This window comes from Hyperolius riggenbachi, chromosome 7 (genome assembly GCF_040937935.1).
Source record: "Hyperolius riggenbachi isolate aHypRig1 chromosome 7, aHypRig1.pri, whole genome shotgun sequence".
Taxonomy (NCBI): Eukaryota; Metazoa; Chordata; class Amphibia; order Anura; family Hyperoliidae; genus Hyperolius; species Hyperolius riggenbachi.
In genome coordinates, this window is record NC_090652.1 from 57,149,780 (window position 1) to 57,221,868 (window position 72,089).

Sequence of the window (72,089 nt, forward strand, 5' to 3'; positions counted from 1 at the left end):
ATCCCTATTTGCAGTGTCCAGAGTCTTTGTCTAACATGGGGGAGGAGGTTTATAGGGAAATGGAGAAAATTTGAAAGGAAAATGAGGATGAGGTAGTCCCTGATGAAGAACCATCACAGTCAGAATCCATCGCCTTGAAACCCCAGTCCATTATTCCTCCTTTCTTGTCAGTTTTGAAATCGGCAATTCCACCCCCTCCTTCGCCTTCCTTGACTGTTGTAGGTGTTAAGCCCTCTGAGACACCTATAGGAGAAGGAACAGACCATGTATTTAAGATTGAATGATCTTAATAGGAAGAAAAATATATTTTCTGTTCCTAAAGGGGGTGTTTCAGCAAAGAAAAATCATGTTGAAAATAAAGAAGAAGAGAAAAAAGCTTTCGGAGAGGAAAAATGTGGTTAAAAAGTCTGATATTACAAATATATCAGGTGGTAAAAAAAACCTCAGTAACAGAGAAGAGTAAAATTAAACCGAAGGTGGTGGAAGAAAAAGGGAGGGAGGAATCTGGGTTTGTTACAGTAATGAGTAAGAAAGAAAGGAGAAAAATGTTATCGGAAAAAAAATCAAAAGAGAAATTGGAGGAGGTTATGAGGAATAAAACTATTGTCACAGGTATTAAATATGAAGCATTATCTGATCATAGTGATAATGACTACTGTGTTTATAGTGGGTAGGAGGCGCCCAGTCTGGATAACATCATAATAGAAATTGGTATACTACTATATAAATTGGAACACAAGGTGACTAGGTTCATTCCTCAAAGGTATGGAGTATTGAGATCGTCCTACCTTATAGGTGTTTGGTCGAATATATAAACAAGTGGATATTTACGATTAAATTTGGTTTTTATTGGTGCACTTTGACAACGCGTTTCTCGGCTTGCTGCCGCTTCCTCAGGTCAATACATGTGCCTTTAAAAACAAATGGCAACTCTCAGATACCATACCAGCGAAATTAAAACAAACATTTTTTAAAAAACACAGAATTAATAAAATCAAACATTTTCTTGTATAACATACATTTCCAATGTAGTATGAGCTGTATAAAACATGTGACTATGCAAGTATAGATATCAATCAGATAATCCACTTATGCATTTCCAAATGCCCTTAATGAGATAAAAGGTTTTCGGAAACAGGGATTGTGTGTGTATTTCTGTTTGTAAATGGGGATATATCCATCTGTCTAAAAGATAGTTCATCTGTCACAAAGATATGGGCTGCAGATGTTAGGATATTTCTTAGTTGGTACTCTCCAATATCTTATGCTTATGGATATATATACACACATATATATGTATTGTGTGGTATACAAAACACATATATGTAATGTGGTTACTTTAATCCGTAAAGGAAAAAGGGGGGCCGCAAGAACCCACGTTTAGATAAAGTTTAAGGTTGCGGAGGGGTTTCCCTAGGGGAGCTATAGGGATCAGATGGGGAGAGTAATCTAACTCCTCGGTGAGGAGTACATAGAATCCATGTATGTATAAGTGCGCTGTTGCGCATTACTGTGTTACCTTTAGCGGGTTAAGGGCTTGCCGGGCAGGGATGAACAAGAGCAGCAGTGCCATGTGTATGTACACATACCTGTCTGGGATTCCGTACGGGTATCCGGGCGCCAATGCTGCGCGGTGGCCACTGGGGGATATTTAAAAAGGTTTCCCTCCTCATAGGGATAGGTGTGGCCATGTGCGGTGACGTCATTACGCTCCGCACGCTCTGGTAATACGTGGCCTGTTTAGTCCCAAGGCTCTGTGTGGAAAGGGAGTATCCTAGGCGGCCATTTTTGTGAAGCCTGGAGTTTGGCCATGGCGGCGGCCATTTTGGGGGGGACCTAGGTGGAGAAACCTGCTCATGATTTAGAAAGGATTCTTTTTAAAAAAACCTAGTACTTATCGAGTTGTTTAGATGTCTAATTTTTTCCTTTTATGTAATTATCAGGAGTATGGGAAAACAATTAATGGATATACATTTATTAAAAATAAATAAGAGATTTTGGTGAGAAATTGTATATAAAACATCAAAACGTAACTTTTTCTGGGCTTTGATTGACCTCTACTGGTCAGAGTAGGTAATAGTTGAATTCTAAAAGATTCAATGTTTCCAGGTTTTGTATTGTGTTGTGTTTTATTCTCACTTCTTTTTTTATAGTAAATTTATCGAATTATGATGCGGACGTGCACACATCAAATCTGAGAAGAGTAGGGGGTAAGTGGATCCCTGTGTAGTCCACTCTACCCAAATAAGATTTTTTTTACACACATACATACATCCATATATAACCCTGGGTACACCTCTATATACATATATATACACACAAGTATAGCCCCTTGGGGTAAAAACTTGCATATTTGTTGCATTAAAATATTTCAGCACATAAGCACAATAAAAGCACAATAAAAATCAACCATATTTGCATAGCAAACATTTTTTTTTTTTTGGTATATATATATAAACAAACAGAAGTATCCATCAGTAGTTCCATAGAGAATGGTAGTACTAGTTATCTATTGGTATGGACATATTTCTCTGGAAAAGTTTTTCTCATGGTATACTAGACATAGCATATCAGTTACGTTCGTAATACTAAAGCTTACGGTAATGAGTAGCAAGAATCCTTGAATGTTCATAAATATAGTTACGTCACTGTGGTGGCATAGGAGTTGACATAGGGCATTATATTATGGGGATATGGAGGGGGGGGGGTTAAACAAGGGGGGGGGAACAGGGAAGGAAGGATATATGGCCACTATTATAACCTAGGGGATTTTTGAGGGAGCCTCTATGGTAGGCCTATATGTATTATGGGGATACCAGTAATTGATGTCTCTAGGATACAATCTTTTGTTTTTCACAGGTTATGTTCTAGACATATATTCAAACCTTCTGGCTGCAGTGTGTTAAGCTGAAATATCCAGTACATCTCCCTAGCCTTTAGTGTACTATGTCTATTTGGTGTTTTTTCCGAAATTTGTTCAATTGGGCAGACCGTTGTTCCATCTGTGGCCTGGTTATGGAGGTATTTGTAGTGTCGTGAAAGACCATGTTTCAAGAAACCTTTTTGGATATTTCGTTTATGTTGTCCCCATCGTGCTCTGAGGGGTTGGGTAGTTCTACCTACATACTGGAGTCCGCAGGGACATGTAATAAGATATATAACGAAATCACTTGAACAGTTTACTGGATTCTGGATCGTGAGAATTGAGAATGGGGAAAATACACAAATACAGGGACCCCCACGAGATTCACCACAACCATCTACCTCCTCCACAACAAACACTGCTTCCTCGATTTCTACTAAGATACCCAGACTTAAGAGACAAACAAAAACCAATCAAACAAATCGGACTTATCCGAAACAAATTACAGATTATTACTCATCTGGACTAAGTAGTAGTTCAGAATCAAACTTGACAGAAAAAACAACGTCGTCGTCTTTTTTAGAACTCATGGGAGAGTCGCCACAACTATGGCCCCGGATCCCAAACCCGATCGGAAAGCCGAGCCCACTAACGATCTCTTCCCCGATAAGGCCCCAAAAGAGACAAGCACCAAGCCCAGAAGGAAAAGAAAAAGAGGGGGCAAAAAGACCAAATTGCAAGCCCTCAGTCTAAACAACAATAAAAAAGCTATGGCCAGAAAACCAATCTTCAATTTATCCACCTATACATTAACCGATACAGAGGAGAAAATACTAAGCAGAGGCCTGTCTTTCTGCCCTACAAAGTCCTCAAGTCTGTATGAGTTATTTGTAGATCTCAACTCCTTCACGAGAAAACTGACGCTAAAGCGTCACTACGCTATGAAGAAGCTTCAAAGCAATTCTGAAACCAGAGATAAGCAGATCACACCAGTGATTGTTGATATTGAAACCGGCAAAGAAACCATATACTTTGATCATGATGAATTAGAAATGGAGAAATACATATATACGGAACTGAAAAAGAAGTCCAATTTTTATCCCACAAACGATCGTGGACCTTACATCGAAAGTTTCTACAAACAAGTCCTCCAGGATTTCAGAGACATGGAGCCCCAGGGAGGCAAGCAAAATCTAACGAAAAAGGAGGAGCGAGCACTGAAAAATCTGAGATCCAATAAAAATCTGGTGATCAAATCTGCGGATAAGGGGGGGGGGGAATAGTCATCATGAACAATGAAGAGTATATCAGGGAAGCACACAGAATCCTACAAGACCGAGAATATTACATGGAACTAAAAGAAGCCCCCACAAAAGAATTTAAGAAAATTATGGACACAATGATAAAATGCGCATGTGAAGAAGGAATAATCAAAAAAACAGAAAAAGAATACATAATTATACACAACCCACTAGTAGCACACTTCTATCACCTCCCAAAGATTCACAAATCACTTACCAACCCACCTGGCCATCCGATCATAGCTGGTATAGAGTCATTAACATCACACCTTTCAGAATTAGTAGATTTACACCTGCAATCGTTGGTACATCAATTACCGTCTTACCTCAGAGATTCCACCCAACTACTGGCTGAACTAGAAGGTATAGCATGGAAAGATACATATGTTTGGCTGACCCTAGACGTCTGTTCTCTCTATTCCAATATACACCACCATATTGGACTTCGGGCAGTCTGGTACTATCTTAGCTCTAGCGCAGAACTACCGCACAAACAGAAATATTTCATTATTCAGGCTATAGCATTCATCCTCACGCACAACTTCTTTGAATTCATGGGTACGACCTACTTACAGACAAGAGGGACGGCGATGGGGGCGGGGTTTGCCCCAAGCTATGCGAACTTAACTATGGGCCTATTGGAAACCTTACTACTAGGCCTGGACAACCCATTCAACAAAAACATAGTTCTATACAAAAGATATATTGATGATTTGTTCATTATCTGGGACGGTGACATTTTACTAATCAATGAATTTAAAGACTATCTAAATAGAAACAATTGGGGGATAAATTTCACCTCAAACTTCAAAAAAGAAGAAATAGAATATCTCGACATAGTTGTTTATCATGAAAACACTCAGATTAAATCAAGAAATCACTTCAAAACCGTGGACTCTAATTCGTACATCGATTTTCACAGCTGCCACCACAAACCCTGGAAAACCAACATACCATACGGCCAGTTCTTAAGAATCAGGAAAAATTGCACGGACCTCACAACCTACAATACTCAAGCTCATATCCTTACAGAAAAATTCAAAGAAAAGCATTTCCCAAAGAAGCTTATCACTGAAGCAAAAAGAAAAGCCAGAACGGCAAATAGAGACTCTATTTTGAAGAACCAAAACCGAAAAAAACAGAATAAAACAGAAGAGAAAAATAATGAAGTGGAACCGAGTTTTATAACACGCTACTCAAACAATCACCAGCAAATAAAAAGCATTCTGAATAAACATTGGTCCCTGTTAACGAACGATCCATATCTTAGAACCAGCATCAACAATAAACCCAGACAGATATTCCGCCGGGCCAGAACCTTAAAAAACCTTCTGGCAGCAAGTAGGATAAACAATAACGATACCTCAGATGTATCAAGACTGGATACTACAAGGGGCAGTAAACCATGCATGGAACCACGCTGTCTATGCTGCCCACTACTTCGAATGGATCAAAAGAACTTTACATCTACAGTCACTGGGGTTACATTTACGATCCAGAATCCAGTAAACTGTTCAAGTGATTTCGTTATATATCTCATTACATGTCCCTGCGGACTCCAGTATGTAGGTAGAACTACCCAACCCACAGCTGTATTTAGGGTTTGGGCTCCCCTAGGCACCCCAAACCTATGGCGCCCCCCCCCCGCAGGAGAATGTTGGCGGCGCGCAAAGCGCGCCGCGGCGAAGAGTGGGCGTGGCCACAGAATGCAGTGGGCGTGTCCATAACACCGTGGGTGTGACCAATTAAAATTTCCTAGTAAGAGTGCAGCCCAAAGTCGGTGGGGCCATGTTTTCTCCCCGGGTATGAGTAAAGTGACCCTAAAAAAAGCAAGTAGGAAATGCACCCCCCCCCCCAAACACACATTAGCCAGTGTTCTCTCGCACAAAATAGTGGTAGGTATTAGATTGTGAGCTCCCCTGAGAAAAGTCTGTAACATGACTATGTTCTCTGCAAAGTTCTGCAGAAGATGCCGTGCTATATAAATACATAAGAATATGGTAGGGCATTCGACTATGGCAGGATTAGATTGTAAGCTCCTCAGAGGATAGTCAGTGACATGACTATGTACTCTGTGAAGTACTGCTGAAGATGGCAGTACAATATAGTACAGTAGTATGGCAGCATGGTGCAATAGTGGTTAACGCTCTCGCCTTGCAGCGCTGGGTTCCCGGTTCAAATCCCAGCCAGGTCAACATCTGCAAGGAGTTTGTATGTGCTCCCTGTGTCTGTGTGGGTTTCCTTAAGACACTCTGGTTTCCTCCCACATCCCAATAACATACGATACAGATAAGTTAATTGGCTTCCCCCTAAAAATTGGCCCTAGACTACGATACTTACATACACATATGACTATGGTAGGGATTAGATTGTGAGCTCCTCTGTGGGACAGTTAGTGACAAAACAATACATACTCTGTACAGCGCTGCATAATATGTTGGCGCTATATAAATAATTAGTATAAGTACAGTATAAAGTAGCCAGGTCTATAGGTGTCCAAATGTAGACATACTATAGGTGTCCCCAGTATAGATAGCCAGGTCTATAGGTATTCCCAGTTTAGGTAGTAGTCAGGGGCATAACTAGAAATCACTAAGCCCCCTTGTGAAAATTTGGATGCCCCCCCCATAGGTGCCAAATAATCATAATGGGGCAGCGTTTCCCCATAAAATAATCATAAATGCAGCAATGTTTCACCATAAAATAGTTGCAATGTGAGCAGCATTTCACCATAAAATAATCGCAATGAGTGCAACATTTCAGCAGAGAATTATCGCAATGTGGGCAACATTTCACCAGAAAATAATCGCAATGAGTGCAACATTTCAGCAGAGAATAATCGCAATGAGTACAACATTTCAGCAGAGAATTATCGCAATGTGGGCAACATTTCACCAGAAAATAATCGCAATGAGTGCAACATTTCAGCAGAGAATAATCGCAATGAGTGCAACATTTCAGCAGAGAATAATCGCAATGTGGGCAACATTTCACCAGAAAATAATCGCAATGTGGGCAACATTTCAGCAGAGAATAATCGCAATGAGTGCAACATTTCAGCAAAAAATAAACACAATGTGGGCAGCATTTCAACAGTAAATCACACAGTGGGCAGCATAACACCAGTGGGCTGGCTGAGTACCTGGCTGGGCGAGCGGGCAGTGGGCTGGCTGGGTAGCTGGGTGAGAAAGCAGTGGGCTGGCTGGGTACTTGGCTTGGCGAGCGGGCAGTGGGTCAGGTACCTGGCTGGGCGAGCGTGCAGGCTGGGTGAGCAGGCAGTGGGATGGCTGGGTACCTGGCTGGGCGAGCGGGCAGTGGGCAGGCTGGGTACCTGGCTGGGCGTGTGGGCAGGCTGGGTGGCTGGGCAAGCGGGCAGGCTGGGTACCTGGCTGGGCATGCGGGCTGGCTGGGTACCTGGCTGGGCATGCGGGCTGGCTGGGTACCTGGCTGGGCATGCGGGCTGGCTGGGTACCTGGCTGGGCATGCGGGCTGGCTGGGTACCTGGCTGGGCATGCGGGCTGGCTGGGTACCTGGCGGGGCATGCGGGCTGGCTGGGTACCTGGCTGGGCATGCGGGCTGGCTGGCTACCTGGCTGGGCATGCGGGCTGGCTACCTGGTGGGGCATGCGGGCTGGCTACCTGGCGGGGCATGCGGGCTGGCTACCTGGCTGGGCATGCGGGCTGGGTACCTGGCGGGGCATGCGGGCTGGCTACCTGGCTGGGCATGCGGGCTGGCTACCTGGCGGGGCATGTGGGCAGCAGGCTGGCTGGGCATGTGGTGGGCAGGGGGCTCAGGGCTGGCTGGGCATGCTGGCAGTGGGCTGGCTGGGTACCTGGCTGGGCATGCGGGCTGGCTGGGTACCTGGCTGGGCATGCGGGCTGGCTGGGTACCTGGTTGGGCATGCGGGCTGGCTGGGTACCTGGCTGGGCATGCGGGCTGGCTGGGTACCTGGTTGGGCATGCGGGCTGGCTGGGTACCTGGCTGGGCATGCAGGCTGGCTGGGTACCTGGCTGGGCATGCGGGCTGGCTGGTTGGGCATGCGGGCTGGCTACCTGGCGGGGCATGCGGGCTGGCTACCTGGCGGGGCATGCGGGCTGGCTACCTGGCTGGGCATGCGGGCTGGCTACCTGGCTGGGCATGCGGGCTGGGTACCTGGCGGGGCATGCGGGCTGGCTACCTGGCGGGGCATGCGGGCTGGCTACCTGGCTGGGCATGCGGGCTGGGTACCTGGCGGGGCATGCGGGCTGGCTACCTGGCTGGGCATGCGGGCTGGCTACCTGGCGGGGCATGTGGGCAGCAGGCTGGCTGGGCATGTGGTGGGCAGGGGGCTCAGGGCTGGCTGGGCATGCTGGCAGTGGGCTGGCTGGGTACCTGGCTGGGCATGCGGGCTGGCTGGGTACCTGGCTGGGCATGCGGGCTGGCTGGGTACCTGGTTGGGCATGCGGGCTGGCTGGGTACCTGGCTGGGCATGCGGGCTGGCTGGGTACCTGGTTGGGCATGCGGGCTGGCTGGGTACCTGGCTGGGCATGCAGGCTGGCTGGGTACCTGGCTGGGCATGCGGGCTGGCTGGTTGGGCATGCGGGCTGGGTACCTGGCGGGGCATGCGGGCTGGGTACCTGGCGGGGCATGCGGGCTGGGTACCTGGCGGGGCATGCGGGCTGGATACCTGGATGGGCATGCGGGCTGGCGGGTTGGGTACCTGGCGGGTCATGCGGGCTGGCTACCTGGCGGGTCATGCGGGCTGGCTACCTGGCTGGGCATGCGGGCTGGCTACCTGGCTGGGCATGCGGGCTGGCTACCTGGCGGGGCATGCGGGCTGGCTACCTGGCGGGGCATGCGGGCTGGCTACCTGGCTGGGCATGCGGGCTGGCTACCTGGCTGGGCATGCGGGCTGGGTACCTGGCGGGGCATGCGGGCTGGCTACCTGGCTGGGCATGCGGGCTGGCTACCTGGCTGGGCATGCGGGCTGGGTACCTGGCGGGGCATGCAGGCTGGCTACCTGGCTGGGCATGCGGGCTGGCTACCTAGCTGGGCATGTGGGCAGCAGGCTGGCTGGGCATGTGGTGGGCAGGGGGCTCAGGGCTGGCTGGGTACCTGGCAGGGCTGGGTAGCTGGGCTCCAGCGGCTCCTTCGCGTGTGTCCCGACTCCCGGGCTTTTCATGACTCGCCCCCGCCCTCCAGCAGAGTGAGTGACTGTGGCAGCGGTTGGTCAGGACGTGATCCTGAACTCTGCACTCCGCCGCCTGGTCTGGTGACGTCACTAGACCAGGCGGCGGCATGCAGAGTTCAGGATCTCGTCCTGGCCGGCCGCTGCCACTCTGCTGGAGGGCGGGGGTGAGCGAGTTCCCCTCCATCTGTCGGTGCGCTCTCCGCCGCTCCCCCCAACACACCCCCCCCCCCCCCCCCCCCCAAAAAAAAAGGTAAAGAAAAAAAAATATAAGAAATTTAAAATGAAAAAAAAAAAAAAAGAATAAATGAACTACAGGTGGCCGCCCCCCCCGAGGACCCGCCCATGGCACCGGCCCACGGGTGCCTCTTAATAGATACGTCCCAACCCCTCAGAGCACGATGGGGACAACATAAACAAAATATCCAAAAAGGTTTCTTGAAACATGGTCTTTCACGACACTACAAATACCTCCATAACCAGGCCACAGATGGAACAACGGTCTGTCCAATTGAACAAATTTCAGAGAAAAACACCAAATAGACATAGTACACTAAAGGCTAGGGAGATGTACTGGATATTTCAGCTTAACACACTGCAGCCAGAAGGTTTGAATATATGTCTAGAACATAACCTGTGAAAAACAAAAGATTGTATCCTAGAGACATCAATTACTGGTATCCCCATAATACATATAGGCCTACCATAGAGGCTCCCTCAAAAATCCCCTAGGTTATAATAGTGGCCATATATCCTTCCTTCCCTGCCCCCCCCCCCTTGTTTAAACCCCCCCCCCCCCCTCCATATCCCCATAATATAATGCCCTATGTCAACTCCTATGCCACCACAGTGACGTAACTATATTTATGAACATTCAAGGTTTCTTGCTACTCATTACCGTAAGCTTTAGTATTACGAACGTAACTGATATGCTATGTATACCATGAGAAAAACTTTTCCAGAGAAATATGTCCATACCAATAGATAACTAGTACTACCATTCTCTGTGGAACTACTGATGGATACTTCTGTTTGTTTATATATATACAAAAAAAAAAAAATGTTTGCTATGCAAATATGGTTGATTTTTTTTTTTGTTTCTCTAATTTTTATTTTAGCATGGATAAAAGTCAAACAGATCTTTATACATATAGATATTAAAGCAGGTACAAACAGTATATAATTTGTCAATTATCATAGACAAGGAATTATGTCCTAATTATACAGCCATAGAAGGAAAAATGAGCGATAATATAGGTATCCTGGTCCTGCTGCTTAAGTTGTTTTGTAGATGCAAAAGATAGTCTAATAATTAAGTAGCTATTACAGTAATATGAAATAAAGAAGAACAAATAAACATAAAGGTCATAATATAGGGAATGAGTCACAATGGTTCAAGCCAGATTAATTCAAGAGTCTTTATATGGTTGAGAGTAATAATTACAAGGGCCTATCGCGTCTCCTAACCATTTTTTTTTTTACATACAGACAGTTGTATCGTTTGGGATTATTGAGAGGATACTTTATAGATATTCGCCCATTATGGGGGATTGTGGTCTGTAGAGGTGTATACCCATGGGTCCCAAACCCTATGGAAGTTAATTTCTGTATCTCTAAGCTTAGCAGTCATCTGCTCCATAGTTTTAGTCCATGTTATTTTGTTTTTAATTTCGGAAATAGTAGGTGGGGCTATGTTTTTCCATGCTGTAGCTATTGCGAGCCTTGTGGCTGTTAGGATGTGGGTTATGAGCCTGGAAGTATGTCGGTTAACATTTAGAGGGGGTTTACCCAATATCATTAATAAGGGGTCCATGGGGATTGCAGTACCAGTGATGTAGAAGATTAAGTCTTGAACCTGTTGCCAAAGGGGTAGGATCAGTGGGCAGTGCCAGAAAATGTGTTCTAGGGTTCCTTTCTCACCACACCCTCTCCAGCATAAATCAGAGGTGCCCGGGTAAATTTTTGCAAGTATAGAGGGAGTTAGGTACCATCTGTAGAGGATTTTATAAATATTTTCTTTGATTTGTACACACATTGAGGAATGCTTTGCATTATCCCAAATATCTTCCCAGTCTTCTAGAGGAATAGGTGTAGATAATGCTTTTTCCCATTTTTGCATATAAGGGTGGGAGGGAATTGCTGTGCCTGATCTATTATGGAGCGTGTTATATATTTGCGATATGAGATTTTTCTGGTGTCCTCTATGTAGGCAGATGGTTTCATAGAGGGTTTGTGAATAGTTATGAGTGGGTTTACAGGCCCTGGATTGGTGCTGGAGGTAGTGAGTGATTTGGTTAAATTCCAATAGGGTTTGGGAGTTGAATTGTATCTTATCCTCCAGTGTGGGTCTAGTCAATAGCTTCCTGGTCTTCGGGTCTGTCCAGTCAGAAAGGTTGAAGTAGCCTAGATTAAACCATTTTGTCATAAAGGTTTTTGAAGTACCTGGGAGGAAAGATGGGTTACCTAAAATTGGAAGGAGTGGTGAAGGACTGGATTTTAGATGGGCTGTATGGGCAATGGATTTCCAAATACGTACTGTGAAGGTAATAGTGGGGAGGAGTTCAGATTGGGTCAATTTGGGGGGGATGTCTGACCATATAAGTGAGGCCAGTGATAGGGGGAGTAGACTAGTGGCTTCTAGAAGGCCCCATTTAGTAGATACTTTGAAGTTAGTCCATTCCTTTATTTGTCTAAGGTGTGAAGCTAAGTAGTAGTATTTAATATGTGGGAGGCTGAGTCCACCCATCTCCCTTGGAGAGAGAAGAACTGATTTAAGGACCCTGGGGCGCTGATGGTTCCATACAAATTTGAGAAATTCTGATTGTAGTCTTTTTAGTTGAGCTGAGGGCACCTGGACAGGTAAGGTTTCAAAAAGGTATAAAAGGCGTGGTAGGATATTCATTTTTAATGAGTATAGCCGGCCTAGCCATGAAATTTTATAGGCGGTCCACTTGTGAAGATCTTGAAGGATTTTTTGAAAAAGGGAAGGAAAGTTCTGTTTGTATAGTGTAGAGTATGAGGGAGTGATGTATACACCTAGATATTTGAGAGCTTGGGTTTTCCATTTGTAAGGATATGAAGCTTTTAAAGTATCTAGTAGGTGTGTGGGAATCTGGATTGGGAGGGCTTCCGTCTTATCACGATTTAATTTAAAATTTGAGAGAAATTCAAATTCAGATATGGTGGCATGTATGGCAGGGAGTGATGTTATGGGTTGTGTGATGGATAGGAGGATGTCATCGGCAAATAGTGAGATTTTGTGTTCAAAGTTATTTTGTTTGACTCCTTGGATGTTTGGATTTAGTCTAATTGCTGAAGCTAGGGGTTCAATACTAATGGCAAACAGAAGGGGGGAGAGGGGGCAGCCCTGCCTTGTGCCATTGTTTATAGCAAAGGGTGATGGGGAGGCAAAGGGAAGTTTAACTGTAGAGGTGGGGTGGGAATAAAGGAATTGTATTAGGGATATAAATGGGCCTGTGTATCCTTGAAAGCTTAGTAATTTGAAGAGGAAGGGCCAGGAGAGTCTGTCGAAAGCCTTCTCTGCATCCAAACTCAGGAGCAGAGAAGGCTTTCTAGATTTGTTCATCAGTGAGACAAGGTTTATGGCCTTCCTTGTATTATCGCCTGCTTGGCGGCCTAGAATGAAGCCAACTTGGTCGTTATTAATGAGGGTGGTTAGTATATGGTTGAGGCGGTTGGCCATTGTTTTAGTGATGATCTTAAGATCTGAATTTAACAGGGAAATTGGGCGGTAACTCTGGGGTAATTGGGGGTCTTTTCCTTCTTTGGGGATCATCGTAATGAGAGATGAAAGAATAGAAGTTGGGGGCTTTTCACCTTGCATGATTTTATTTGCCAATGTGGTTAGATAGGGTAAGAGTACCTCTTTAAATTTCTTGTAATAGGAGTAGGGTAAGCCGTCAGGGCCTGGGCTTTTCATTGATGGGAGAGATTTTAACACTTCCTCAATCTCAGAGTATGTGAAAGGAGCGTTAAGTTGGGAGCGTTGTTCGTCTGTCAGTTTAGGTAAATTAAGAGGGGCAAGGAAGGAGTCTAGTTTAGTAAGGAATAAAGGATCAAGGTGTTGGTCAGGTAGGTTATATAATTGTTCATAGTACTCTGAGAATATCTGGGAAATTTTTTGGGGATCATAGTGAATGGTTCCTTCCGAGTCTTTCATGGAGTATATTGCCTGTTGAGATAATTTAGGATTCAATTTACGTGCCAGTATCGTGTGAGGTTTATTGCCTCTTTCAAAAAAGAGTTGCCTAGACCACCTCAAGCTTTTCTCTAGTTGGATTGTTTGAAGGGAGCGTATCTCTTGTTTGAGTTGTTGGATATGAGAGAAATGAGCTTGTGTGGATGAAGTTTTGTATATCGATTGTGCTTTGGCCAGGGAGTTCTGGAGTGATAGGAGTTTTTGGGAGGTTTTCTGCTTGCGTCTGGTGCCTTCAGCAATAAAGAGGCCGCGTATAAATGCTTTATGTGACTCCCATACCATTCCGTATGAGGTTATTGAGTTAATGTTAGTGTTGAAGTATGACTGTAATTCTATGGTAAATTTAGAGATCAAAGATCTATCCTGTAACAGGGATTCATTCAGTCTCCAATGCATTGGTTTATGCGGTCTATATAACCAATTGATATTTATCATGACGCTTTGGTGGTCTGACCACGCCGTAGGGGAAATTTCTGATGAATCTAAAAGAGGTAATAGTGGGGCATTAGCAAAAAAATAGTCTATGCGTGAGTGAGAGGCATGGGGGGGCGAAAAAAAGGTGTATTCAATTGACCTAGGATTCGCTATTCTCCATAAGTCTAGGAGGTTATATTTTCTCATCAATAATCTAAATTTGCGGGAGTTACGTTCATGTGTGGGTCTTGATGAGAGAGATGAAAGAGTGCTTCTGTCTTTAATGGATGAGAATGCAAGGTTGAAATCTCCTCCTAGTATAAGGGTGCCATGGGTGTTTTTGTGAAGTTTGGTTAGGAAAGAAGTGAGAAAGGGGATTTGTTGATTATTGGGGACGTACACGTTGGCCAAAGTGATGGGTTTACCGGTTAAAGTGCCGTTTAAGATGATGAAATGGCCTTTAGGATCTTGAATTGTTTTAGAGATCTGTAATGGTAGGTTAGCTTTGTGAATAATTGCTACTCCAGCTCGTTTGGACAGACCTGAAGAAAGATACACCCCTGAATAATGCCTGTCTCCCAGGCGTGTAGTATCTTGTTGCCTGAGGTGTGTTTCCTGGAGCATGGCTATATCAATATCCATGCAGCGGAGGTCTCTGAGGAGAGAGGATCTTTTCTGAGGGATATTGAGGCCCTTGGTGTTAAGTGTTAGGAGCTTAACCATAGTCAGTGTTGTAAGGGGGTTTGGAGTAGGACTGGGTTAGCCATTGTGACGGAGTGGTAGATGGGGAGGGGAAGGTATATGACCTATTTTTACAGGATCTAGTAGATAATGGTAATAACAATGTCAATGATATAATAGAACAACAAAGACAACAACAAAAACAAGAGCATGTATCTGAACAAACAGATCAATTCAGAGACTGTGTTCTCAAAATTGAGTGATAGAATAAGCCACTGTGGATATTGTGGCCACAAGAAGGGACAACTAAACCGTGTTGTCCTAGAGAGAATGTTTCGGAAGTGCCTGGTCCCCGAAGGGGCCCGGCAGGACCGAGAGCCAAACTCCTGAGGGGCATGTGGTATCACCAAGAGAGGGAAGGCCCATGATCCAGAGGATCCAACATCAATAATAGGTTATAACCGAGATATACTTAAGCATATATGCAGATATGGCAGCATAACAGTTTAGGTTTGTGATATGAACTTATGAAGAGAGTCTCGGAGACAGTTAAGTGTTAGGATTATCAAGTGGGTAGTAAATCCTAGGAGAGTTATACTCAGGTTGGGAGGGCTTCCATGCCCTCTGACTCCTGCGTGTAGGTAAGGGCTCGAACTGGGTTCCTTATTCCACTGGAGGTGTGGCGAAACTTTCTGGGTGGTGAAGAGGTAGAGGGAGACCTCACGTTTTGAATGGAGGTAGGAGGCGGTGGTCTGATTCCCATTTGCTTCAAGAACATAGGGGCATTGTCAATGTCCATAAGTGTAAATAGAGCTCCTTGTCTCCTTACTCTCAGGCAGAAGGGGAATCCCCAGTTGTATGGAATGTTCGCATCTTTCAGAAGCTGGGTGACAGGCTTAAAAGCTCTGCGTTTGGCAAGCGTTATGAGGGAGAGATCATTGTATATATGTAACTCATCTCCTTTAAAAGTTATGGATGGCATTTTGCGGGTTGCCTGCAGCAAGGCTTCTTTGGCCTCATAATAATGTAATCTGATGATAACATCTTTGGGCTTTTGTGAGGTTGCCCTCTCCCCCAGTGATCTGTGGGCCCTGTCCATTCGCCATAATTCCTCTGTGATGTTAGGAGCAAGTGATTGAAACAGTTCTAGCAAATGGGGTCTGATCTGATCAGGTGTAATAGACATGGAAATTCCCTTTATCCGTAGATTTTGCCTCCTCTCCCTGTTTTCAAGGTCTTCGTGGGAGACACGGAGGAATTTTATATCAGAATGAAAAAGCTGATGGTCTTCCTCATGGGCGTAGGGCCTGGGGTCGCAGCAGTCGCCTTCGCGACCGGGCCCGGCTCCTGAAGAGGCGGGGGAGGGGCCCGGGGGGCCCATGCCCGTTTCCAAAGCCGTGCTGCCTGCCCTGTGCCGCTCGCTGCCCTGAGGGTGTGCGCTGTAATGGAGGGGGGAGCCGGAGCCGCGGGGAGGGAAGCCCGACCTCTCCCTCCCTTCCTCTCCCCGGGCTCCCCCCTCGAAATTCAGAGTGAGCGTGCAGGGTAGCGGCGCTATACTAAACTACTCACCTCCGTCTCAGGTTCCAATCGTCGCTGGTCTCCTCCCGCTCCGCATAGATGCTGATACACACGCTGCGTCAGCGTGTACGCAGCGTGTGTATCAGCATCTATGCGGAGCGGGAGGAGACCAGCGACGATTGGAACCTGAGACGGAGGTGAGTAGTTTAGTATAGCGCCGCTACCCTGCACGCTCACTCTGAATTTCGAGGGGGGAGCCCGGGGAGAGGAAGGGAGGGAGAGGTCGGTCTGCCCTCCCCGCGGCTGAGGCTCCCCCCTCCATTATTGGGGTGGGGGCACCTACCTAACCTGACCTATCCTGGCGGGCAGCTACCTATCCTGGGGGGCACCTACCTATTCTATCCTGGGGGGCAGCTACCTAACCTATCCTGGGGGGGCAGCTACCTAACCTATCTTGGGGGGCAGCTACCTAACCTATCCTGGGGGGGCAGCTACCTAACCTATCTTGGGGGCAGCTTCCTAACCTATCCTGGGGGGCAGCTACCTATCCTGGGGGGCATCTACCTATTCTATCCTGGGGGGCAGCTACCTAACCTATCCTGGGGGGGCAGCTACCTAACCTATCCTGGGGGGGCAGCTACCTAACCTATCTTGGGGGGCAGCTTCCTAACCTATCCTGGGGGGCAGCTACCTAACCTATCCTGGGGGGCAGCTACCTAACCTATCCTGGGGGGCAGCTACCTAATCTAACCTATACTGGGAGGCAGCTACCTAATCTAACCTATCCTGAGGGGCACCTACCTATCCTATCCTGGGGGGCACCTACCTATCCTATCCTGGGGGGCAGCTACCTAATCTAACCTATTCTGGGGGGCAGCTACCTAATCTAACCTATCCTGGGGGGCAGCTACCTAATCTAATCTATCCTGGGGGGCAGCTACCTAATCTAACCTATCCTGGGGGGCAGCTACCTAATCTAACCTATCCTGGGGGGCAGCTACCTAATCTAACCTATCCTGGGGGGCAGCTACCTTATCTAACCTATACTGGGGGCAGCTACCTAATCTAACCTATACTGGGTGGCAGCTACCTAATCTAACCTATACTGGGGGGCAGCTACCTAATCTAACCTATACTGGGGGGCAGCTACCTAATCTAACTATATACTGGGGGGCAGCTACCTAATCTAACCTATACTGGGGGGCAGCTACCTAATCTAACCTATACTGGGGGGCAGCTATCTAATCTAACCTTTACTGGAGGGCAGCTACCTAATCTAACCTATACTGGGGGGCACCTACCTATCTAACCTATACTGGGGGGCACCTACCTATCTAACCTATACTGGAGGGCAGCTACCTATCTAACCTATACTGGAGGGCAGCTACCTATCTAACCTATACTGGGGGGCAGCTACCTATCTAACCTATACTGGGGGGCAGCTACCTATCTAACCTATACTGGAGGGCACTTATCTAACCTGTATTGGGGGCACCTACCTACCTAGTTAGCCTATACAGGTGGCAACTATACTGGCTACCTATATTGGAGGCACCTACCTAACTAACCTATACTGGGGGCATCTACCTATCTAACCTATGATGGGGGCAACTATTCTGGCTACCTATATTAGAGGCACCCACCTAGCTAACCTGTACTGGGGGCACCTACCCATCTAACTTATACCGGGTGCGCCTGCCTATCTTACCTATACTGGGGGCAACTATACTGGCTACCTATGCTGGAGGCACCTACCTGGCTAACCTATACCGGGGGCAACTATACTGGCTTACCTATGCCTGGCTACCTATACTGGGGGGACCTATAGCTGGCTATAGGGATTTGTGTGCGTCGAGTGTTGCTGGGAGGGGGGCCCACATCCAGATTCCGCATCAGGGCCCAGAGGTTTGTAGCTACGCCACTGGTCTTCCTCTATCTCGGCCTGTTTCTGCGCTATGACTGTCATTTTATCCTCCAAGGCACACGTGCGCTCCCCCAGCCCTGTGATTTCAGTTTTTAGCTCCCTCACTGCTGAAAGCAGGAGCTGCTGGAACGAGCTATTAATAGCTTGGAGCTGTCTTTCTAAGGCTGACTCTAGAATGGCTGCGGTGATAGGGGGAGAGTCAGAAGAGATACAAGCCTGTGTAGGTGGGAGCTCTGCTTGCTCCGAGTGCTCGGCGCCATCTTGGGTTTCGGCTGGGCGGAGGAAGCGATCGATTGTGCCCGCTTGGTGCGTCATCTTTGCGGCTCCTCTCCTGGACATCAGCTGCCAGGGGTTCTTAGGGTGCTGTCTCGGCAGAAACCGCGCGGCGGGGTTGCGTCTAAGAGCTGTATGCGGCTCTGATAGCGGACGGTGGGGCCGGAGCTCCGGGTCTAAGCCGCCATCTTGGTGACCTCGCGCATGCGCCCTCAAATATGGTTGATTTTTATTGTGCTTTTATTGTGCTTATGTGCTGAAATATTTTAATGCAACAAATATGCTAGTTTTTACCCCAAGGGGCTATACTTGTGTGTATATATATGTATATAGAGGTGTACCCAGGGTTATATATGGATGTATGTATGTGTGTAAAAAAATTCTTATTTGGGTAGAGTGGACTACACAGGGATCCACTTACCCCCTACTCTTCTCAGATTTGATGTGTGCACGTCCGCATCATAATTCGATAAATTTACTATAAAAAAAGAAGTGAGAATAAAACACAACACAATACAAAACCTGGAAACATTGAATCTTTTAGAATTCAACTATTACCAACTCTGACCAGTAGAGGGCAATCAAAGCCTAGAAAAAGTTACGTTTTGATGTTTTATATACAATTTCTCACCAAAATCTCTTATTTATTTTTAATAAATGTACAGTGGAGGAAATAATTATTTGACCCCTCACTGATTTTGTAAGTTTGTCCAATGACAAAGAAATGACAAGTCTCAGAACAGTATCATTTCAATGGTAGGTTTATTTTAACAGTGGCAGATAGCACATCAAAAGGAAAATCGAAAAAATAACCTTAAATAAAAGATAGCAACTGATTTGCATTTCATTGAGTGAAATAAGTTTTTGAACCCTCTAACAATAAAAGACTTAATACTTAGTGGAAAAACCTTTGTTTGCAAGCACAGAGGTCAAACGTTTCTTGTAATTGATGACCAAGTTTGCACACATTTTAGGAGGAATGTTGGTCCACTCCTCTTTGCAGATCATCTCTAAATCCCTAAGGTTTCGAGGCTGTCTCTGTGCAACTCTGAGCTTGAGCTCCCTCCATAGGTTTTCTATTGGATTAAGGTCCGGAGACTGACTAGGCCACTCCATGACCTTAATGTGCTTCTTCTTGAGCCACTCCTTTGTTGCCTTTGCTGTATGTTTTGGGTCATTGTCGTGCTGGAACACCCATCCATGACCCATTTTCAGTTTCCTGGCAGAGGGAAGGAGGTTGTCGTTCAGGATTTCACGATACATGGCTCCGTCCATTTTCCCGTTAATGCGATTAAGTTGTCCTGTGCCCTTAGCAGAAAAACACCCCCAAAGCAAAATGTTTCCACCCCCATGCTTGACGTTGGGGACGGTGTTTTGGGGGTCATAGGCAGCATTTTTCTTCCTCCAAACACAGCGAGTTGAGTTAATGCCAAAGAGCTCTAATTTGGTCTCATCAGACCACAGCACCTTCTCCCAGTCACTCACAGAATCATTCAGGTGTTCATTGGCAAACTTCAGACGGGCCTGCACATGTGCCTTCTTGAGCAGGGGGACCTTGCGAGCCCTGCAGGATTTTAATCCATTGCGGTGTAATGTGTTTCCAATGGTTTTCTTGGTGACTGTGGTCCCTGCTAATTTGAGGTCATTCACTAACTCCTCCCGTGTAGTTCTAGGATGCTTTTTCACCTTTCTCAGAACCATTGACACCCCACGAGGTGAGATCTTGCGTGGAGCCCCAGAGCGAGGTCGATTGATGGTCATTTTGTGCTCCTTCCATTCTCGAACAATCGCACCAACAGTTGTCACCTTCTCTCTCAGCTTCTTGCTAATGGTTTTGTAGCCCATTCCAGCCTTGTGCAGGTCTACAATTTTGTCTCTGACATCCTTGGACAGCTCTTCGGTCTTTCCCATGTTGGAGAGTTTGGAGTCTGCTTGATTGATTGATTCTAAAGACAGGTGTCTTTTATACAGGTGACTAGTTAAGACAGGTGCCCTTAATGAGGGTGACTAATTGAGTAGAAGTGTCTAACCACTCTGTGGGAGCCAGAACTCTTAATGGTTGGTAGGGGTTCAAAAACTTATTTCACTCAATGAAATGCAAATCAATTGCTATCTTTTATTTAAGGTTATTTTTTCGATTTTCCTTTTGATGTGCTATCTGCCACTGTTAAAATCAACCTACCATTGAAATGATACTGTTCTGAGACTTTTCATTTCTTTGTCAGTGGACAAACTTACAAAATCAGTGAGAGGGTCAAATAATTATTTCCTCCACTGTATATCCATTAATTGTTTTCCCATACTCCTGATAAGTACATAAAAGGGAAAAATTAGACATCTAAACAACTCGATAGGTACTAGGTTTTTTTTAAAAAGAATCCTTTCTAAATCATGAGCAGGTTTCTCCACCTAGGTCCCCCCCAAAATGGCCGCCGCCATGGCCAAACTCCAGGCTTCACAAAAATGGCCGCCTAGGATACTCCCTTTCCACACAGAGCCTTGGGACTAAACAGGCCACGTATTACCAGAGCGTGCGGAGCATAATGACGTCACCGCACATGGCCACACCTATCTCTACAAAGAGGGAAACCTTTTTAAATATCCCCCAGTGGCCGCCGTGCAGCATTGGCGCCCGGATACCCGTACAGAATCCCCGACAGGTATGTGTACATACACATGGCACTGCTGCTCTTGTTTATCCCTGCCCGGCAAGCCCTTAACCCGCTAAAGGTAACTTAGTAATGCGCAACAGCGCACTTATACATACATGGATTCTATGTACTCCTCACCGAGGAGTTAGATTACTCTCCCCATCTGATCCCTATAGCTCCCCTAGGGAAACCCCTCCGCAACCTTAAACTTTATCTAAACGTGGGCCCTTGCGGCCCCCCTTTTTCCTTTACGGATTAAAGTAACCACATTACATATATGTGTTTTGTATACCACACAATACATATATATGTGTGTATATATATCCATAAGCATAAGATATTGGAGAGTACCAACTAAGAAATATCCTAACATCTGCAGCCCATATCTTTGTGACAGATGAACTATCTTTTAGACAGATGGATATATCCCCATTTACAAACAGAAATACACACACAATCCCTGTTTCCGAAAACCTTTTATCTCATTAAGGGCATTTGGAAATGCATAAGTGGATTATCTGATTGATATCTATACTTGCATAGTCACATGTTTTATACAGCTCATACTACATTGGAAATGTATGTTATACAAGAAAATGTTTGATTTTATTAATTCTGTGTTTTTTAACTACCTCCCGACCGCCGTATAGACAAATGGCGGCCGGGAAGTGGACGCCGCAAGGACCGCCGTATTGAAAAAATGCGGCGGTCCTTGTATGGGCATGGGCGGAGCGATCGCGTCATCCGTGACGCGATCCTCCGCCGGGAGTCGGAAGCCCGGCATTTTGCCTCTGCTCGCCGGCCACTTAGCAGCGCCGGCGAGCGGAGGGATCTCGGGGATCCGCCAATCAAAATGTATAAGGCACTTTGTTAGGTAAACAAAGTGCCTTATACATGCTTCCTCCTCGCCTCGTGGTCTCATTGTTGCAGAGACCACCAGCGAGGAGGAAGCCTTCAGTAAGTTCACAGCACATTGCTTTTTTGTACCCACAGCCCCCCTGATCTCCCACCCCAGGCCTCATACCCCCCCTGATCACCCCAGCAGACCCCTGCCAGCACCCTTGCACCCCTATAAAACCCCCACCCCCCCACCTGCCACTAACTAGCGACACTGTCCCTTAGTTTAGGTCCCTAACTGCCTCCTAGTCACCCCTGATCCCCCCCCCCCTACCTTTAGATCACCCCCAGACCCCATCCCAGACTACCCCCCTGTATACTGTATACATCTGTATACAGCTACTTTACCCCCTGATCCCCCTCTGATCCCCTGTCTATCACCTGTCCATCACCCCTCAGCACCCCCACCCATCAGAGCAGACCCTAACTGCCCCACGGGGGTAACCGATCACCTGCCCAGGCCCTCGATTGCCCTCATACCCCCCTCCTGATTACATCCCCTGCCCTTTGTTTACATCTGTCCTCCCCAGCGATCACTAACTGATCTGCGATCAGTAACCCCCTGTGTCTGCCTCTCATCAGATCAGGACTCAGTCTGCCCCGTGCGGGCTCCTGATCAACCCCCACCCCCTCAAATCGCCCTCAGACCCCCCCCCCCCTAATCACCGTCCAAGTGCATTGTATTTGACTGTGCTGCGCTTGTATTCGATTGTGCTGCGCTTGTATTTGATTGTGCTGCGATTGTATTTGATTGTCCCGTGATCTGCTTCGATTGTCCCGTGATTGTTTGATTGCCTGAGACCCCACTTCCCACCACACCCAACCGCCCCCCCCCCCCCCCCCCCCCCACCACCACCACCTTCCGAGTGCATCAGATTTGCTTGTGCTGTGATTGGAGTCGATTGTGCTGTAATTGTATTTGATTGTCCCGTGATCGACTTCGATTGCCCCGTGATTGTTTGATTGCCTGAGACCCCACTTCCCGCCACACCCAATCCCACCCTCCCCCATCACCTTCCGAGTGCATCAGATTTGATTGGGCTGGGATTGGATTCGATTGTGCTGTAATTGTATTTGATTGTCCCGTGATCGGCTTCGATTGCCCCGTGATTGTTTGATTGCCTGAGACCCCACTTCCCGCCACACCCAATCCCACCCTCCCCCCATCACCTTCCGAGTGCATCAGATTTGATTGGGCTGTGATTGGATTCGATTGTGCTGTAATTGTATTTGATTGTCCCATGATCGACTTCGATTGCCCCGTGATTGTTTGATTGCCTGAGACCCCACTTCCCGCCACACCCAATTCCACCCTCCCCCCCACCACACCCAACCCCACCCTCCCCCCCACCACCTTCCGAGTGCATCAGATTTGCTTGTGCTGTGATTGGAGTCGATTGTGCTGTCATTGTATTTGATTGTCCCGTGATCGACTTCGATTGCCCCGTGATTGTTTGATTGCCTGAGACCCCACTTCCCGCCACACCCAATTCCACCCTCCCCCATCACCTTCCGAGTGCATCAGATTTGATTGGGCTGGGATTGGATTCGATTGTGCTGTAATTGTATTTGATTGTCCCGTGATCGGCTTCGATTGCCCCGTGATTGTTTGATTGCCTGAGACCCCACTTCCCGCCACACCCAATCCCACCCTCCCCCCATCACCTTCCGAGTGCATCAGATTTGATTGTGCTGTGATTGGATTCGATTGTGCTGTAATTGTATTTGATTGTCCCGTGATCGACTTCGATTGCCCCGTGATTGTTTGATTGCCTGAGACCCCACTTCCCGCCACACACAATCCCACCCTCCCCCCATCACCTTCCGAGTGCATCAGATTTGATTGTGCTGTGATTGGAGTCGATTGTGCTGTAATTGTATTTGATTGTCCCGTGATTGTTTGATTGCCTCTGAGACCCCACTTCCCACCAACCCCAATACCTTTCAAATACTCCCTTTTTGCTAGGTAGGTGCTCTTTTTTTCTGGGTAGTCTCGGAGGAAAACCCCATAAATTTAGCAATCCAAAATGGCAAGAAGGGGGCTTTCGGATGATGAGGTATACAGGTACATGGATCAGTCAGATGAGTTCTTTTGGGAAGAATCATCCGTCGAATCTTCCGGGTCCGAATTTGAACCTGTAGAAAGCAGTGGTTCCCTGACCGAAAGTGATGACGAGGCTATGGTCCCGGCTAGAGCCAGGCGTACCAGACCCCGAGTCGTTAGACCGCAGGTGGCGCAGGATCCGCCTCAAGGGCAGCAGGGTGGTGCTAGCGCTGATGATAGTTTTCTTGGTGAGGCAGGCACCAGCAGCGCAGCATCTCCTGGACTTAGTGCCAGTGCTTCCGTAGACCCTGGCGAAGTGGTGAGCGTCAGCATGGAAGTTGAAACTGGTACGGTGGCAAGTGCAGTAGTACCCCCGTCGCAGCCACCAAGAAGAAGACGGGCCCGTAGTACCCATAGACTCCCAGAGGTGCTGGAACAACCAGATTGGCAATCCCCTGATTCCGCCACACCCGTAGTGCCCCCTTTCACCGCCCAGTCTGGAGTCCAGGTGGCGACAGCTCATCTAGGAACGGCCCTAGAATTTTTGCAGCTGTTCATCACCCAGGTTCTCTTGGACTTAATTGTGGTTGAGACCAACCGTAAAGCCACACAATTCATCACCGGGCACCCGGAGAGCATGTATGCCCAGCCTTTCGGGTGGAAACCAGTCCAAGTTTCCGACATTAAAATCTTTTTGGCCCTTATCCTTCACTTGGGACTAATGAAACAAAATGTATTGCGGTCGTATTGGTCTACGAACCCAGTACATCATGTTCCCTTGTACCCTGCTGCCATGTCCAGGACACGATTTGAGTCCATCCTGCGCTTCCTGCACTTCAACGACGACGAAACCTGTCATGAAAGGGGAGACCCTGCTTATGACCGGCTCCACAAAATTCGGCCCCTCATAGACCACCTGTCCTCAACATTTGCAGATGCTTGTATCCCTGAGCAGAACATCTGCGTAGACGACAGTGTTGCTTGCGAATTTTCGCCAAAGCCATTTTCGCATCGAAAATCCCATTTTCGATTTCGCCGAATTTTCGCGAAAATAATTACTATTTTCGCTTCAAAAGGCGAAATTTCGCATTAATATTTTCGCATTAATTTTCGACTAAAGTCCGTTTTTTTCGCGTTGAATATCTAAGCCCCCTTAAAAGCTAGAATCACCAAATTTGCAGGGTATATTAAAGAGATATGTGGGTACAAGAGGAAAAATAAATTTTTCAAAAAGACCTTATAGTTTTTGAGAAAATCGATTTTAAAGTTTCAAAGGAAAAAAGTATACATTTAAATGCAGTAAATGACAGTTACTTAAAGGGAACCTTAACTGAACGGGGGTAAAGAGTTTCACTTACCTGGGGCTATTACCAGCCCCCTGGCTATTGCGGACCGCAACTCGTACAAAAATACGCGTCGCCGCATATCTACGCGTGCGGAATGCGGCAACGCGTATTTTTCGGTCCGCAATAGCGCTAATTGCATTGGTGAATGCATCCAATAATACGCATGGCGGCCGGCGACTGGTGAGTCGTCAAAAACGAAACTGAGTGACAGCGGGGGACCAGAGGATTCCAGAGCGGCGCCGAGGACACAGGACTGCTGCAGGGGGCTGGTAATAGCCCCAGGTAAGTGAAACTCTTTACCCCCCGTTCAGTTAAGGTTCCCTTTAAAGGGATACTGTTGGAGGGGGTCGGGGTAAAATGAGTTGAAGTTACCCGGGGGTTCTAATGGTCCCCCACAGATATCCTGTGCCCACGCAGCCACTCCCCAATGCTCTGGCCCCGCCTCTGGTTCACTTCTGGAATTTCAGACTTTAAAGTCTGAAAACCACTGCGCCTGCGTTGCCGTGTCCTCACTCCCGCTGATGGTACCAGGAGCATACTGCGCAGGCCCAGTATGGTCTGTGCTTGCGCCGTGTGCTCCTGGTGACATCAGGGGAAGCGAGGACACGGCAACGCAGGCGCAGTGGTTTTCAGACTTTAAAGTCTGAAATTCCAGAAGTGAACCGGAGGCAGGGCCGGAGCATTGGGGAGTGGCTGCGCGGGCACAGGATGCCTGCGGGGGACCATTAGAAGCCCCAGGTAACTTCAACTCATTTTCCCCCGACCCCCCCTACAGTATCCCTTTAAGCAAACCTAGAGGTAGTGTAAAATTACTAATATCAAAAGAAAGGGCCAAGTGCCAAGTGCAAACTGCCAAGTGCAAAGGGCCAAGTGCAAAGGGCCAAGTGCAAGGGCAAAGGGCCAAGTGCAAAGGGCTAAGGGTCAAGTTCAAAGGGCCAAGTGCAAAGGCCCAAGTGCAAAGGCCCAAGTGCAAAGGCCCAAGTGCAAAGGCCCAAGTGCAAAGGGCCAATTGCATGTGCAAAGGGCCAAGTGCAAAGGGCCAAGTGCAAAGGCAAAGGGCCAATTGCAAGTGCAAAGGGCCAAGTGCCAAGGCAAAGTGCAAAGGCAAAGGGCCAAGTGCAAAGGGCCAAGTGCAAGTGCAAAGGGCCAAGTGTCAAATGAAAAGGGCCAAGTGCAAAGGCAAAGGGCCAAGAGCCAAGGGCTCTTTGCACTTGGCCCTTTGCACTTGGCCCTTTTCATTTGACCCTTGGCCCTTTGCACTTGCACTTGGCCCTTTGCACTTGGCACTTGGCCCTTTGGACTTGGCAATTTGCACTTGCTCTTGGCACTTGGCCCTTTGCACTTGGCACTCAGCCCTTTGCACTTGGCAGTTTGCACTTGGCACTTAGCCCATGGCACATACACTTGGCCCTTTCTTTTGATATTAGTAAATTTACACTATTGCTAGGTTTGCTACAGTAACTGTCATTTACTGCATTTAAATGTATACTTTTTTCCTTTGACACTTTAAAGTCGATTTTCTCAAAAACTATAAGGTCTTTTTGAAAAATTTCTTTTGCCTCTTGTACCCACATATCTCCTTAATATACCCTGCAAATTTGGTGATTCTAGCTTGTAAGGGGGCAAATGTTCGCCTTTCGAAACGAAAATAGTACTTATTTTCGCGAAAATTCGGCGAAAAGAATATTTGCATTTTCGCTCATCACTGGTAGACGAGTCCCTCTTACGCTTTACCGGGCGCCTTGGCATCAAACAGTACATCCCAAGCAAGCGCGCCCGGTATGGGGTGAAACTGTATAAGCTCTGTGAAAGGGCCACAGGCTATACATGTCGTTTTAGGGTCTATGAGGGAAAAGACTCAAAATTGGAGCCGGTCGGATGCCCTGACTACCTGGGGAGCAGTGGAAAGGTTGTGTGGGACTTGGTGTCACCCTTGTTCCAGAAGGGGTACCATCTTTTTGTGGACAATTATTACACAAGTGTGGCCCTCTTTCAGCACTTAAAGTTAGAAGGAATCCGATGCTGTGGCACTGCGCGGCCTAGTCGCCAGGGCTTCCCCCAACGGCTCATTACCACCAGACTTGAACGGGGGCAGAGGGCCGCCTTGCGTACTGAAGACCTGCTCGCGGTGAAATGGAGGGACAAGAGGGACGTTTACTTTCTGTCCACCATTCACACAGACACCACAGTCCAAATTCAACGGGCAACTAAGGTCATTGAAAAGCCCCTTGCCGTCCACGAATATAATGTCAACATGGGAGGGGTGGACTTCAATGACCAGAGGTTAGCGCCCTATTTAATGACCCGGAAAACAAGACGCTGGTATAAGAAAGTGTCTTTTTATCTGATTCAATTGGCAGTTTACAACAGCTTTGTTCTCTACAGTAAGGCTGGGAGAACTGGATCTTTCCTCCAATTTCAGGAACAGATCATTCTGGACATCCTCTATCCAGGAGGTGCCAGCCCCCCCCCCCCCCCCCCCCAGATGCAACTAGCCGACTGCATGGTAGGCATTACGCCTATCAGATTCCGTGTGCCCCAGGTCAACGCATCCGAAGAAAACGTTGTCGTGTCTGCAGCAGGACTGGAAGAAGGAATGACACCAGTTTTTATTGTCCCCGCTGTCCTGACCAACCTGGCCTATGCGTAGGGCCGTGTTTTGAGAGGTACCACGAGCAGGTACACTATTAGAACCTAGGGAACTCCAGACACAGGAGTAGGCACACACTCAGTGGTCTTTTGCACATTGTCGCAGGGAGAGGAGAGGTAAGCTTGAAGACCAAACGGGTAAGCATAAAAGTGGGAAGAAGGATCGGTTTCCATGCTTGATATTGCTGATCTGTCCTGGGTTGGCGATATAAGACGGCATGTTTGAATTTCCCTTGAGTGTGGACACCCCCGGTTTATATGTGATTTGGGCCTATGATGATGCTTTAATGCCACACAGAGTCATCTCTATTGGCAGGCATATTGCTGTATCCTACAGGCATAATGCTGTATACTAAAGTTCTGAGGCCCAGTCACATAAGTTGGTGGCTCACCCTGAGTGCAGGGTGGCACGGGGTGTCTCTCTCCTGAGGTTATCACTGCCATTGATGTGGAGGAAGATCTGCCATTGATGTGGCGCAAGGTATGTTTGCCGTTCATTTTTCCTTTCAGCCCAGAGTGCATTACTTGTATACCCAATATAAGGAGTATAGCAGAAACTCCTAATACTGGCCATACATGAAATGATTGCAGAGACCCTAAAATGCCAGGACAGACTCCACAAATGACCCCATTTTGGAAAGAGGACACCCTAAAGTATTATGTGAGGTGCACGGTGAGTTCATAAAAGATTTTAGTTTTTGTCACAAGTTAGCAGAATTTTTTTTTTATTTTTTTTTTAACAAAGTGTCATTTTCCGTTTACTTGTGACAAAAAATAAAATTTTCAATGACCTCACCATTACCCTCATGGAATACCTTGTCGTGTATTCTTTCCAAAATGGGGTCATTTGTGGGGTTTGTTAACTGTCCTGGCAAGTGGGCGGGGTGCTAAATTGTGAGCACCCCTGTAAAGCCTAAAGGTACTCATTGGACTCTGGGCCCCTTAGAGCAGTTAGGGTGCAAAAAAGTGCCACACATGTGGTATCACCGTACTCGGAAGAAGTAGTACAATGTGTTTTGGGGTGTATTTTTACACATACCCATGCTGGGTGGGAGAAATACCTCTGTAAATGACAATCTTTTGATTTTTTTACACACAATTGTCCATTTACAGAGTTATTTCTCCCACCCAGCATGGGTATGTGTAAAAATACACCCCAAAACACATTGTACTACTTCTCCCGAGTACGGCGAAACCACATGTGTGGCACTTTTTTGCACCCTAACTGCGCTAAAGGGCCCAAAGTCCAATGAGCACCTTTAGGATTTCACAGGTCATTTTGCGGAATTTGATTTCCAGACTCCTCCTCACGGCTTAGGGCCCCTAAAATGCCAGGGCAGTATAGGAGCCCCACAAATGACCCCATTTTAGAAAGAAGACACCCCAAGGTATTCCGTTAGGAGTATGGTGAGTTCATAGAAGATTTTATTTTTTGTCAAAAGTTAGCGGAAAATTGATTTTTATTGTTTTTTTTCACAAAGTGTCATTTTCCACTAACTTGTGACAAAAAATAAAATCTTCTATGAACTCACCATACTCCTAACGGAATACCTTGGGGTGTCTTCTTTCTAAAATGGGGTCATTTGTGGGGTTCCTATACTGCCCTGGCATTTTAGGGGCCCTAAACCGTGAGGAGTAGTCTGGAAATCAAATTCCGCAAAATGACCTGTGAAATCCTAAAGGTGCTCATTGGACTTTGGGCCCTTTAGCGCAGTTAGGGCCTGATTCACAAAGCGGTGCTAACAGTTAGCACGCTGGTGAAAAGCCCTTTATCATGCCTAAACTCAGTTTAGGCATGATGGCCTCGATTCACCAAGCGGTGATAACTCAGTTATCACGCCTAAAGGACTTTAGGCGTGATGACCTTTTCACCACTGAGTTATCACCGCTTTTTCCTGCTCTTCGCGCGAAGTTACCGCGCGAACGCGCGTACGCGCGTGAGAGCGCGCGCAAAGTCCCATAGGGTTTAATGGGAGCTTCGCGCGAAGCGTCGGGTGCTGCGCGCGCACTTACGCGCGTACGCGCGGTAACTTCGCGCGAGTTTCTTCTTATCACGCCTAAAGTGAGTTTAGGCGTGATAAGGGGCTTTTCACTGGCGTGCAAACACTTTGCACCGCTTTGTGAATCAAGCCCGATAAGTTTAGGTGTGATAAGTTTAGGTGTGATAAGTTTAGGCATGATAAGTTTAGGTGTGATAAGTTTAGGCATGATAAGTTTAAGCGCCAACTGCGTTAGCACTGCAGTGCACAGCTGATCAAAAGTTTTGCGCTAGCAAAGTCTGGTGCACTTCGTATAAAGTTTAATGGCGCTGCTTTGCATGCAGGACTTTGCAAGCGATCTAAACTTATCTAAACTTAGCATGCCTAAACTTATCACACCTAAACTTATCATGCCTAAACTTATCACACCTAAACTGGCTTTTCACCAGCGTGGTGCAATGGTTATCATGCCTAAAGTCTCTAACTGGGTTAGCACCGCTTTGTGAATCGAGCTCTTAGGGTGCAAAAAATAGAGTTGGGCCGAACCTCCGATTTTCGGTTCGCGAACCGGGTTCGCGAACTTCCGCGGAACGTTCGGTTCGCGGAAAAGTTCGCGAACCGCAATAGACTTCAATGGGGATGCGAACTTTGAAAAAAAAAATAATTATGCTGGCCACAAAAGTGATGGAAAAGATGTTTCAAGGGGTCTAACACCTGGAGGGGGGGATGGCGGAGTAGGATACATGCCAAAAGTCCCCGGGAAAAATCTGGATTTGACGCAAAGCAGCGTTTTAAGGGCAGAAATCACATTGAATGCTAAATAACAGGCCTAAAGTGCTTTCAAACATCTTGCATGTGTATACATCAATCAGGTAGTGTAATTAAGGTACTGCTTCACACTGACACACCAAACTCACCGTGTAACGCACCGCAAACAGCTGTTTGTGTAGTGACGGCCGTGCTGGACTGGTGCGCACCATGGCGAGAGTGCAGGTTTTGGTGGCTTTACAGCCCATATGGTCGCCTGGCTGATGTAGCTGAATGACAGAACAGTGACTGTCCAGCTGATCAAATTTGGTCTGACCACAATGAGGCAACGACCTTATTATCGTGGGTGTGCCCCCCGAGACACTCATCTAGGCGCCGGTCATTGCTTCATTGTGATACGCAAGCCCCTTCACCACGGCAAGGTAATGATCACGAAGGAGAATGGGCGCATGTACATGCCTTTTCTTTTGTTGTTGCAGCTGCCCGCAGTGCAGCCAGAAAAATTAGGCAGTCATGTACACGCAACAGAAAAATTATTACAGCGGCCGCTGCTAGCAGCGGCCTCAAAAATTCAGCAATCCGCCTGGAGTCCCGGACCCTGTTGGTGGTGGCGGAGAAGGTAGTCAAGCGGCCTGCAGGCAGACATGCTGTGTGTAGGGACTGGGAGCGACTTAGTCTTCTTGGGGCAGGCCAGGCAGCCAGTCACACGGCGTGCAGGCAGAGATGCTGTGTGTGCGGGGACTGACTTAGTCTTGGGGCAAGCAGCAGCCCTCCGGGATCCATGCCTCATTCATTTTGATAAAGGTGAGGTACTTAACAGTTTTGTGACTTAGGCGACTTCTCTTCTCTGTGACAATGCCTCCAGCTGCGCTGAAGGTCCTTTCTGACAGGACGCTTGCGGCAGGGCAGGAGAGAAGTTGGATGGCAAATTGGGACAGCTCTGGCCACAGGTCAAGCCTGCGCACCCAGTAGTTCAAGGGTTCGTCATCGCTGTTCACAGCAGTGTCTACATCCACACTTAAGGCCAGGTAGTCGGCTACCTGCCGTTCCAGGCGTTGGTGGAGGGTGGATCCGGAAGGGCTACGGCGAGGCGTTGGACTAAAGAACGTCCGCATGTCCGACATCACCATGAGATCGCTGGAGCGTCCTGTCTTCCGAGCACTGTACTGTGGGCCAGGTCCACACGAAATTACATTTACACGACCTCGCGCAGACCTGCCGGGTGGCCTTCCTCTGGCTCTGGCACTACCTCTTCCTCTACCTGTTTTGTCCATATCGGGTATGCACGGAGTGGTATATCACACTGCGTGCACTCACGTAGGTAGGTGGGTTCACTTAACTGCACAGGTATGCGCACTGATGCGGTGGGTTCACTGAACAGAACAGGTATGCAGTGGCGGGTTCACTGAACAGGTATACAGTGCCGGGTCCACTGAACAGAACAGGTATGCAGTGGCGGGTTCACTAAACAGAACAGGTATACAGTGGCGGGTTCACTGAACAGAACAGGTATACAGTGGCGGGTTCACTGAACAGAACAGGTATACAGTGGCGGGTTCACAGAACAGGTATGCAGTGGCGGGTCCACTGAACAGAACAGGTATGCAGTGGCGGGTTCACTGAACAGGTATACAGTGGCGGGTCCACTGAACAGAACAGGTATGCAGTGGCGGGTTCACTAAACAGAACAGGTATACAGTGGCGGGTTCACTGAACAGAACAGGTATACAGTGGCGGGTTCACTGAACAGAACAGGTATACAGTGGCGGGTTCACAGAACAGGTATGCAGTGGCAGGTTTACTGAACACAACAGGTATGCAGTGGCGGGTTCACTGAACAGGTATACAGTGGCGGGTCCACTGAACAGAACAGGTATGCAGTGGTGGGTTCACTAAACAGAACAGGTTTTCAGTGGCGGGTTCACTGAACAGAACAGGTATACAGTGGCGGGTTCACTGAACAGAACAGGAATACAGTGGCGGGTTCACAGAACAGGTATGCAGTGGCGGGTCCACTGAACAGAACAGGTATGCAGTGGCGGGTTCACTGAACAGGTATACAGTGGCGGGTCCACTGAACAGAACAGGTATGCAGTGGCGGGTTCACTGAACAGAACAGGTATACAGTGGCGGGTTCACAGAACAGGTATGCAGTGGCGGGTCCACTGAACAGAACAGGTATGCAGTGGCGGGTTCACTGAACAGGTATACAGTGGCGGGTCCACTGAACAGAACAGGTATGCAGTGGCGGGTTCACTGAACAGAACAGGTATGCAGTGGCGGGTTCACTGAACAGGTATGCAGTGGTGGGTTCACAGAACAGGTATGCAGTGGTGGGTTCACAGCACAGGTATGCAGTGGCGGGTTCACTGAACAGAACAGGTATGCAGTGGCGGGTTCACTGAACAGGTATGCAGTGGCGGGTTCACTGAACAGGTATGCAGTGGTGGGTTCACAGAACAGGTATGCAGTGGTGGGTTCACAGCACAGGTATGCAGTGGTGGGTTCAATGAACAGGTATACAGTGGCGGGTCCACTGAACTGAACAGGTATGCAGTGGTGGGTTCACAGCACAGGTATGCAGTGGTGGGTTCACAGCACAGGTATGCAGTGGTGGGTTCACAGCACAGGTATGCAGTGGTGGGTTCACAGCACAGGTATGCAGTGGTGGGTTCACATCACAGGTATGCAGTGGTGGGTTCACAGCACAGGTATGCAGTGGTGGGTTCACAGCACAGGTATGCAGTGGTGGGTTCACAGCACAGGTATGCAGTGGTGGGTTCACAGAACAGGTATGCAGCCAGACAGGAACAAGTTAAGCCTAACTAATCTTTCCCTGAGAGACAGTCTGCAGCAGCTCGCCCTACTCTCACTAACGCAGGCAGCACACGAGTGACCGTAATGGCCGCCGCTGCCTGCCTTATATAAGGGGGGGTGGGGCTCCAGGGGCTAGTGTAGCCTAATTGGCTACACTGGGCCTGCTGACTGTGATGTAGAGGGTCAAAGTTGACCCTCCATGTGCATTATGGGGCGGACCGAACTTCCGCAAAGGTTCGCCTGCGGGACGCGAACGCGAACCACGGAAGTTCGCATGGAACCGTTCGCAGGCGAACCGTTCGGCCCAACTCTAGCAAAAAAGTGCCACACATGTGGTATCGCCGTACTCGGGAGAAGTAGTACAATGTGTTTTGGGGTGTATTTTTACACATACCCATGCTGGGTGGGAGAAATAACTCTGTAAATGGACAATTGTGTGTAAAAAAAATTAAAAAATTGTCATTTACAGAGATATTTCTCCCACCCAGCATGGGTATGTGTAAAAATACACCCCAAAACACATTATACTACTTTTCCTGAGTATGGCAATACCACATGTGTGGCACTTTTTTGCAGCCTAACTGCGCTAAGGGGTCCAAAGTCCAATGAGCACCTTTAGGCTTTACAGGGGTGCTTACAATTTAGCACCCCCCAAAATGTCAGGACAGTAAACACACCCCACAAATGACCCCATTTTGGAAAGTAGACCCTTCAAGGTATTCAGAGAGGGGCATGGTGAGTCCATGGCAGATTTCATTTTTTTTTGTCGCAAGTTAGAATAAATGGAAACTTTTTTTTTTTTTGTCACAAAGTGTCATTTTCCGCTTACTTGTGACAAAAATTAATATCCTCTATGAACTCACTATGCCTCTCAGTGAATACTTTGGGATGTCTTCTTTCCAAAATGGGGTCATTTGGGGGGTATTTATACTATCCTGGAATTCTAGCCCCTCATGAAACATGACAGGGGGTCAGAAAAGTCATAGATGCTTGAAAATGGGAAAATTCACTTTTTGCACCATAGTTTGTAAACGCTATCACTTTTACCCAAACCAATAAATATACACTGAATGGGTTTTTTTTCATCAAAAACATGTTTGTCCACATTTTTCGTGCTGCATGTATACAGAAATTTTACTTTATTTGAAAACTGTCAGCACAGAAAGTTAAAAAAATCATTTTTTTGCCAAAATTCATGTCTTTTTTGCTGAATATAATAAAAAGTAAAAATCGCAGGAACAATCAAATAGCACCAAAAGAAAGCTTTATTAGTGACAAGAAAAGGAGCCAAAATTCATTTAGGTGGTAGGTTGTATGAGCGAGCAATAAACCGTGAAAGCTGCAGTGGTCTGAATGGAAAAAAAGTGGCCGGTCCTTAAGGGGTAGAAAGCCCTAGGTCCTTAAGTGGTTAAAAAATGTTTGTTTTAATTTCGCTGGTATCGTATCTGAGAGTTGCCATTTGTTTTTAAAGGCACATGTATTGACCTGAGGAAGCGGCAGCAAGCCGAGAAACGCGTTGTCAAAGTGCACCAATAAAAACCGAATTTAATCGTAAATATCCACTTGTTTATATATTCGACCAAACACCTATAAGGTAGGACGATCTCAATACTCCATACCTTTGAGGAATGAACCTAGTCACCTTGTGTTCCAATTTATATAGTAGTATACCAATTTCTATTATGATGTTATCCAGACCGGGCGCCTCCTACCCACTATAAACACAGTAGTCCTTCCCCCTCGTATATATTCTATATCGAGGGTGATTTAGTCGAATCTCTCGACAACTAAATCGTTTTCCTGGGAGTAGCGACCATCTTGGATTTACAAGGCCGAGTGGGGACGGTATCTCTCCACGAGTGGTTGCCTTGTTGCAACCTACCTTTGTGAGTATATTACTCAATTACTTTTCAATATATCCATACTGTGACGCCGGGCGACGCCCAGTCGTCCGAGGATTCGCGGCCGATTGTCCGATCGCAACCGTGATCGGAAAACTGACATTCTTTATTTTTAAATAGAAGTTTTTCCTTCCTGCCTTCCCCCCCCTTTTGCCATGAGGGCTGAATGGGCCTGCGTTAGCATATTGCTAAAGCAAACTGGTTTAGCAAGAAATCCTTTTAAGGCTCCCGGAAAAGCTCTGGTGACACTAATGTGCTAATTGGGCAGAGCTGAAATACCAACAGAGTCTATTCAACAGGGGAAGCTAGCACAGCATGAGGTCTATTGACACCTACATTTCTCCCAGTCTTGACGGCACCGACTAGACTGAGTATGGAATGCATGGTGTTGATAACTTTGTCACATTTTGCAAATACCATCCATGGGAGGAACATGAAAATTACATAATTTTGTTTCCCTAATTCTGTAGAATATGGTGATACTAGACATAGCCAGGTAACCCGAGCAGGGGCTGAGATATGAATAATGGGGTCCCCGTGCGCCCCAAATATTGCAAGTTTGATGTCCTATGAACGTGTATTTTCAGCCCAATCTGAATATGAAATCGGTTTGCATGTGCGACAAACCCCCGGCGGGATATGAAATTGGACATATTTTGTGGATGGTTGGAAGTTCCTCCCCTGAGAACTCACTGCCTGACACGCCCCTGGGCTGAGCTTGAGACTCCGCCCAGAAATGTCAGTGCTCAAAACTGATTGCATGAGGACTTCCAAAAGATTCCCCCACTTTCCATCATACCGAAAAGACTGCCACTGCTTGGGGAAATAGCAGTGGCCATCTTGCAGGCGGAGCAACGGCCATGTGGTTCGGCCATATTGCGAACGAACTGTAACAAAGGAACTTTGTCTTTTCCCGAACGGACTTTCCACAGAATCATAAGTATTCGTTCTTTTTATCCTTTTTTCTTTTATGTACTGTGTTATCACTGTCTCTCATCGTCTAATTGTTCACGATTGTCTGTATATATTAATTATTTATATTGTAACAAATAAAGGCTTCTTAAAAGGTCTTTACCTCTCAGTAAACCTGCTATTCAGTATACACAGACGAGACCTAAACTTCCGAAGGGACGCTACTGTTTTGATAGATAGATAGGAATTGCACAGTTTTAACCGTTTTTTTGTTTCACAGGTCTATAGCCAGTTAGCAGTTTTCTCTGGGCTGATAGAAAACAGAGATGGTGGCAGATCTACCCCTGGGTTGGAGTAAAAGTGTATTTTCGTAACCTCACAGGCTCCCTACTGCGTCGTGACGCTCAAACTCCGCCAATTCTACGCAGATTGCGTCCATAGCTCTCAATCTGTGTGCTAGAATCGGATCGGAGGGTTTTGCGTGTTCACGGCCAGTGGGGCTCCTGTGACACATACCCACTAACGATATTGCACTATATTGGGCTCCCGGACTTGTTTTGTGCTTTTCCCTCTCTACTACTCTATAGTGATAATGAGGATGTGGATATTTCAGCTGATAACATGGAGATATCTTCTTCTAAGGAAGAGGAACGTTTAGGTTAAGAAAGGATAAGCAATCTTTTTCATTTATCCTGATGGAGGTTCCCCCTCCCTTTAAAACTAGCAACCATTAATGTTGCTAGTATGAGATCTGTAAGTGGTCGTAGGGAAGCCATATTTTTTCTCGGTCAGATTGATGCTGACATTTTATTTTTGCAAGAGACCAGGCTTCAAACGTTGTCTGCCATCCATGAAGTCAAGAGGGATTGGCACTTTTGTCCCTCTTATTGGTCTCTTGTGGCTGAGCCTTATACTGGGGTGGCGGTCCTTTTTAAGACCGACATGGTAACTTTCCGGCGGGTAAGTGAAACTGAGATGGGGCGATGTTTGGTCATGGACATCTCTGTGAGGGGGCAGGATTTGAGGCTGATCAACATTTATAGACCTCAGTCTGAGAGGGAGAGGAAGCGCCTCTTCACAGAGATCAAGCCATTCCTGTTTACAGCCTAGAAGGTGGTCTTTGGTGGTGATTTCAATACCGTAGTTAGGCTAAAGGACAGGAGAGGTGCCAAGACCCACCTGGGCTATGATAGTAATTTTTTGAATAGTATGGTTAGGGAATGATGCTGGTCTGGTGGATGTGCATATAAAGCAAACCCCAGATGACACAGGTTTCACTTATTTCTGTGGAGAGCGTAGGAGTAGGATAGACAGGTTTTTTGTTAAAGAGAGCTCTGCTACTTCATCTCTAGGGGTGCAGGTGGTAGAGCTCCCTAATCACAGTATTCTGTCTATGGTGTTGAATGTTTCAGATGTTCCTCCTAAGCGAAGGGGTATTTAGAGATTAAATTCATTGCTATTGAAAGAAGAAAGTATAAGACAATCTTTCAGGGATTTTTTTCAAGCACAGGTTACCTTGCTGGACTGTTGTGACAGTAGGTCTAAGTGGTGGGAGATGGTTAAAAAACGGGCAGTAGGTCTTTTCAAGAACCTAGCAAAAAGAAGAGCTTTTGGTAAATATGTTGCCTACCAGCGTCTGAGACGGAAACTTGAAATCGCTGTCTCGGGGGATGGTGATCCTGTGGAGATCAAAAGGACCAAGGATTTGTTGCGCAAGAGTCAGTATGATCGGCATGCTTCTTTGCTTCTGGAAAGGGATTATGGTAAAAATTACTCGCCGGACCCTTATCAGAATTGCAAACAAAGTGTAGCAGTTAAGATCATTTATGGTCTCAAGGATAGTACGGGATCTCTGGTGAAGTCCAGAGCAGGGACTCTGGAAATTGTGAGATCCTTTTATGCAGAACTTTTGGGTAGCAGATCTCTTGATGAAACAGTGATGGAATCTTTCTTGTGTGATATTCCAGGACTGGTAGATTTAGATGTTCCTCTTGCATTTGACGGAAAGAATTTCTGCTGAGGAAGTGGGGAAAGCCATAGAGCAACTTGCTATAAAAAAAAACTCCAGGGCCAGAAGGCTTGACGGTCGAATTTTATAAGGTCTTCAAGGATATTTTGGCTCCTGAATTGGCAGAGGTTTACAATTGCAGTCTTGCAGAGGATGAGCTTCCTCCCTCTATGACAGAATCAGCAGTTATTCTACTATCAAAGGGTAAAGATTCTTCAATGATTGAGAATTGGCGGCCCATCAGCCTTCTCAATGTTGATCGAAAGATTCTGGCTAAAATAATTTTTGGGCGATTGAGCCAGGTGGCAAACATGGTACTTTCTCGCAAGCAGCACTGTTCTGTCCAGGGGAGAAGTACTCTTTCAGCCGTATTAACGGTTCGGGAGATTCTTGAGAGATGCAGGGCTGCTGGTTGGGGGAAATAATTGCTGGCGTTGGATCAGGCTAAGGCTTTTGATCGTGTCAATCATGAGTATCTGTGGATGCTCCTTAATAAGTATGGTCTGCCGGGGAGGTTTATTAATTGGCTTAAAGTTTTATATAATGGTGCTGAAAGTTTCCCACTTGTTAAGGTTGGACAAACCTTTGAGGTTAGATTTGGGGTGCAACCGGGGTGTCCTTTGCGGCCCCTGCTATATGCTTTTGCCATTGATCCTTTCATAAGAAGGATTGAGGGCAGAGCCTTGTGTGGGGTGCCGTTGGGCATTGCTGGAGTACCTGCTCTCAAGGTTGTGGCTTATGCTGATGATGTGACTGTGGTAATCTCTTGGCAGGAGGAGGCAGAAGGTGTTTGTGCGGAGGTTGCCCGTTACTCATTAGCATCAGGTTCCAAGATCAATCAGGATAAATGTGAGACTTTCTGGATGGGTAAGGAAAATTAGAGCTTCTTGCTTCCGGTCTCTTCCAGCACCAAAAGAAAAGATTAAAATACTCGGCATAGAATTTGGCCCAGGTGACAATGGTTACCAAAATTGGGAAAGCAGACTAAAATGTGCTGAGGTTAAGGTGGTTCGATGGAAAGGTTGGCGATTAACTTTCAGAGAAAGGATTGACATAGTCAAAACCTATTTGATTCCAATTATGTTATATGTCAGTTTTGTCTGTATTTTGCCAGTATCTCTTCATACAAGGATCTACAGCTTGTTTTTCCAAATGCTTTGTGGAAATAAGAGTAACCACGTTAAGAGGAATGTCACCTATCAATCAAGGCAGAAGGGTGGCCTAGGGATGGTCAACCCAGTGGTTTTCTTTTCTCTGTTATTTATTAAAAACAACTTTGGTAAAATGTATGCAGAGGAACTGCCTGGATGGATGGGTATTTTCCAGTCTCATGATGGGAAGAAGGTGGTTTGGTGAAAAGACTAAGAGCCAGTATGGATTATCTTCCGACCTATGTTGCACCGTGTTTGAAAGTAATCCGGCAATGGGAACTGATAAAGGAGGATATTATCTCGATCCCTAGGAAAGTCCTGGTGGAGAGAGTGATTGAAACTTTTTTTCAGGACCCATTGGCCCTGAGAGATTGCCCAAGCCCAATTATGGAGGAGGGTTTGCGCTTGCTATGTTCTCCTAGGATTCCTAACAAATTCAGGGACTTGGCTTGGCTTTCCTTTCATGGAAGACTCTTTGTTAGGGGAAATTTAAAGTTCATAGGGGATCGGGATCGTGGTTGTCCTCATGTGGAGTGTGGTGGTGTAGAGGAGACCATGGACCATTTTCCTTTGATCTGTTCCTTTAAGAAAGAAGTATATAAACAGGTGGGCAGGGCTTTAGGTATTCCTTTCCTTGAGCGGCTTAGTTACGCAGAGTGGACTTATGGAGCATTCCATAAGCGGGGGTGATTTAATTTAACTTTATTTTTAGTCAGTTTAGTGATTCGGTATTACACTTGGAATGCACAGTGTCAGATTGCGATCCATCAAAAAGTCATCCCTGTCCAGGTGGTGGTGCATGGCATTATTGGTGAGGTTGGAAAATTTGGGGTCTTGAGGAGAAGAGGTTGAGTCGGGGGAATGGCGTTTGTTTTGGCAGAGCATCAAGCCTCCTTGATTTGGCCAAATTTCCTTTTGGTGAGCTTCCTATTTTCTCTTTCACTTAGTTAGATGATTCAAATTTGAGGAATGGCTTGCAAACATAGGAGGAGTGTGTTTGCTTAGTCTTTCTTACTGAAATATGTGAATAGTGTAAATATTGTATAGTGTATATAGTGTATTATAGTATATATTTGAAGTCAAAACAATTGAGATTTAAGTAGATTTGGGTTTTTATGATTTTTCCTTCAGGAGATCGACTTGATATGGACTAAATATTAAGCTATTTGGGGCTAGAAGCCTAGTGTTTGTTATTGTATTTAATTTGGTCTTTTTCATACTTTCATATAAAAAGAGTTGTAGTTTTCTTTAATAAAGAATTACAATACATTGCCTGCTGCCAGTGCCACACGTCACTCCTCCTCCTGCTGTATTTATCCTCCTGCTGTCTGTGGTCCCACCGCCAGGGTCCACACAATACATTGCCTGCTGCCAGTGCCAAACGTCACTCCTCCTCCTGCTGTATTTATCCTCCTGCTGTCTGTGGTCCCACCGCCAGGGTCCACACAATACATTGCCTGCTGCCAGTGCCAAACGTCACTCCTCCTCCTCCTCCTGCTGTATTTATCCTCCTGCTGTCTGTGGTCCCACCGCCAGGGTGCACACCATACATTGCCTGCTGCCACACGTCACTCCTCCTCCTGATACTGATGCTGTATTTATCCTCCTGCTGTCTGTGGTCCCACCGCCAGGGTCCACACAATGCATTGCCTGCTGCCAGTGCCACACGTGACACGTTACTCCTCCTCCTTCTTCTCCTCCTCCTGCTGTATTTATCCTCCTGCTGTCTGCGGTCCAACCACCAGGGTCCACACACATTGCCTGCTGCCAGTGCCACACATCACTCCTCCTCCTCCTGCTTTATTTATCCTCCTGCTGTCTGTGGTCCCACCGCCAGGGTCCACACAATACATTGCCTGCTGCCATGCGTCACTCCTCCTGCTGCTGCTGCTGTATTTATCCTCCTGCTGTCTGTGGTCCCACTGCCAGGGTACACACAATACATTGCCTGCTGCCAGTGCCACACGTGACATGTCACTCCTCCTTCTCCTCCTCCTGCTGTATTTATCCTCCAGCTGTCTGTTGTCAAACCGCCAGGGTCCACACAATACATTGCCTGCTGCCAGTGCCACATGTCACTCCTCCTCCTCCTCCTGCTGTATTTATCCTCCTGCTGTCTGTGGTCCCACCGCCAGGGTCCACACAATACACTGTCTGCTGCCAGTGCCACATGCCGCTCCTCCTCCTGCTGTATTTATCCTCCTGCTGTCTGTAGTCCCACCACCAGGGTACACACAATACTTTGCCTGCTGCCACATGTCACTCCTCCTCCTGCTGCTGCTGCTGTATTTATCCTCCTGCTATCTGTGGTCCCACCACCAGGGTCCACATAATACATTGCCTGCTGCCAGTGCCACGCGGGACACGTCACTCCTCCTCCTGCTGTATTTATCCTCCTGCTGTCTGTGGTCCAACCGCCAGGGTCCACACAATACATTGCCTGCTGCCAGTGTTGCCAGTATTGTGTGGACCCTGGCGGTGGGACCACAGACAGCAGGAGGATAAATACAGCAGGATGCTCATCCGGATCCCAGGTACCCGGATAAACCCGGGTATCCGACCATTTTTACGCTATCTGGGTCGGATCCGGATCCGGATACCTGGGCCACTATCCGGATAGCACTATCCGGATTCTATCCGGATATCTGGCCGCATAATCCGGATACCCGCGGGTATCCGTCCAGATATCCGGATCCGGATAGTGTAACTAAGGAGATGATGTCATTCAGCCAATCAGAGGGCTCCCAGCAGAAGCCCTAGCAACCAAACACAGGGTTACCCTGGCCAGCCCCACCTGACCTCATTGAGCCAATCAGAGGCCTACCAGCCTAAGCCCTGGCACCCAATCACAGAAGGGAACCCTGGCCAGCCCTCTGTGTAGTAAGGAGGGCTGGCATGATGAGACAGATCGTCCTTGCTTGTGTGGCTGGCTGGTCACTGACAGACTTGCTCCAGTGCTGGCTTAGCAAGTGTTGTATACAGTGATAAACCTAAAGCTTTGAGTGCTAAACACCTTCACTACACTATTGTTCTATTTTTTTTTTAGCTAGCTAGTTTGTAATTGTTTGCTTTCATTCACTCAGTTAGGTCCTGTCTGTGTCTGTGTCTGTGCAGGCCAGCAGGACAGTATAGGGAATAGGAGGATTACTGTGTTATAGTATTGTAGTTAGTACTGCAGTTAGTTGTTATGGTGGCGGCATGGCGGGTACACACGGTGCATTCTCACACTCGATTTCCCGCTCGATTCCCATCGACTCGATTATTTCCGACATGTCCGATTTGCGTTTCGATGGATCGTTAGGTCGATTCGCATGTAAAGTATGCCAAATCGACCTAACGATCCATCGAAACGCAAATCGGACATGTCGGAAATAATCGAGTCGACGGGAATTTAGCGGGAAATCGAGTGCAGGAACGCACCGTGTGTACCGGCCAGGCCACCACCATAACACAGTGTGCACTGTCTGTCCTCTACTCTGCGGTCTGTCACTCCGTGCTGATTTGATGTAAAGTCCAACCCCGATTTTATTAAAGAGAACCCGAGGTGGGATTTACTTATGCTATTGGGGCACAGAGGCTGGTTGGGCACACTATCACCAGCCTCTGTTGCCCCATGGTCTGCCTCCAAGCCCCCCCTGTGCGCCGCTATTAGTGTTGGGCGAACAGTGTTCGCCACTGTTCGGGTTCTGCAGAACATCACCCTGTTCGGGTGATGTTCGAGTTCGGCCGAAACACCTGATGGTGTTCGGCCAAACCGTTCGGCCACATGGCCGAACTAAGAGCGCATGGCCGAACGTTCCCCGAACGTTCGGCTAGCGCTGTGATTGGCCGAACGGGTCACGTGGTTCGGACCCGAACGCGCTCTGATTGGACGAACGGGTCACGTGGTTTGGACCCGAACGCGCTCTGATTGGCCGAACGGTCACGTGGTTCGGGTAAATAAATACCCGAACCACGTCATATCTCCGCCATTTGTCTGTGGGTTTAGCTTTGGGTAGGCAGGCAGGGTAGTTCGCGCTCCAGCCACGCTAGCCAGGGTCATTGTGTGTCGCTGCTGGGAACAGTAGTACACCGCTCGCTCAGCCACATTATATAGCATTGTGTGTACTGCCACTGTGTACCTCGCTCAGCCACGCTATATATAGCATTGTGTTTACTGCCACTCTGTGTACACGGCTCAGCCAGACTATATAGCATTGTTTACTGCCACTCTGTGTACACAGCTCAGCCAGACTATATAGCATTGTTTACTGCCACTCTGTGTACACGGCTCAGCCAGACTATATAGCATTGTTTACTGCCACTCTGTGTACACGGCTCAGCCAGACTATATAGCATTGTTTACTGCCACTCTGTGTACACGGCTCAGCCACACTATATAGCATTGTGTTTACTGCCACTCTGTGTCTGCTGGGAACAGTAGTACACCGCTCGCTCAGCCACACTATATAGCATTGTGTTTACTGCCACTCTGTGTACACCGCTTAGCCACACTATATAGCATTGTGTTTACTGCCACTCTGTGTCTGCTGGGAACAGTAGTACACCGCTCGCTCAGCCAGACTATATAGTATTGTGTTTACTGCCACTCTGTGTACACCGCTCAGCCACACTATATAGCATTGCGTACTCTGCCAGTCAGTGTGTATATTGCTGGGATCAGTAATACTCCACTCACCGTCAACCACATGAGCTCACCATGAGTTCCTCAGAGACCTCCGCTGTGAGCAGCACTCCCAACAACAGCAACAGCCAACGCCCCACGCAAGCTATAACATCCACCCCAGCAGCCAGTGGTCAGCAGCAGCCCTCCCCGGAGGAGAACGTTGTGTCCATCGGTCCGGCGCCAGAGCGATTAATGAGGGCTGCCATTGAGGAGATGATGGGGCCTGATGTGGAGGAGGAGGTCGGGCTCAGGCCAGCATCCCAAGTTAATGTTGAGGACGATGAGGGGTCTGTGTCTGGGGATGTTGGGGTGGCAGAGGTGGTGGGTGGGTGGGTCAGACTCAGGAGAAGAGTTGTATGATGAGGATGATGATCGGGACCATCTGTATGTGCCTCAGAGTCCGACCCCGGAAAACATGTTGTATCGTGTGTTTAGGTACTAAAATCTGCGTTCCCAGTAGTGTTGGGCGAACAGTGTTCGCCACTGTTCGGGTTCTGCAGAACATCACCCCGTTCGGGGTGACTATATAGCAGACTATATAGCATTGTGTTTACTGCCACTCTGTGTACACGGCTCAGCCACACTATATAGCATTGTGTTTACTGCCACTCTGTGTCTGCTGGGAACAGTAGTACACCGCTCACCCGCCACTGTATAGCATTGTGCTCTGTGTCGCTGCTGGCAATAGTGGTACACCGCTCACCCACCACTGTATAGCATTTCTGTACTGCCACTGTACTGCTGCCAGTCAGCGTGTACTTTAAGGATAAGTGAAATGAGGAAGACATCCGGTGAAAGAGGGAGGGGCAAGGGAAGAGGTGTTTCCCCTGACGGTTCACGTACAGGCCACAGGGGAGCACCCAAGAAAACCCACTCAATACCGCCCATGTTGTCCAGGACAACCACTCTCACAGATCCAAAAGAACAGGACCAGATAATTACTTGGATGACCTCTCAAGCGTCCAGCAGTGGGTTAAGCAGCACCAGCACATCACGCACGTGGTCCGAGTCCTCAGCCAGTTACAAGGAGCCAGTGGGCACAAAGCTGACACAACCGGCAGCGACACCACGCACACAACTGCCAGATAACCAGACGACGTTGGAGTGAGCTGCGCAGAGGTTGTTCTGGGGAGCTCTACTCCACGGCGGCGGCCCCCCCACAATGACATATGACGAGTTTGAGGAGATGGAAGAGGAGGGTATGGACAATGTGGACATAGACCCAGATTTTGTTTGTGAACGAGAACATCGCCGTCGTAGCAGCAGCACAGATGAGTCTGTTGAAGAACCCACTGCTGCACGAGTTCGCCTTGTGCCAGAAGGTAGGCGGCGCACAATTTCAGGCACCACAAGCGTGGAAGTTCAAGTGAGAGGCAAAAGAGGCGCAAACAGAAATCGCCAGCAAGGCAGGTGCTCCAAAGTCTGGGCTTTCTTTGAAGACTGCACTGAGGATGTTACCATGGCGATTTGCAAGGTGTGCAAGACCCGCCTGAGCAGGGGGAAAAGTATTAACAACCTCTCCACCACCAGCATGAGCCGCCACATGCTATCCAAACATCCCACTCTGTGGGCAAACGCGGCAGGACAGGGTACCAGCAACACTGCCTCCCTTGGGTTCACCAGACTCACCACCAGACCCGCCTCAGCAGCAGCAGTAGCCCAGCCATTGCGTGGTTCACAACATTCACAAACATCAGACGACGCTGACACTGTCACTTTCCGGAGTAGTGCTCTTGAGGTCTCCCAGTGTTCATCAAACACAACAACCAACAGCCCTTCGGTGTGCAGCCCTACGGTTCAGTTGTCTGTCTTGGAGATGTTTGAGCGCAAGTGGAAATTGCCAGCAAATGACCCCCGGGCCGTGGCAGTAACAGCCAGCATAGCCAAGCTTCTGGCCTGCGACATGCTGCCATATCGAGTGCTGGAGACAAACAGCTTCAAGGGCATGATGTCAGTGACCATCCCACGTTACGTGGTTCCCAGCCACTACCACTTTGCGCGCTCTGCAGTGCCTGAGTTGCATGAGCACGTGGTCAGCAAAATAACCCGAAGCTTGAAGAATGCCGTTGCCTGCAAGGTTCACCTCACCACTGACACCTGGACGAGTGCGTTCGGCCAGGGTCGATACATCTCCCTTACCGCGCACTGGGTGAACCTTGTGGAGCCTGGCAGCGATTCCTCACCTGCTACGGCGCGGGTGTTGCCCACGCCGCAAACAGCTGCACTGCCGTCCCTCCCACTGGATAACAGCAGCACCTACCTCTCTGACTCCTTCTCCTCCAACGCATCTCAAAGCTGTACCTCATCCGGAAACGCTAACCCAGCACCAGCAGCAGTAGGATCGTGGAAGCAGTGCAGCACAGCTGTTGGCATGCGTCAGCAAGCGTTGCTGAAGCTGATCTGCCTTGGGGATAAGTAGCACACAGGGGAGGAAATTTGGAGGGGAATAAAGGAACAGACGGATTTGTGGCTGGCACCGCTGGACCTGAAACCGGGCATGGTTGTGTGTGATAATGGGAGTAATCTCATTCGCGCTTTAAGGTTGGCTAAGCTGACACATGACGAAGAAGAGGAGGAGGAACAGCTGGAGTTGGAGCAGGAATTTCCTGCCACCACTGACGAGGGCCAGAGCGGTGCACGTTGGACTTCCACAATTCAGCGCGAATGGTCAGCAGAAGCAGACCAGGAAGAAGGTGACGACTATGATGCATCACAACAACTATCACAACGCTCACAAGAGGATGATGAGGATTCTGGTAGGACTCTGGCACACATGGCTCAATTCATGCTAGACTGCATTGAACGCGACCCACGCATTGTGCGCATTCTGGACAACACCAATTACTGGGTTTATACCCTTCTGGATCCACGGTACAAACACAATGTTCCAAAACTGCTTGAAGAAAGAGTCAGACAGGTCAAAATGGAAGAATACCAGCAGGCCCTTGTGGAGACTTTAGAGAGGAGATTGACATCCCCCCCCTCCTCTAGCCAGTTGTACGCCGACAGATTGACTTCCGCAAACCCAGGACGACCAGGAGGGCAGCAAACAACACAAGCTGCAGCTAGTGCCCAAAAGGGAATGGTATCGGCAGTGTCCTTGGAGTGGGAAAATTTTCTGACACCCATGCAGCAGCAGCCCACTGAACAGCAAGCGTGCAGATCCACCTCCAACACCGATCGCCTGGAGAAGATGGTCAAGGACTACATGTCAGATGGCGTAGCTGTGTCGAACAATCCATCTGCACCCTTCAACTATTGGGTATCGAAGCTAGACACCTGGCACGAACTGGCAATGTACGCAATAGAGGTGCTGGCTTGCCCGGCAGCCAGCGTTATGTCGGAATGCTGTTTCAGTGCTACCGGAGGCATCGTCACAGATCAGCGTATCCGCCTCTCCACAGAAAATGCAGACCGTCTGACTCAAATTAAAATGAATCAATCCTGGATTGGAAACGACTACGCAACACTCCCGGACCCCAACCAAGTAACATGACCAATGAACATCTGGGATGGTTTAGCGTTTCCGGTCCCTGTTTATTGAACCTCTCATCTGTATTACATTTATGACTGCATGGCGGCAAAAAGCATTGCTGCTATATCCGCACGCTTTTTGTCCTCATGCAAGGCCTGGGTTGTTGTGTCTCAAAAAGCATGGCCTTCTCCTCCTGCGCCTGCTCCTGTTCCATCACGTGTGCTGCTGCTGCTGGGTTAGCGTTGCCGGTCCCTGTTTATGGAACCTCTTATCTTTATTACATTTATGACTGCATGGCGGTAAAAAGCATGCTATCCGCACGCTTCTTGTCCTCATGCAAGGCCTGGGTTGTTGTGTCTCACAAAGCATGGCCTTCTCCTCCTGCGCCTCCTCCTGTTCCATCACGTCTGCTGCTGCTGGGTTAGCGTTGCCGCGTGGTCCCTGTTTATTGAACCTCTTATCTTTATTACATTTATGACTGCATGGCGGTAAAAAGCATGCTATCCGCACGCTTCTTGTCCTCATGCAAGGCCTGGGTTGTTGTGTCTCACAAAGCGTGGCCTTCTCCTCCTGCGCCTCCTCCTGTTCCATCACGTGTGCTGCTGCTGGTGCTGGGTTAGCGTTGCCGGTCCCTGTTTATGGAACCTCTTATCTTTATTACATTTATGACTGCATGGCGGTAAAAAGCATGCTATCCGCACGCTTCTTGTCCTCATGCAAGGCCTGGGTTGTTGTGTCTCAAAAAGCGTGGCCTTCTCCTCCTGCGCCGCCTCCTGTTCCATCACGTGTGCTGCTGCTGCTGCTGCTGGGTTAGCGTTGCCGGTCCCTGTTTATGGAACCTCTTATCTTTATTACATTTATGACTGCATGGCGGTAAAAAGCATGCTATCCGCACGCTTCTTGTCCTCATGCAAGGCCTGGGTTGTTGTGTCTCAAAAAGCGTGGCCTTCTCCTCCTGCGCCTCCTCCTGTTCCATCACGTGTGCTGCTGCTGCTGCTGCTGGGTTAGCGTTGCCGGTCCCTGTTTATGGAACCTCTCATCTTTATTACATTTATGACTGCATGGCGGTAAAAAGCATGCTATCCGCACGCTTCTTGTCCTCATGCAAGGCCTGGGTTGTTGTGTCTCAAAGCGTGGCCTTCTCCTCCTGCGCCTCCTCCTGTTCCATCACGTCTGCTGCTGCTGGGTTAGCTTTGCCGCGTGGTCCCTGTTTATTGAACCTCTTATCTTTATTACATTTATGACTGCATGGCGGTACAAAGCATGCTATCCGCACGCTTCTTGTCCTCATGCAAGGCCTGGGTTGTTGTGTCTCAAAAAGCGTGGCCTTCTCCTCCTGCGCCTCCTCCTGTTCCATCACGTGTGCTGCTGCTGGTGCTGGGTTAGCATTACCGGTCCCTTTTCCTGGAACCTCTTCTCTGTATTACATTTATGACTGCATGGCGACAAAAAGCATGTTACCTGTGCAAAGAAACATGACATTTTCCACATTTAAAAGACAGTTTTTCCTTTGAAACTTTACAATCAATTTTCTCAAAAACTATAAGCTCTTTTGCAAATATTTTTTTCCCCTTGTACCCACTCCCAAGGTGCACATACCCTGCAAATTTGGGGTATGTAGCATGTAAGGAAGCTTTACAAAGCACGAAAGTTCGGGTCCCCATTGACTTCCATTATGTTCGGAGTTCGGCGCGAACACCCGAACATCGCGGCAATGTTCGGCGAACGTTCGCGAACCCGAACATCTAGGTGTTCGCCCAACACTAGCCGCTATACCCCCGCAGTGCTGGCGACACGCAGCGTGTCGCCAGCACAATGTTTACCTCTGCGCTGTCTGTCAGCGCCGCTCCCCCGCCTCCTCCACAACGGCGCTACCCGCCCGCGTCACTTCCCTCCAATCAGCGGGAGGGAAGGGACATGGGCGGGTGGCGCCGATGCGGAGGAGGCGGGGGAGCGGCGCTGACAGACAGCGCAGAAGTAAACATTGTGCTGGCGACACGCTGCATGTCGCCAGCACTGCGGGGGGTATAGCGGCGCACAGGGGGGGCTTGGAGGCAGACCATGGGGCAACAGAGGCTGGTGTTAGTGTTCCCAACCAGTCTCTGTGCCCCAATAGCATAAGTAAATCCCACCTTGGGTCATCTTTAAAGTAAAAGTACCCCACATCATCTGGTGACATCATCACGCATAAGTTGTACTATGTCTGCTGGCACCGGCAGCTGGCGGAGGGGCAGAAGGGCAAGAGGACAGGGAGCAACATTACGGCCACCCTCAGAAGGTCTGCCGTGTCTGTGTCTACCCCAGCGGGCAGCCTACCCTCAGTCAGCGAGCTTTTCACTCCAGGCGCCGCGATTGAACTCAGGACTGTTAGTTGCAAGTAGTGTTGAGCGAACACCTAGATGTTCGGGTTCGCGAACGTTCGCCGAACATCGCCACGATGTTCGGGTGTTCGTGCCGAACCCCGAACATAATGGAAGTCAATGGGGACCCGAACTTTCGTGCTTTGTAAAGCTTCCTTACATGCTACATACCCCAAATTTGCAGGGTATGTGCACCTTGGGAGTGGGTACAAGGGGAAAAAAATATTTGCAAAAGAGCTTATAGTTTTTGAGAAAATTGATTGTAAAGTTTCAAAGGAAAAACTGTCTTTTAAATGTGGAGAATGTCATGTTTCTTTGCACAGGTAACATGCTTTTTGTCGCCATGCAGTCATAAGTGTAATACAGAGAAGAGGTTCCAGGAAAAGGGACCGGTAACGCTAACCCAGCACCAGCAGCAGCACACGTGATGGAACAGGAGGAGGCGCAGGAGAAGAAGGCCACGCTTTGTGAGACACAACAACCCAGGCCTTGCATGAGGACAAAAAGCGTGCGGATAGCATGCTTTGTACCGCCATGCATGCAGTCATAAATGTAATAAAGATAAGAGGTTCCATAAACAGGGACCGGGCGGCAACGCTAACCCAGCAGCAGCAGACGTGATGGAACAGGAGGAGGCGCAGGAGGAGAAGGCCACGCTTTGTGAGACACAACAACCCAGGCCTTGCATGAGGACAAGAAGCGTGCGAATAGCATGCTTTGTACCGCCATGCATGCAGTCATAAATGTAATAAAGATAAGAGGTTACATAAACAGGGACCGGGCGGCAACGCTAACCCAGCAGCAGCAGACGTGATGGAACAGGAGGAGGCGCAGGAGTAGAAGGCCACGCTTTGTGAGACACAACAACCCAGGCCTTGCATGAGGACAAAAAGCGTGCGGATAGCATGCTTTTTATCGCCATGCAGTCATAAATGTAATAAAGATGAGAGGTTCCATAAACAGGGACCGGCAACGCTAACGCAGCAGCAGCAGCACACGTGGAACAGGAGCAGGCGCAGGAGGAGAAGGCCATGCTTTTTGAGACACAACAACGCCGGCCTTGCATGAGGACAAAAAGCGTGCGGATATAGCAGCAATGCTTTTTGCCGCCATGCAGTCATAAATGTAATAAAGATGAGAGGTTCAATAAACAGGGACCGGAAACGCTAAACCATCCCAGATGTTCATTGGTCGTGTTACTTGGTTGGGGTCCTGGAGTGTTGCGTAGTCGTTTCCAATCCAGGATTGATTTATTTTAATTTGAGTCAGACGGTCTGCATTTTCTGTGGAGAGGCGGATACGCCGATCTGTGACGATGCCTCCGGCAGCACTGAAACAGCGTTCCGACATAAAGCTGGCTGCCGGGCAAGCCAGCACCTCTATTGCGTACATTGCCAGTTCGTGCCAGGTGTCTAGCTTCGATACCCAATAGTTGAAGGGTGCAGATGGATGGTTCGACACAGCTACGCCATCTGACATGTAGTCCTTGACCATCTTCTCCAGGCGATCGGTGTTGGAGGTGGATCTGCACGCTTGCTGTTCAGTGGGCTGCGGCTGCATGGGTGTCAGAAAATTTTCCCACTCCAAGGACACTGCCGATACCATTCCCTTTTGGGCACTAGCTGCGGCTTGCGTTGTTTGCTGCCCTCCTGGTCGTCCTGGGTTTGCGGAAGTCAGTCTGTCGGCGTACAACTGGCTAGAGGAGGGGGAAGATGTCAATCTCCTCTCTAAAGTCTCCACAAGGGCCTGCTGGTATTCTTCCATTTTGACCTGTCTGACTCTTTCTTCAAGCAGTTTTAAAACATTGTGTTTGTACCGTGGATCCAGAAGGGTATAAACCCAGTAATTGGTGTTGTCCAGAATGCGCACAATGCGTGGGTCGCGTTCAATGCAGTCTAGCATGAATTGAGCCATGTGTGCCAGAGTCCTACCAGAATCCTCATCATCCTCTTGTGAGCATTGTGATAGTTGTTGTGATGCATCATAGTCGTCACCTTCCTCCTGGTCTGCTTCTGCTGACCATTCGCGCTGAATTGTGGAAGTCCAACGTGCACCGCTCTGGCCCTCGTCAGTGGTGGCAGGAAATTCCTACTCCAACTCCAGCTGTTCCTCCTCCTCTTCTTCGTCATAGCTGCTGCTGGGGCCAGCGTTTCCTGAGGCGGATGGCCTGATGTTGGTACCATCACGCTGATCGTTTTCTCCTTCAGATTCCCCCAGTTGCATCATGACAGCTGTTTCCTTGATTTTCAACATTGACCTCTTCAGTAAACACAGCAGTGGTATGGTAATGCTGACTGAAGAGTTGTCACTGCTCACAAGCAACGTGGATTGCTCAAAATTTTGGAGGACTTGGCAGAGGTCCAACATGTTGGCCCAATCGGATCCACAGAAGCTTGGCAGCTGTCCGGATGCGCCTCGGTACTGCGCCGTCATGTACTGGACCACTGCACTCTTCTGCTCGCAAAAGCGGGCTAGCATGTGCAGCGTAGAATTCCAGCGCGTAGGGACATCACACAGCAAGCGATGGTGGGGGAGATTGAAGCGCTCCTGCATCTTGGCGAGTGCCCCCGAAGCAGTACTGGAATTTCTACAATGTTTGGACACTCGACGCACCTTCAAGAGAAGATCGGGCACGCCTGGGTACGTCCTTAGGAACCGCTGAACTACTAGGTTCATCACGTGCGCCAGGCAAGGGATGTGTGTCAGCTTAGCCAACCTTAAAGCGCGAATGAGATTACTCCCATTATCACACACAACCATGCCCGGTTTCAGGTCCAGCGGTGCCAGCCACAAATCCGTCTGTTCCTTTATTCCCCTCCAAATTTCCTCCCCTGTGTGCTGCTTATCCCCAAGGCAGATCAGCTTCATCAACGCTTGCTGACGCATGCCAACAGCTGTGCTGCACTGCTTCCACGATCCTACTGCTGCTGGAGCTGGGTTAGCGTTTCCGGATGAGGTACAGCTTTGAGATGCGTTGGAGGAGAAGGAGTCAGAGAGGTAGGTGCTGCTGTTATCCAGTGGGAGGGACGGCAGTGCAGCTGTTTGCGGCGTGGGCAACACCCGCGCCGTAGCAGGTGAGGAATCGCTGCCAGGCTCCACAAGGTTCACCCAGTGCGCGGTAAGGGAGATGTATCGACCCTGGCCGAACGCACTCGTCCAGGTGTCAGTGGTGAGGTGAACCTTGCAGGCAACGGCATTCTTCAAGCTTCGGGTTATTTTGCTGACCACGTGCTCATGCAACTCAGGCACTGCAGAGCGCGCAAAGTGGTAGCGGCTGGGAACCACGTAACGTGGGATGGCCACTGACATCATGCCCTTGAAGCTGTTTGTCTCCACCACTCGATATGGCAGCATTTCGCAGGCCAGAAGCTTGGCTATGCTGGCTGTTACTGCCACGGCCCGGGGGTCATTTGCTGGCAATTTCCTCTTGCGCTCAAACATCTCCGACACAGACAACTGAACCGTAGGGCTGCACACTGAAGGGCTGTTGGTTGTTGTGTTTGATGATGAACACTGGGAGACCTCAAGAGCAGTACTCCGGAAAGTGACAGTGTCAGCGTCGTCTGATGTTTGCGAATGTTGTGAACCACGCAATGGCTGGGCTACTGCTGCTGCTGAGGCGGGTCTGGTGGTGAGTCTGGTGAACCCAAGGGAGGCAGTGTTGCTGGTGGTACCCTGTCCTGCCGCGTTTGCCCACAGAGTGGGATGTTTGGATAGCATGTGGCGGCTCATGCTGGTGGTGGAGAGGTTGTTAATACTTTTCCCCCTGCTCAGGCGGGTTTTGCACACCTTGCAAATCGCCATGGTAACATCCTCAGTGCAGTCTTCAAAGAAAGCCCAGACTTTGGAGCACCTGCCTTGCTGGCGATTTCTGTTTGCGCCTCTTTTGCCTCTCACTTGAACTTCCACGCTTGTGGTGCCTGAAATTGCGCGCCGCCTACCTTGTGGCACAAGGCGAACTCGTGCACGTGCAGCAGTGGGTTCTTCAACAGACTCATCTGTGCTGCTGCTACGACGGCGATGTTCACAAACAAAATCTGGGTCTATGTCCACATTGTCCATACCCTCCTCTTCCATCTCCTGAAACTCGTCATATGTCATTGTGGGGGGCCGCCGCCGTGGAGTAGAGCTCCCCAGAACAACCTCTGCGCAGCTCACTCCAACGTCGTCTTCCAGAGCTTCTCGGCCGACCTCCTGCAATTGCAACCCCTCCTGCCCAACTTGCTCTGGGATTTGGGTTACAAAGTCCTCGGACTCGCCTTGTATTTCAGTGCCCGGTGCATTTGCCACAGTTAATGGTTGTGAATCCGGGCACAACATTTCTGGCTGTTCCTCCATTGACCTTTCAAAGGTGGAAGTTTGTTGGCCTGGGAATAGCTCCTGCGAATACCCCATTGTGTCCTGAGGTAATTCATCGGACTGGTTATCTGGCAGTTGTGTGCGTGGTGTCGCTGCCGGTTGTGTCAGCTTTGTGCCCTTTGGCTCCTTGTAACTGGCTGAGGACTCGGACCTCGTGCGTGATGTGCTGGTGCTGCTTAAACCACTGCTGGACGCTTGAGAGGTCATCCAAGTAATTATCTGGTCCTGTTCTTTTGGATCTGTGAGGGTGGTTGTCCTGGACAACATGGGCGGTATTGAGTGGGTTTTCTTGGGTGCTCCCCTGTGGCCTGTACGTGAACCGTCAGGGGAAACACCTCTTCCCTTGCCCCTCCCTCTTTCACCGGATTTCTTCCTCATTTCACTTATTCTTAAAGTACACGCTGACTGGCAGCAGTACAGTGGCAGTACAGAAATGCTATACAGTGGTGGGTGAGCGGTGTACCACTATTGCCAGCAGCGACACAGAGCACAATGCTATACAGTGGCGGGTGAGCGGTGTACTACTGTTCCCAGGCCCAGCAGAAACAGAGTGGAAGTAAACACAATGCTATATAGTCTGGCTGAGCCGTGTACACAGAGTGGCAGTACACACAATGCTATATAGTCTGGCTAAGCGGTGTACACAGAGTGGCAGTACACACAATGCTATATAGTCTGGCTGAGCGGTGTACACAGAGTGTCAGTAAACAATGCTATATAGTCTGGCTGAGCGGTGTACACAGAGTGGCAGTACACACAATGCTATATAGTCTGGCTGAGCGGTGTACACAGAGTGTCAGTAAACAATGATATATAGTCTGGCTGAGCGGTGTACACAGAGTGTCAGTAAACAATGGTATATAGTCTGGCTGAGCGGTGTACACAGAGTGTCAGTAAACAATGCTATATAGTCTGGCTGAGCGATGTACACAGAGTGGCAGTACACACAATGCTATATATAGCGTGGCTGAGTGAGGTGCACAGTGGCAGTACACACAATGCTATATAGTCAGGCTAAGCCGTGTACACAGAGTGTCAGAAAACACAAGGCTATATATAGCGTGGCTGAGCGAGGTGCACACAGTGGCAGTACACACAATGCTATATAGTCAGGCTAAGCCGTGTACACAGAGTGTCAGAAAACACAATTGTATATATATAGCGTGGCTGAGCGAGGTGCACAGTGCAGTGGCAGTACACACAATGCTATATAGTCAGGCTAAGCCGTGTACACAGAGTGTCAGAAAACACAATTGTATATATATAGCGTGGCTACTGGCTGAGCGAGGTGCACAGTGCAGTGGCAGTACACACAATGCTATATAGTCAGGCTAAGCCGTGTACACAGAGTGTCAGAAAACACAATTGTATATATATAGCGTGGCTGAGCGAGGTGCACAGTGCAGTGGCAGTACACACAATGCTATATAGTCAGGCTAAGCCGTGTACACAGAGTGTCAGAAAACACAATTGTATATATATAGCGTGGCTGAGCGAGGTACACAGTGGCAGTAAACAATGCTATATATAGTCTGGCTGAGCGAGCGGTGTACTACTGTTCCCAGCAGCGACACACAATGACTGGGGGGGACCCTGGCTAGCGTGGCTGGAGCGCGAACTACCCTGCCTGCCTACCCAAAGCTAAACCCACAGACAAATGGCGGAGATATGACGTGGTTCGGGTATTTATTTACCTGAACCACGTGACCGTTCGGCCAATCAGAGCGCGTTCGGGTCCGAACCACGTGACCCGTTCGGCCAATCACAGCGCTAGCCGAACGTTCGGGGAACGTTCGGCCATGCGCTCTTAATTCGGCCATGCGGCCGAACGGTTTGGCCGAGCACCGTCAGGTGTTCAGCCGAACTCGAACATCACCCGAACAGGGTGATGTTCTGCAGAACCCGAACAGTGGCGAACACTGTTCGCCCAACACTAGTTGCAAGGAGTTTGAGGATGATGTTCTGGGTTTTGAGGAGGGGGAGTATGCTGCTGATGATGGGATGAAGGACCGTGACTACCATTCACAGGATGGGGATATCAGCTCTGACTCTGAGGAGGAGGATGCGTCGGTGGGTTTGGCACGGAAGATCAGCATTGCAGACATTGGCCGTGGAATCCACCACATCCTTCTGCCGCTACCACCAGCCGCACCACTCAACCCTCAACCGCCACAGGGAGAAAAGCCACAGCCTCACACTCAGGCCGCAGGGGAATCTTCACCTCCCCAATCTGGCCACCATGGTGCCACTGGCCACAGGCCACTGCTGCTGATACCGCCACCTATACTCAACCCAAAACACAATTGCGCTGTCATTTTTTTTGGAGGTGTCTGGGCTGAAAACTGTCATGTCCCAGTTGTGCGATTGGACTTTGGACACAATGTGGGCTGCACGACCGCTGTCTGGAACCTAGTCCTGATGCTAATTGACAGGTTTTTATTTTTTTTTATTTTATGTTAACAAAATTTTTAATTAGTGTTTCCCTTGAAAAAAACATGCATCATTTACCCTAAAAACCCCTTTAAAAGCTATTTAAAGGCACTTCCGTTTTTTCTATCCGGATACCCGAATAGGTCGGGTATCCGCGGGTAATGCGGCCGGATATCCGGATCTGATCCGGATGGCCGCAAGGTCGGATCCGAATATCCAAATTGGATCCGGATATCTGGGTACCCGGATCCGGGCGGGTGATGAAAAGCACTACCCGAGCAACCCTGCTCCTGCTGTATTTATCCTCCTGCTGTCTGTGGTCAAACCGCCGGGGTCCACACAATACAAAGCCTGCTGCCAGTGCCACACATGACACGTCACTCCTCCTCCTCCTCATCATCCTGCTGTATTTATCCTCCTGCTGTCTGTGGTTTAACCGCCAGGGTCCACACAATACATTGCCTGCTGCCAGTGCCACATGTCACTCCTCCTCCTCCTGCTGTATTTATCCTCCTGCTGTCTGTGGTCCCACCGCCAGGGTCCACACAATACATTGCCTGCTGCCAGTGCCACACATCACTCCTCCTCCTGCTGCATTTATCCTCTAGAGATGTAGCGAACGGTTCGCCGGCGAACGGTTCCAGGCGAACATTGGGGGTTCGCGTTCGCCTGCGCCAGGCAAACCTTTGCGGAAGTTCGATTTGCCCCATAATGCACTATGAGGGTCAACTTTGACCCTCTGCATCACAGTCAGCAGGCATATTGTATCCATTCAGGCTACAGTAAGCCCTGGAGTCCCACCCCCTCTTATATAAGGCAGGGTCCGGCGGCCATTACACTCACTCGTGTGCCAGCTATTAGACAGACTAGGGCGAGCTGCTGCAGACTTGTTCTTCTAGGGACAGATTAGTTAGGTTCTTGGCTGCTTAGTTTGCTCCTGGCTGATTGTTATTGCTTTTATAGCACCCTAGCTCTTTTCAGAGCTCATCCTGTACTTTATTTTTTTTACTGTGTGTCAAACTGACACTTTTGTTGCATGCACAGCCTTGCTAATTGATAGTGTGTGTGCCACTGCCAGCAGCCCAGCACATTCAGTGACTGACTACCTGTGTGTGTGACAGGGAACTGCACATTGTACTACCCAGTACTGCATATACCCAGTACCTGTTGTGTTTACTTAACCCACCTCATCACTGCACATAAATACCTGTAGTGTTGAGTGAACCCAGCTCACTGCATATACCTACTACCTTTTGTGTTTACTTAACCCACCTCATCACTGCACATAACTACCTGTTGTGTTGAGTAAACCCAGCTCACTGCATATACCTACTACCTGTTGTGTTGAGTGAACCCAGCTCACTGCATATACCTACTGCCTGTTGTGTTTACTTAACCCACCTCATCACTGCACATAACTACCTGTTGTGTTGAGTGAACCCAGCTCACTGCATATACCTACTACCTGTTGTGTTGAGTGAACCCAGCTCACTGCATATACCTACTACCTGTTGTGTTGAGTGAACCCAGCTCACTGCATATACCTACTACCTGTTGTGTTTACTTAACCCACCTCATCACTGCACATAATTACCTGTTGTGTTGAGTGAACCCAGCTCACTGCATATACCTACTACCTGTTGTGTTGAGTGAACCCAGCTCACTGCATATACCTACTACCTGTTGTGTTGAGTGAACCCAGCTCACTGCATATACCTACTACCTGTTGTGTTGAGTGAACCCAGCTCACTGCATATACCTACTACCTGTTGTGTTTACTTAACCCACCTCATCACTGCACATAACTACCTGTTGTGTTAAGTGAACCCAGCTCACTGCATATACCTACTACCTGTTGTTTTGAGTGAACCCAGCTCACTGCATATACCTACTACCTGTTGTGTTTACTTAACCCACCTCATCACTGCACATAACTACCTGTAGTGTTGAGTAAACCCAGCTCACTGCATATACCTACTACATGTTGTGTTGAGTGAACCCAGCTCACTGCATATACCTACTACCTGTTGTGTTGAGTGAACCCAGCTCACTGCATATACCTACTACCTGTTGTGTTTACTTAACCCACCTCATCACTGCACATAACTACCTGTTGTGTTAAGTGAACCCAGCTCACTGCATATACCTACTACCTGTTGTGTTGAGTGAACCCAGCTCACTGCATATACCTACTACCTGTTGTGTTTACTTAACCTACCTCATCACTGCACATAACTACCTGTTGTGTTGAGTGAACCCAGCTCACTGCATATACCTACTACCTGTTGTGTTGAGTGAACCCAGCTCACTGCATATACCTACTACCTGTTGTGTTGAGTGAACCCAGCTCACTGCATATACCTACTACCTGTTGTGTTGAGTAAACCCAGCTCACTGCATATACCTACTACCTGTTGTGTTGAGTGAACCCAGCTCACTGCATATACCTACTACCTGTTGTGTTTACTTAACCCACCTCATCACTGCACATAACTACCTGTTGTGTTGAGTAAACCCAGCTTACTGCATATACCTACTACCTGTTGTGTTTTCTTAACCCACCTCATCACTGCACATAATTACCTGTTGTGTTGAGTAAACCCAGCTCACTGCATATACCTACTACCTGTTGTGTTTTTTTAACCCACCTCATCACTGCACATAACTACCTGTTGTGTTGAGTAAACCCAGCTCACTGCATATACCTACTACCTGTTGTGTTGAGTGAACCCAGCTCACTGCATATACCTACTACCTGTTGTGTTGACTTAACCCACCTCGTCATCACTGCATATACCTAGCTTTGTGTTGAGTGAACCCAGCTCACTGCATCCTAGTACCTTTACTGTTCAGTGAACCCAGCTCACTGCATCCTACTACCTGTTGTGTTGAGTGAACCCACCTCACTGCATCCAAGTACCTTTACTGTTCAGTGAACCCAGCTCACTGCATCCTAGTACCTTTACTGTTCAGTGAACCCAGCTCACTGCATCCTACTACCTGTTGTGTTGAGTGAACCCACCTCACTGCATCCTAGTACCTTTACTGTTCAGTGAACCCAGCTCACTGCATCCTACTACCTGTTGTGTTGAGTGAACCCACCTCACTGCATCCAAGTACCTTTACTGTTCAGTGAACCCAGCTCACTGCATCCTACTACCTGTTGTGTTGAGTGAACCCACCTCACTGCATCCTAATACCTTTACTGTTCAGTGAACCCAGCTCACTGCATCCTAGTACCTTTACTGTTCAGTGAACCCAGCTCACTGCATCCTACTACCTGTTGTGTTGAGTGAACCCACCTCACTGCATCCTAGTACCTTTACTGTTCAGTGAACCCAGCTCACTGCATCCTACTACCTGTTGTGTTGAGTGAACCCACCTCACTGCATCCAAGTACCTTTACTGTTCAGTGAACCCAGCTCACTGCATATACCTAGCATCCCCCCGAGATGGACAAAATGGACAAACCAGGTAGAGGAAGAGGTAGAGGCAGACCCAGAGGAAGGCCACCAGGCACCGGCAGGTCTGTGCGAGGTGGTGTTGCTGTGATTTCGTGGGGACCTGGCCCAAAATACAGTGCTCAGAAGAAGGCACGTGCCATCACTTCCCAAAATCGTGAGGAGGTGATTGAGTATTTAACACAGAACACCTCATCTCCCGCAGCCACCAGCGCTACAACAAGCACCACATCCGCTGCATTTGACACTTCGCAGGAGTTATTTGGTGGTGGTGGTGAAATCACCCATTCACAGCCACTACTGCAACAACAAGAAGAAGGCGCAGGTACACCAGTCCTCCTACGTCTGAGTTAGGTGGCGATAGTATGGACGTAACATGTGAGGAGGGGGCTGATGAAACTCCTGAAGTTGGTGCAGTTGAGGAGGTGTCTGAGGAAAGTGCAGCTGGCGAGGAGGATTATGATGATGATTATACGGATACCACATATGTTCCTGGTAGAGGAGATGACCAGGGGGACAGTTCAGAGGAGGAGTCAGAGAGGACTAGGAGGAGACGACTCCATGATAGAAGCAGAGGGAGCTCTTCCTCAGAAACAGCTGAGGGCAGTGTCCGGCGCCATGTATCGCCAGCTATGGCCAGCCAGCCAACATGCCCTTTAACGTCAGCTGCTAATGCCACCGTAGCGCCATCAGCACAGGGGGGCTCAGCGGTTTGGAAATTTTTTCACGCGTGTGTCTCAGATCGGAGCAAAGCCATCTGTTGTCTCTGCCAGCAAAAATTGAGCCGTGGAAAGGCCAACTCTCACGTAGGGACAAGTGCCTTACGAAGGCACCTGGAGAGAAGGCACAAACAGCTATGGCAAGAACACCTGAGGAAAAGCAGCACCCCTCAAAAGACAAGCCACCCTCCTTCTCCTCTTCCTCCTTCAGGTGCATCGTCTTCATCCACTTTCTCCCTTGCACCTTCACAGCCACCCTCCTCCACACCGCCTCTTCCCTTCAGCGGTTCCTTCTCCTCTGCCCACAGCAGTACCCAGCTGTCCGTGAAGGAAGTATTTGAGCGGAAGAAGCAAATGTCTGCCAGTCACCCTCTTGCCCGGCATCTGACAGCTGGCGTGGCGGAACTATTAGCTCGCCAGCTATTACCATACAAGCTGGTGGAGTCGGAGGCTTTCCGTAAGTTTGTGGCCATTGGTACACCGCAGTGGAAGATACCAGGCCACAATTATTTTTCACAAAAGGCCATACCCAAACTCTACCGTGCAGTTGAGAGGCAAGTGGTGTCATCTCTGGCACACAGCGTTGGGTCAAGGGTCCACCTGACCACGGATGCCTGGTCTGCCAAGCACTTGCAGGGCCACTACATTACATACACAGCCCATTGGGTCAACCCTGGTGACCGATGGCAGCAAGCAGGGAGTACGTGGCTGCGCAGAGGACCGACTTGTCACACCTCCACGGCTTGCAGGCAGGCCTCCAGCCACCTCCTCTCCACCTGCTATCACCGCTTCACTGTCGTCATCCTCCTCCTCCTCCTCCTTGGCTGGTGCCCCCATCTCCTCTCCAGCTACACAGCCCCAGCTCCCCAGGGCCTATGCTGCATGCCAGGTACGACGGTGTCACGCAGTGTTAGACATGTCTTGCCTGAAAGCGGAGAGTCACACTGGAGCAGCTCTCCTGGCTGCTCTTAACAAACAGGTGGAGCAATGGCTGACCCCGCACAAGCGTGAGTCGGCAACGTGGTGTGTGACAACGGCAGCAATCTCATTGCTGCGTTGAATTTGGGAAAGCTGACACACATACCTTGCATGGCACATGTGCTTAATCTGGTCGTGCAAATATTTGTGTCCAAGTACCCAGGCTTAGAGGACGTCCTGAAGCAGGCCAGGAAGTTGTGTGGGCATTTCAGGCGCTCTTACAAGGCCATGGCACGCTTCGCGGAGATTCAGCGTAGAATCAACTTTCTGGTGAGACGCCTGATTTGCGATAGCCCGACTCGCTGGAATTCCACCCTGCTGATGTTCTCTTGCCTGCTAGACCAGGAAAAAGCCGTCACCCAGTACCTGTATCATTACAGTACAAGCACACAATCTGGGAGGATGGGGATGTTCTGGCCCAACAACTGGACACTGATGCGAAATGCATGCAGGGTCATGGAGCCCTTTGAGGAGGTGACCAAACTGGTGAGTCGCGATGAGGGCACCATCAGCGACTTGATCCCCTACGCCTACTTCCTGGAGCGTGCCGTGCGTAGAGTGGTGGATACAGCTGTGGAGGAGCGTGAACAAGAAGAGTTAGGGCAGCAGGAGTCGTGGGAGCCATTTACACACGAACCCGATGTTTCCACAACACCGGTGGGAGCACAGAGGGGGGAGGAGGAGGAAGAAGAGGAGTCGTGTGGGGAAGGAGAGGAGTCAGACTCTGATGATGGTGATGATGAGGAAGGTGTTTCTGTGGAGGAGGAAGAGGCGGCGGAAGGAGAACAACTGCGGCAGCCATCACAGGGGGCTTCTGCTGCTCCACGTTCCCGTGGTATTGTTCGTGGCTGGGGGGAGGAAGAGGAGTTGCGTCCCGTCACTGAGGAAGAGCAAGAGGAGATGGATAGTATGTCTGCATTCAGCTTTGTGCAGATGTCCTCTTTCATGTTGTCAAGCCTGTTAAGGGACCCCCGTATCAAAAAACTCAAGACGAATGACCTGTACTGGGTGGCCACGCTACTAGACCCTCGGTACAGGCACAAAGTGGCGGACCTCTTAGCAACTCAACAAAAGGTGGAAAGGATGCAGCACTTGCAGAACAAGCTGTCGATGATGCTTTACAATGCATTTAAGGGTGATGTGGCTGCACAACGCAATCAAGGTACCACTGGCAGTAACCCTCCTCCTCCCAAGTCCACGCAGGCAAGGACAGGACGCTCCAGCGATCTCAGGGTGATGTCGGACATGCGGACGTTCTTTAGTCCAACTCCTCGCCATAATCCTTCCGGATCCACCCTCCACCAACGCCTGGACCGGCAGGTAGCCGACTGCGAAAAGCGACGATGAACCCTTGGACTACTGGTTGCGCAGGCTTGACCTGTGGCCAGAGCTGTCCCAATTTGCCATACAACTTCTCTCTTGCCCTGCCGCAAGCGTCCTGTCAGAAAGGACCTTCAGTGCAGCTGGAGGCATAGTTACTGAGAAGAGAAGTCGCCTAAGTCACGACAGTGTTCAGTACCTGACCTTTATCAAAATGAATGAGGAATGGATCACGGAGGGCTACTGCACGACTGAAGACTAAGTCAGTCCCCACACACAGCATCTCTGCCTGCAGGCCGCTTGACTGCCTTCTCCGCCACCACCAACAGGGTCCAGGACTCTAGGCGGACTCCTGAATTTTTAAGGCCGCTGCTAGCAGCGGCCTCTACACTAATTTTTCTGGTGCGTGTACATGTGCCCATCCCCCTTCGTGATCATTACCTTGCCGCGGTGAAGGGGCTTGCGCATCACAATGAAGCAATGACCGCCGGCTATTTGAGTGTCTCGGGTGGGGGTGGCACACAAAAGATAATAAGGTTGTTGCTTCATTGTGGTCAGACCAAATTTGATCAGCTGGACAGTCACTGTTCTGTCATTCAGCTACATCAGCCGGGCGAGCATATGGGCTGAAAAGCCACCATCACCTGCACTCTCGTCATGGTGCGCACCAGTCCAGCACGGCCGTCACTACACAAACGGCTGTTTGCAGTCACTGCATACCTTTCACTGCATCTGTGACTGCACATTATACCTGGCAGTCAGTGCATAACTTGCACTTGAATGGATACACTTGTAAACAATTTAAAAATACAACCATCTAAACTTTCAAACAATTTAAAAATACAACCATCTAAAGTTTCAAACAATTTAAAAATACAACCATCTATCATTTTCAAACAATTTAAAAAAAAGGGCAAAAAAACTTGCCCTCCGTAAAACATTCTTGGCAAATGCTTTCGACTTGGTTTGTCTTCCGCTGGGTCAAGGGTCCATCTGACCACAGATGCCTGGTCTGCACAGCATGGGTCTCAGCAGGCTCCCACTTCGGGCCGGAATCCAACCTTCATTCCCCGCGGTGACAATGGCAGACTTGCCTTCCATAATGGATTCTCGCCGGAGACCAACCTGGTGAATCGCAGTGAAGGCACCATCAGACTTGCCCTCCATAACGGATTCCCGTTAAAGGATTTAAAGTTGATTCATGACAATTAGGGCTGCAAAAGGTCCTCCTGAGTCCTGTATTGTTATTTTTGGTCACTACCTCGGGGCGGGCGTGCATGCCTGCCTGCCTGCTGCCCTCCTTGCCTGGATGTGCAGTGGTAGCCGTTGCTCAGGCTCCACACCGGATTCAAACCCCTCCTTCCTCGGCCATTACCCGGGGTCACAAATGGCAGACTTGCCCGCCTCCATATGATTCTCGTGAAAGGAATGTGGTGTCATCTTTGCCTGCTATAACTGGTTCTCGTTAAAGGATTTAAAGTACATTCATTTCAAATACACAGCAGGGCCTCGAAAGTCCTCCTCCTGTATTGTTATTTTTGGTCACTACCTCGGGGCGGGCGGGCGTGCATGCCTGCCTGCTGCCCTCCTTGGATGTGTAGTGGTAGCCGTTGCTCAGGCTCCACACCGGATTCAAACCCCTCATTCCTCGGCCATTACCCGGGGTCACAATGGCAGACTTGCCCGCCTCCACAGGATTCTCATTGTAGCGGTACTGAACAAGTACACAGCAAGTAGAAAATGTAATTTAAAAACAAAACGTAAGCTTTTTAACAATGCCATGGAAGGTTGAGAAGGAAGTCACACATTACCTGACATCACTGAGTGAGGAAGAGCAATCTCGCCATGTTGCGCAGTAGTCCAGCATGGCCGTCACTACACAAACAGCTGTTTGCGGTGCGTTACACAGTGAGTTTGGTGTGTCAGTGTGAAGCAGTACTCTAATTACACTCCCTGATTGATGTATATACATGCAAGAAGTTTTAAAGCACGTTAGGCCTGCAATTTAGCATTCAATGGGATTTCTGCCCTTAAAACGCTGCTTTGCGTCACATCCAGATTTTTCCCTGGGACTTTTGGCATGTATCCCACTCCGCCATGCCCCCCTCCAGGTGTTAGACCCCTTGAAACATCTTTTCCATCACTTTTGTGGCCAGCATAATTTTTTCTATTTTTCAAAGTTCGCCTCCCCATTAAAGTCTATTGCGGTTCGCAAACTTTTCCGCAAACCGAACCTTCCGCGGAAGTTCGCGAACCGAAAAACGGCGGTTCGCGACATCTCTATTATCCTCCTGCTATCTGTGGTCCCACCGCCAGGGTCCACACAATACATTGCCTGCGGCCAGTGCCAAACGTCACTCCTCCTCCGGCTGTATTTATCCTCCTGCTGTCTGTGGTCCCACCGCCAGGGTACACACCATACATTGCCAGCTGCCACACGTCACTCCTCCTGCTGCTGCTGCTGTATTTATCCTTCTGCTGTCTGTGGTCCCACCAACGGGGTCCACACAATACATTGCCTGCTGCCAGTGCCACATGTGACACGTCACTCCTCCTCCTGCTGTATTTATCCTCCTGCTGTCTGTGGTCCAACCGCCAGGGTGCACACACATTGCCTGCTGCCAGTGCCACACGTCACTCCTCCTCCTCCTGATGTATTTATCCTCCTGCTGTCTGTGGTCCCACCGCAAGGGTCCACACAATACATTGCCTGCTGCCAGTGCCACATGTCACTCCTCCACCTCCTGCTGTATTTATCCTCCTGCTGTCTGTGGTCCCACCGCCAGGGTCCACACAATACATTGCCTGCTGCCATACGTCACTCCTCCTGCTGCTGCTGCTGTATTTATCCTCCTGCTGTCTGTGGTCCCACTGCCAGGGTACACACAATACATTGCCTGCTGCCAGTGCCACGTCACTCCTCCTCCTGCTGTATTTATCCTCCTGCTGTCTGTGGTCAAACCGCTAGGGTCCACACAATACAAAGCCTGCTGCCAGTGCCACATGTGAAACGTCACTCCTCCTCCTGCTGTATTTATCCTCCTGCTGTCTGTGGTTCAACCGCCAGAGTCCACACAATACATTGCCTGCTGCCAGTGTCACACGTCACTCCTCCTCTGGCTGTATTTATCCTCCTGCTGTCTGTGGTCCCAGCACCAGGGTCCACACAATACATTGCCTGCTGCCAGTGCCAAACGTCACTCCTCCTCCTCCTCCTGCTGTATTTATTCTCCTGCTGTCTGTGGTCCCACCGCCAGGGTCCACACCATACATTGCCTGCTGCCACACGTCACTCCTCCTCCTGCTGCTGCTGTATTTATCCTTCTGTTGTCTGTGGTCCCACCACCGGGGTCCACACAATACATTGCCTGCTGCCAGTGCCACACGTGACACATCACTCCTCCTCCTGCTGTATTTATCCTCCTGCTGTCTGTGGTCCAACCGCCAGGGTGCACACACATTGCCTGCTGCCAGTGCCACACGTCACTCCTCCTCCTCCTGATGTATTTATCCTCCTGCTGTCTGTGGTCCCACCGCCAGGGTCCACACAATACATTGCCTGCTGCCAGTGCCACACGTCACTCCTCCTCCTGTATTTATCCTCCTGCTGTCTGTGGTCCCACTGCCAGGGTCCACACAATACATTGCCTGCTGCCAGTGCCACACGTCACTCCTCCTCCTGCTGAATTTATCCTCCTGCTGTCTGTGGTCCCACCGCCAGGGTCCACGCAATACATTACCTGTTGCCATACGTCACTCCTCCTGCTGCTGCTGCTGTATTTATCCTCCTGCTGTCTGTGGTCCCACTGCCAGGGTACGCACAATACATTGCCTGCTGCCAGTGCCACGCCACTCCTCCTCCTGCTGTATTTATCCTCCTGCTGTCTGTAGTCAAACCGCTAGGGTCCACAAAATACAAAGCCTGCTGCCAGTGCCACATGTGACACGTCACTCCTCCTCCTCCTGCTGTATTTATCCTCCTGCTGTCTGTGGTTCAACCGCCAGAGTCCACACAATACATTGCCTGCTGCCAGTGCCACGCGTCACTCCTCCTTCTCCGGCTGTATTTATCCTCCTGCTGTCTGCCAGGGTCCACACAATACATTGCCTGCTGCCAGTGCCACACGTCACTCCTCCTCCTGCTGTATTTATCCTCCTGCTGTCTGTGGTCCCACCGCCAGGGTCCACGCAATACATTACCTGTTGCCATGCGTCACTCCTCCTGCTGCTGCTGCTGTATTTATCCTCCTGCTGTCAGTGGTCCCACTGCCAGGGTACACACAATACATTGCCTGCTGCCAGTGCCCCGCCACTCCTCCTCCTGCTGTATTTATCCTCCTGCTGTCTGTAGTCAAACCGCTAGGGTCCACACAATACAAAGCCTGCTGCCAGTGCCACATGTGACACGTCACTCCTCCTCCTCCTGCTGTATTTATCCTCCTGCTGTCTGTGGTTCAACCACCAGAGTCCACACAATACATTGCCTGCTGCCAGTGCCACGCATCACTCCTCCTCCTCCGGCTGTATTTATCCTCCTGCTGTCTGCCAGGGTCCACACAATACATTGCCTGCTGCCAGTGCCACACGTCACTCCTCCTCCTGCTGTATTTATCCTCCTGCTGTCAGTGGTCCCACCGCCAGGATACACATAATACATTGCCTGCTGCCACATGTCACTCCTCCTCCTCCTGCTGCTGCATTTATCCTCCTGCTGTCTGTGGTCCCACCGCCAGGGTCCACACAATACATTGCCTGCTGCCAGTGCCACACGTGACACGTCACTCCTCCTCCTCCTGCTGTATTTATCCTCCTGCTGTCTGTGGTCCAACCACCAGGGTCCACACAATACATTGCCTGCTGCCAGTGCCACACTTCATTCCTCCTCCTCCTGCTGTATTTATCCTCCTGCTTTCTGTGGTCCCACCACCAGGGTCCCCACAATACATTGCCTGCTGCCATTTGTCACTCCTCCTCCTGCTGTATTTATCCTCCTGCTGTCTGTGGTCCCACCGCCAGGGTACACACAATACATTGCCTGCTGCCATACGTCACTCCACCTGCTGCTGTATTTATCCTCCTGCTGTCTGTGGTCCCACTGCCAGGGTACACACAATACATTGCCTGCTGCCAGTGCCACATGTGACACGTCACTCCTCCTCCTCCTCCTGCTGCTGTATTTATCCTCCTGCTGTCTGTGGTCCAACCGCCAGGGTCCACACAATACATTGCCTGCTGCCAGTGCCACACGTGACACTGACTCCTCTTCCTCCTGCTGTATTTATCCTCCTGCTGTCTGTGGTCCAACCGCCAGGGTCCACACAATACATTGCCTGCTGCCAGTGCCACACGTCACTCCTCCTCCTGCTGTATTTATCCTCCTGCTGTCTGTGGCCCCACCGCCAGGGTCCACACAATACATTTCCTGCTGCCATACGTCACTCTTCCTCCTGCTGCTGCATATATCCTCCTGCTGTCTGTTTTCCCACAGCCAGGTTCCACACAATACATTGACTGCTACCAATGCTATACGTCACTTTGTTTTGTTTTTTAATTACACCGATTTAAATGTGATTTCCCTTTAAAAAAAAAAAAACGCATCCGAATTCCCGAACACAAATTTTTACCGAATTTTGTTACCTACACCCGAACCGAATTCGAATCTAATTTTGTGGGCGAATCCGAATGTTTTCCGGACCCGAATTTGAATGTACCCGAATCGAATTTTGGTACATCTGAGCATGCCTGCTTCTTGGCCTGCTTCAGGACGTCCTCTAGGCCTGGGTATTTAGAGACAAATCTTTGAACGACTAGATTTAGCACATGTGCCATGCAGGGTACTTGTGTCAGCTTTCCCAAATTCAAAGCGGATAGGAGATTGCTGCCGTTGCCGTTGTCACACACCACGTTGCCGATCTCAGGCTGGTGCGGGGTCAGCCAGCAATCCACCTGTTTATTAAGAGCAGCCAGGAGAGCTGCTCCAGTCTGACTCTCCGCTTTGAGGCAAGACATGTCTAAGATGGCGTGACACCATCGTACCTGGCATGCAGCATAGCTGGAGAGGAGATGGCAGCACCAGCCAAGGAGGAGGAGGATAACGACATTGAATAGGATGTAGCAGGTGGAGAGGAGGTGGCAGGAAGCCTGCCTGCAAGTCGTGGAGGTGTCACAAGTTGGTCCGCTGCACAGCCACGTACTCCCTGCTTTCCATCCTTGACCAGGTTGACCCAATGGGCTGTGTAGGTAATCTAGCGGTCCTGACCATGCTTGGCAGACCAGGCATCCGTGGTCAGGTGGACCCTTGGCGCAACGCTGTGTGCCAGAGATGACAACACTTGCTTCTCAACTTCAGGGAACAGTTTAGGTATCACCTTTTTAGAAAAATAATGGCAGCCTGGTATCTTCCACTGCGGTGTCCCAATGGCCACAAATTTACGGAAAGCCTCAGAGTCCACAAGCTTGTATGGTAACAGCTGGCGAGCCAACAGTTCCACCATGCCAGCTGTCAGACGCCAGGCAAGGGGGTGACTGGCAGAAATTGGCTTCTTCCGCTCAAAGCTTTCCTTCTTGGACACCTGGCTGCTGTGGGCAGAGGAGCAGGAACCACTCAAGGGCAGAGGGGGAGTGGAGGAGGGTGGCTGTGAAGGTGCACCTTAAGGAGGAAGAGGATAAGGAGGGTGGCTTTTCTTTTGTGTGCTGCTTTTGCTCAGGTGTTCTTTCCATTGCTGTTTGTGCCTTTTCTCCAGGTGCCTTCGTAAGGCACTTGTCCCTACGTGAGTGTTGGCCTTTCCACAGCTCAATTGTTGGAGGCAGAGAGTACAGATGGCATTGCTCCGATCTGAGACACACTAAATTTCCAAATGGCTGAGCCCCCCTGGGGTGATGGCACTACGGTGACCTCAGCAGCTGACGTTGAAGGGCATGTTGGTTGGCTGTACATAGGTGGCGATACATGGCGCTGGACACTGCCACCAGCTGTTTCTAACGACAAGCTACCCCTGCTTCTTACAGGAACTCGTCTTCTCCTACTCCTCTCTAACTCCCCCTCTGAACTGTCCCCCTGTTCATCTCCTCTATTGGGAACATACGTGGCATCCGTATAATCGTCATCATCATAATTATCCTGCCCAGCTTCGCTTTCCTCAGACCTCTCCAAAACTGCACCAACAGCAGGTACTTCATCATCCTCGTCCATTACATCCATAGTGTTGCCTAACTCACACATATGAGGTGGTGTAACTTGCTTAGTGCCTTCATCTTGTTGTAGCAGTAGTGGCTGTGAATCAGTGATTTCACCGCCAAATAACTCCTGCGAAGTGTCAAATGCAGCGGATGTGGTGCTTGCTGCAGTGCTGGTGGCTGCGGAAGATGAGGGGTTCTGTGTTAAATAGTCAACCACGTCCTGACAATTTTGGGAGGTGATGGGACTTGCCTTCTTCTGAGCACTGTACCAAGGCCACACAAAATTACATCAACACGACCATGCACAGACCTGTCAGATGGCCTTCCTCTGGGTCTGACTCTACCTCTTCCGCTACCTGTTTTGTTCATTTTGTCCATATTGGGGGGGGGGGGGGGGGGGGGTGAAGTGAAAGGTATGCACTGATTTGACTAATACAATGTGCAGTCACACAGGTGCAGCAGTTAACAGGTATGCACGGAGTGGTATATCACACTGTTCGCACTCACGTAGGTAGGTGGGTTCAATGAACACAACAGCTAGGTAGGTATATGCAGTAATGGGTATTACAATTACTGTATTACAATTATTGAATTGCAGCTGCCTATCACGCACACAGGTACAGTAGTCACTGAATGTGCTGGGCCTGAGCCTGGCAGTGGCACACACACAGTATGAATTACAAAAGCTGTCTTTGCAACACAAGTGCAGTAATGGGTAGGTATTACACAATGTTCAGCTGATACAAGTAGTCACTGAATGTGCTGGGCCTGGACCCGGCAGTGGCACACACACAGTATGAATTACAAAAGCTGTCTATGCAACACAAGTGCAGTAATAATGGGTATTACACAATGTGCAGCTGACACAGGTAGTCACTGAATGTGTTGGGCCCGGCAGTGGCACACACACACAGTATGAATTACAAAAGCTGTCTATGCAACACAAGTGCAGTAATGGGTAAGTATTACACAATGTGCAGCTGATAAAGGTAGTCACACTGAATGTGCTGGGCCTGGGCTGCCTGGCACTGGCAGCGGCACACACACAGTATGAATTACAAAAACTGTCTATGCAACACAAGTGCAGTAATGGGTAGGTATTACACAATGTGCAGCTGATAAAGGTAGTCACACTGAATGTGCTGGGCCTGGGCCTGGAAGTGGCACACACACAGTATGAATTACAAAAGCTGTCTATGCAACACAAGTGTCAGTAATGGGTAGGTATTACACAATGTGCAGCTGATAAAGGTAGTCACACTGAATGTGCTGGGCCTGGGCCTGGCACTGGCACACACACAGTATGAATTACAAAAGCTGTCTATGCAACACAAGTGTCAGTCAGTGGGACACACAGAAAAAAAATAGATTAGTAGCAAAATTAGCTCTCAAAAGAGCTGTTGGGTGCTATTTTAGCAATAAGAAACAGCAAGGAGCAAGCTAACAAGCCTACAAGAGCCTAACTAATCTTTCCCTGAGAGTCTGCACTGAGACTGCAGCAGCAGCTGTCCCTTCACTATTTACTGCAGGCACACGAGTGAGTGTAATGGCCGGCTCTCACTGCCTTATATACGGATGGAGTGGCTCCAGGACTGAGTGTAGCCTAATTGGCTACAATGTGCCTGCTGACTGTGATGTAGAGGGTCAAAGTTGACCCTA